The sequence below is a fragment of the Cinclus cinclus genome, chromosome 3 (genome assembly GCF_963662255.1).
Source record: "Cinclus cinclus chromosome 3, bCinCin1.1, whole genome shotgun sequence".
NCBI lineage: Eukaryota > Metazoa > Chordata > Aves > Passeriformes > Cinclidae > Cinclus > Cinclus cinclus.
The window spans coordinates 40,051,953-40,112,900 of record NC_085048.1 but is presented as its reverse complement, the minus strand read 5'-3'; the positions used below and the strand labels follow the sequence as shown (position 1 = coordinate 40,112,900).

The 60,948-nt window shown below is 42.7% G+C and overlaps 1 protein-coding gene across 1 annotated transcript; it reads left to right on the top strand.

Annotated features, from left to right (window-relative positions):
* Positions 1-838: 838 nt before the first annotated feature.
* FAXC (failed axon connections homolog, metaxin like GST domain containing) lies at positions 839-21,970 on the top strand. Its single transcript, XM_062488694.1, has 6 exons — positions 839-1,107; positions 1,563-1,698; positions 6,966-7,162; positions 14,374-14,591; positions 20,024-20,140; positions 21,687-21,970. The coding sequence occupies exons 1-6, from the start codon at positions 839-841 to the stop codon at positions 21,968-21,970; spliced, it is 1,221 nt and encodes a 406-aa protein (XP_062344678.1).
* The last annotated feature ends 38,978 nt before the right edge of the window (positions 21,971-60,948 follow it).

Below are 60,948 nucleotides of genomic sequence, written 5' to 3'. Positions count from 1 at the left end.
GGGGAGCATTTTGGAGCACCTATGTACACACCACAGCATTTGACAAAGGACTATTTAGGCAGGGGTATTGCTCAAAAAACAAAGGGCACTGTTTTGGGGTTGGTGTGATATTCAGAGCCGAGGACATTTGGCAGAACGTAGGTGAAGTCCTGCTCATGCCATCATGGGGTACCCAAAGATCTTACTGCAGCAAGGAGGCTGGAGGCCAGGGAATGCTGAGACCCTCAGGGCCAGTACAATCTCATCACCTTGTGGGCCAAGGGATTTCCTTTGAAGCCATTTTACTTCCCTTTCTGCTCACAGAGGTGTTTTCCTCAGTCGAGGTGAAAAACAAGAAGAAAATCCCTGCGGTGTTGACAGACACAGCGTGGAAACGCGCAGCTGCGGCTAAGGCACCGGGGGAAGGTGGGTGGCTTTTTTTGTCCCAAATACGGGGTGAATACGAGGCTACTCTTCCTCCAGGAGCAGCGCGGCGATGCTCGGACCTCGGGCATTTTAACAGGGCAGCCTCACACCCAGACCCCGAGCGCGGCGCGCCGCCTCCTGCCCTCAATTCGGGACAGCGCCTGCCGGCCCCGGGTACTCCGCAAGGGCAGGGCAGGGCACACCCGGCCCGGACCACCCCATCCCCTCCTTCTCCTCCCCATCCCCTCCCTTCCCAGCCCGGTCGCGCAGCCGCGCAGCGCCGGCCGAGGGAGCCGCCGGAGCCGCCCAGCGCGGCGCGGCACTTCCCCGCCGCGGGGCCGGGCTGGGCCCGGCAGCACCGGGCTGGGCAGGGCAGGGCAGGGCAGGGGGGCTCGGCGGCTCCGCGGCGGGGGATGCGGGTGCCGGGCGCAGGATGCTGTGGGGGGTGGGCCTGGCGGCACCGCGCTCCTGCGTGGCGGACCTGAGCCGCAACCGCAGCTTGTCTCTGGGCTGGTGCGCGGGGCCCGAGGAGCCGCCGCCCGCCTTCTATGGGGGCGAGATCGTCGCCTTCCCGCTGTCGGGCGGCGGCGGCACCATGGCGGCGCTGGGCTCCGACTCCTGGTGGAAGAAGACGCTGTACCTGACGGGCGGAGCCCTGCTGGCCGCCGCCGCGTACCTGCTCCACGAGCTGCTGGCCATACGGTGAGGCTGCGGGACTGCGAGCCAAGGGCGCTCCCCGCGGGGCCGCGTCTTACACCTGCGGGGTCAGGTTGGCGAGGGCCGGCGGGCTGGGGTCTCTCCCTCACCGTGCTTTTGGCTTTTACCTTTATTTCCCTTCCCCCCCCCCCCGTTTTCCCCCATTTCCCCCCATTCGCCCTTTGCAGCAGCGCAGGAGGCGGGTCCGCGGCGAGCCCTGCGCTCGCCCCCACAGGTCACAGGTGGCCCAGGCTGGGCCCTCTCGCTGCCTCCGGGCCGGGCATCCAAAACCCGCAGCAGCCCCTTGAGGGCTGACGAGTGTGTTGCCAGGGCCGGGGTTTCTCCTTTGTCTGTTTAATGTACTGATGTATCATGCACCTGTCTGGCTTTGGGTTGGTTATTTTTTGTTGTTGTTCGTGGTTTTTTTTTTTTTTCTTTTAAATTCTGGGGTTTTTTGGCAGGAAAGAGGAAGAGCTTGATTCGAAAGATGCTATCATATTGCATCAGTTTTCAAGGCCTAGGAATGGCGTTCCGAGTTTATCCCCGTTCTGCCTGAAAATGGAAACGTACTTGAGGATGGCTGATTTACCCTACCAGGTACATCCTGCAGTTTGCCTTTGCCTTGCAGCTCTCTGTAAATTACATGGAATGGCTCATAGGCATCCTGCCTCTTGTCCCCCCAGTCTGTTTCACCCCAGGAGATGTAAACATACACCTACAGCTAGATGGGTATGCCAACACTTCTGTGGCTCCAATTAAATTTGGTGTGTAACCTTCAAAGATATGAATTGGATAATCTGGAACAGCTGTAGATTTGACTGGTAAAGCTAAATCAATGTTAAAAGTTAACTTGGCTGGAAATGCTGAAGTGAGATAACAGTCTGGAGTTTATATAGCACTAAATAACACCCCAGAAGTAAACTAGAACACTATTTGGTCCTTGAATTTCACCTTGCTAAAGACATCAAGATTAGACAGCTGCATATTCTTGTTTTTATGGAGGCCTCACCGCTGAAGCTGTCCTGAGAAGAAGTGCTTACCTTTTGCTTCACCTCCCATCGCCGATGCTTCCTCCCCAGTAAAGTGAGACAGGACTGCTTTTAGAGGTCATGAATTGTGGTTGGGTGCATCCCATACCATCTTCCTGCAGGGAGTGAAGCCTGAGCTACTTCAGCGAATGAAAGCGGTGAGAGCGGACACTTGAATCTCACGGTCTTGCCTGATGGCATCGAGGTCAAGTTGGGATGCTGCAAGTGTGACACACATCTTCTTGTGGTGTTGACAAGCTGCACAGCACACAGGCTCTTTTTTTATTTTTTTTTGGTGTGTTAGGCACAAAATGCCTTTAACGTGATGAAATAGTGATGGTGTATATATATAACTAAAATCTTAGATAGAATGAATGTCTGGGTATTTTTTCCTTTTTTTTTTTCTTCTCCCTCTAGCTTTTTCCTAAGTAATGTAATTTTGGAATTTAACTCCATACCAAGGTGTTAGGAAGAATGTTTTGTGTAAGTCAAATGCTGTACAATGGAAAACCAACCCTAGTTGTTGGAAAACCAAACCAAAAACCTTTTTTTTTTTTTTTTTACACATATGCCATTGGTATTTAGCTTCCTGTGTGGCTAAACTGCTTTGCATTGGAGGAGCGTCTAGTCAGTACATTTTGCTTAATTCTTTTAAAGCCTGAGTTTAATGTTTTCTTACAGTTTAGTGGTACTTGAATTGGATACTTGGGAGTACTGAGGAGGAAGATGTCTATCCTGTGGGATGTGTTTTCCTCATTTAGGTTTACAGAACTTGCCGGATTCTGAAGCTTGAACATGTCCTTGGAGCAGGAGGTGTGCACTTTGTGCACATTGCTTTTCTCAAAATAATTTGAGTAGAAATTGTATATTTGAGGGGATGACTTTCTTGGTGAGATCTGTATTTTTTTCTAATGTCAGCTGATGCAGTTCAAAAGTTTGTGATGGTCAGGTTTGCTCTGGCAGAGAGCAGCTAAAGAAAGCTGCATTGTATAAAATGGTTGTGACAGGACATGGTCACTTCTGAAAGATAACACAGCATTTGTATGATTCAGGATGGAGTAGTTTAGAGAGCTTGTGCTGGTCAGAAATCACACAACTTTTCAGAGAGAGGAATTTTCAGAGAGTTATCCTTCCCTCTTTATCATTTTGTACTGAAGGTCAGCATTGCTTTTTGGTGTTGCATGTCTCTATCCCTGCTCACTAGCTGTGAATACACTAAACTGACAAGACCATCAAAAACAACATTCCGACCTTCAGCTGCTTCCTCTTCTCCCTTCCTGCACATGCTTTTCTGTGGCAGCTCAGGATGATCAGAGCTGGCCTAGCTAGAGCCATGACATTTTAGTATATTTGGTTTTATCCCAGCTTGCTTCCCCACATGCTCTGTGTGCCATTTGGCAGGAGCAGGAATGGGTCCCGCAGGTGCTTTTAGCCATGCTGGCTTACATGGGCTCAAGGTGTTTGTGGGGCTACCAACCCTCTGAAGGGTTTTAGATTTAAGTTTGGTGGAGCTGAGCTTATGAGCTGAGGAGATGGCTCTTTTTTTTTCAGGAAGAAGCAGGTATTGTTTCTGTCCTTGTGTTAGGAGTATGCTGCTGCATTGGGCTCTGGCAGGTGGAGGAAAAGTGGATGCTGCTGGGGGATTGAATAGGAGGGGAACTGAAGGGGGAATTGTTCTTGGCTGGAGTTTCTTATACCCTGCCTGTAGGCTTTTATTCTGTTCCCCCACGACTGTGTTACCCTTAGCATGCTGTAGGTGACAGAGGCATCTGATGGCTGCCTGGCAGGCAGCAGGGTGGGTGTGTAGGAGCATACAGCAGGATCCAGAAGGAAACACCTTGCTTTCCTGCACACTGTCAGAGACCATGATGGAGAAGTGCTGCAGGTGGCAGCTCATGCTCATCACAGGAGAAATGCTGTGGTCATCACCTAGCTGAGGAGGGACTGCTTCAAAGGGAGGGGTCATGAAATGGAGTCAAGAGAAGACAGTGAGATGCTTAGACCGCCTTTTAAACTTTTGATTCTTTGTGTTTATTGTAGTGCATCAGACTGTTGAGTATTGTGCTTTGTGTTATACAACATGCTTTAATGGCATGTGAGGGTTGGAGTAGAGGGACATATTCCTACCTTACTCTCACCTGAATTTCTCCCAACATATGTGCTATTATCATGTGCTTATGTTTTCTTGAATCTGCCTCTGTATGTGCAAGTTTCCATGAAAAAGGATTTTGGCAGCCCCACCCCAGCTGGGCTGTCATAATCCCTAGCTGGGTTTCCAAAATATTGGATGCTTTTCTTGGTAAAGCTCTCTTTGAAAGAACCGTGTCTGTGTGCTCATCAAGATCTTTTGGGTATTCCCTGATTTCCTCAAGAATATGAAGAGCTGAGCCTTTATGTAATCTGATAAATAATTAGCACAGCAGGAGTGTGCTGTTTTCATGCCAGGTCTGTGGAAATGGCAGCCTCCTTAGGAAAAAGAAGAGCGAATGTAAAATCATAAACAGGAGTAATTGAAAATGTGAAATCTAATTTCTTCTGCGTAGTACTGTAAAATTACCCTAGAAATACCTTGCACCATTCTTTTTATAAATTCCTTACAAAGGAGGTTCTGTAGAGCTATTGTTATTGTTGCTCTGCAGGCACTTAATGTACTGTGAATGAAAAGGGATATTCTTTTGGTTTGCTTTTGGTTTTTGATAATACCATAGCTTTTCCGTGCTTAGCAGCTAGAACAGTTTTGAAGTGGAAAATTGATAAATATTTGATAGCAATTAGTATCAGCCATAAGGGTACAGAGGTTTCAAGCCTGAAAATGTCTGTTTGAGAACAGTGAGTACAAGAACAGTATAAGAGGTTTCGCAAGAGACTAAGGTTTTCTCAGGTCACTGAAAGATATTTCCTATTTTGTTTGATAAACTGTATGTAATGAAACACAAAAATCTCTTTAGGCAATGTTTAAATGTTTAGATATTAATGTCAGATAATAATTTTAATAATATTGATTTTAGATGTTATTATTAGATATTTATATGTGCTTGGAGAAATGTGCAGCTAAGTAATAACAATTTGCTTTTTTCTGGGTTGCAAATGGTATGGACTGCAGTAATTACATGATGTAATAAACACATCTTCAAGTCCAGTAGCTTCTGCAAACCACCAGTGTTTGTGCACAAGAAGGGAAATATCTTAATGGAAGGGCGTAATGAAGATTAAGCTGTCAATGCTCAGAATCTTCTAAACATGTTGTGTAGTTCCAGGAAAATCTTGTGCTTCTTTAGTAAAGTTGTAATGAAGAATTATGGAAATGTATCATTCAGTTTCTGTGCTGAAAGACCATTTTTGATGAAGGAAAGGTCTTGGAAAGTGGAAGGGCAGGGTAGTGCTCTCCTTTCAGTTTCAGATGTTGAGCAGTTTTAGAGTTTGTGCCGTGGAATTGGCCCCCGTGTCACCCACACGTGCAGATGGGAGGGATTCAGGTGCTTTATTCACCCACACAAGGATTGTGGTGGGTGAGACATGATATCACCTGCCCTGCTGTTTGTTTGGGCACAAACCCTGGAAGAGGCTATGGCCAGAAGGCGTTTCTCAGAAGTGTTACCCGTTCATTTCATCCAGAAGGGAAGAGCCTCTGGGAATGGCTGCGTGGTCCTAGTGCATTGCACATCTGCATTTGGAGTGACAAGCAGGATTCTGGTGCACTCAGACTGAGCAGGGGGCATGTTCTGGTGTATGCTCCTTGCTGCCAGAGCACCTTAATCCATCTTAAGTGGATTTGGGAAGGGTAAATACTTGAGACCCAAACAGATCAATCCAGAACTGCAAATCCTAAACCTCCAGCAATTAGGAGCTAGGTCATGAAATGCCTGGGGTGACTGCCAGATATTTGAGTGCAGAACCTTTACTGTTCAGCTTTCTGTGCTAGGAGTTTTCATTCACTAAGTAACAAGGATGGGAATCACAAGAAAAGAAAAAGGTTATGCCTTGTGTCTCTGCCTTCAGGAGTAAGAGAATTGAAGATGGATGTCTGATCACATTTGGGCAGCCAGCACTTCCTCTCAAGCTTGTTACATGAGATGGAAATTCTCTAATCTGTGTTTCACCTTGTCAAGGGAAAAGCACGGTGCTGCTTCTGTGTGAGTGCTATGCTGAGCAGGTATAGCAGTGTTTCAGTGGTGCAGTAGGGCTGTGCTCTACTGTGCTGGGCTCTTGGGAGACACAGTTGCAACAAGTAGTTGTGTAAATGTCTTGGATTTGTAAGTTTTGAAGTTGCAGAAAGCACGCTTCCTTTCTGCTCAGGAGGGAATGATATGCCTTTCATATACACTTGTGATTGTGTGTGTTTTGTCCTTGGAGGTAATGCAGCCATCCGAGTTGGGTAATGAATTTTTTTAAGGTACTTTTAACATGAAAAGAGCAGATGTGTGCAGAAACTGCATTTATTTGTGAGTCCTGTGATTTAAAACTTGTTTAGAATAATGAGCCCAGTCTTCTTGGAGATCTGAGTATCTCCAACCCTTAAATAACCCAGGTATTTAAATAATAGATAATATAATTTAAATAATATTGTATCACATGGCATTCAGCATAAAAGCATGGAACACCTTGCAGGGCCTGGAATTAATTTTATCTGAATTGTCATGTAGGGTAAAGCTGCTACTCTGATTGGGTAGCCACTGCTACTCTAGAGTACTAATAAAAAAAAATGTTGGATTTGTTGATTTGTTTCTTTAAAAACACAGAAGACTATTTAAAAATATTTATTCTCATTGAAATAGAACCTGAAGGGTTTTTTTTGGTCTGTATATTTGTTTGTTTACTTGATTTTTTTTTCCTTAGAACTATTTTGATGGAAAACTTTCCCCTCAAGGGAAAATGCCTTGGATTGAATACAATCACAAGAAAGTATCTGGCACTGAGTTCATTATTGACTTCTTGGAAGAGAAACTTGGAGTGAATTTAAATAAACACCTTGGTCCACATGAAAGAGCTGTTTCCAGAGCTGTGACCAAAATGGTGGAGGAGCACCTCTACTGGTAAGTTTGCATGGCAAAGCTGGCTGTGTTCTTGTGCTCTCAGTGTGTCCCTGAGCTTGGGCCTCATGGCACATGAATGCTTCTTTTCTCTTGCAGAAATCTTGGGTACCCAATTATTAACTTCATAACTCTCTTCATCCTAGGAAACTGCTGATCCCTTATGTGTATGGTGCTATGAGCCAGGGATAATTCCCTTGAAAGGTTGTGCTGTGTAAGCAAGGTAAAGTCAGGCCCTTTGACTGCAGTTTTGTAGAAGGGAGCAGCAGTGGGATGCTCCTCTGCTCAGTGTGAGTTCTGTATAGGAGCAGCCTTGTTAATAAAGACCAAAACATCAAGGTAGCTGAATATATTTGTTTTGGGGAGTGTAGAATCCAGTGTTTGTGGTGAATCCAGAATATTGTTTTCTTACTTCTACAGATTTTAATTACGTGTGAGTGATTGCAGTACAGATCATTGCCTTTCCCATAACACAGGATTCTCCTGTTGATCTGTATTGTTGACAATACTGCCAATTCATAGTGTACAGTATTAGTCACAGTATTCTGAGAAGCTGAAGTATGTATATTAATGGAAAATAGAAATAGAACCTTTCTGATACTTGATGCATTTTACTGACATATTTAAAAATAATATCTGTGATTTCCTCTGTGCTTTACATTTCAGTCCTTTTTAAGTGTCCTTTCCAGTTTGGGCATAGAGGCATCAAGTGGACGTGCATTGTGGATGCTGCATTTGCTGCCTTAGCAGGCACAAGGCTTTCTCCCAATAGTTTACTTTCATTTAAGCATTTAAGTCCTTGCTACACTAAGCTTTGTATTTATGTTGCATGTTTTTTCTTCAAAACAATGTATGATTTTAAAATTGAATGCATTTACCTGCTTTTTCTTTCACCTTTTGTTCAAAGATCAGCAGCAATATCTGTAGATATAGTTCTTCACATAACTTCTAGTGTCTCCTGAGAACAATTTTAGCATTCAGTAATTAGCAGATTGAAGTGATTTTGTTTAGAAATTAAATCTCTGCCTTCCAAGAAGTGTGGCCTTCACCAATTATACCCATCTGCAGTGTTGTAGCCTCCCAAACATGATACAGGCAGCCTGTAAATTAACTTTTTTTTTGATTCATTTTTCCACCCTCAGTTATTACAGCTGCCAAAGGGAGGATGAAGCCTTTTGGTCTCCAAATGCTTCATCTCCTTGCCTTAGTGTCAGTTGTTCCGTGGTTCATAGATTTAACTGTGTTAAACATGTCATTACTGATGGCAGGCTTACACTGCTGTTGCGTCTCAGTTACAGAGTGCTTTCCTCTGTGAAGCTGTTGTCTGTCCATCCAGGCTCCCCTAGAGCTGGCTGGACACTGCTGGACATGACATAGGCAGGTGTGGAAGACAGGTGTTGAAAATTCAGGCACTGGCCCAGAGAGGGGACATTGAAACAAAAGGTAGACAAAGTTACATCAAGAACAGAGATGTGCATGCCTGGCTGTGTATCCCTGTTGCCTTTCCTGTCTAGTTGCACAGCCGAGTTCCTCCAAGGCATGTATTTTTGCTGCAGTGAAGTAAAAAGTCCAACTGTTAAGTCTTACTGTATGTCCCTCTGGCTGTACCAGAAGCTTGATATGTTGGTGAGGTTATACCTTGCCGATTCCTTGTAGGAGGCAAAGCCTGAGCCATGAGGTGTTGCAGTTGTACTGCTGTAATTCCTGGAGAGCAATTTTGACTGTCCTGTACTTATACCAAAGTAAAATCAGGTTTTCAGTGTGTAGGACCATATTTCTCCTCCATCTTTCTCCACAGCATTGCATCTGTGGTTGTGGGATCCCTTCACCTCTGTCCCTGAACCCTTCCCACATCCCACCACAAGCTTGGGGTTTTTATTTAGTGTCCTTGTGTCCCATGGTGAGGAATTTAAAACAGTGATTTTCTGCAGAATAAGGCATATAAAACCAAGCCTCCAAAGCAGTGATACATAATGTGATTCCTACTGTTTCGTTGCCAGCAGCATGCAAAGTAGTTTCATCATAAATAAGTAATACTGTAGTACATTTATCAGACAAAGAAGAAAAATACATCCTGTGGTGTGCTGTCTCTGGGTGGAGCTAATCCTGGTGGATGCTCAGCATTTCCTCCAGAAGTGTTTAGTTTTGCCAAGGTAGTGGCTTATCTTCAGTAGTTAGTGCCTGTTACATGTGGGAATGACTGCCTTGGCTGGAGTTGAGAGCAGTGTGGAGCTGTTGAGAATCTCAGCCTCTGGACACCTTCTCTCTGCCCTGGGCTATGGCACCTGGCAGGGCTGAGGCAGAAAGACAAGTGAGCGTGCCTATTTCCATGCTGGGGTCACACCATGTCTCTGAGATGCACAAAACTGATTTGGAACTGGTGCTGGAGCTCCAGTCCCTGGGGAATGCAGTAAACCATTAGACCTTTGCTAGGTTTAGTTGGCAAAAGAAAAGAAAAATCCTCTAAGCTGAATGGGTGTTGAGACGAGCCAGCAGTGAAGAGATAGAACTACAATAATTTTATGATTCTCATCCCAGGTCCTGGATCCAGTGCAATGTCTGTCATCTGCTGTAGGCTTGCTGTGAGTCACCTCCACTGCCTGCAGTGTCCCATGGGCCCCCAGACACCAGTGGGGCACCCAGAGCCACCTCTGGGGAATGCACTGGGTTTTTGGTGTAACTGCAGCTGGGATCTGTGGGATCAGACCTCTGGTTAAGAGAGGTCTGATTCTCACTTCCTTCTGGACCTGGCATGCTAGGCTCAAGAGTAGTGCTGAGATTCAGGCCAGAATTCCTGGGTGCCTGTAGGGCTAGTAGTCACTCTGAGATGTTTTCTGTCACTTCAATCTCAGGAGACAGATCTTAGGTCGGTGACATTAATGCGCTTAGTGAGGACATAAAGCCTTGAATATTCAGCTTAAGCAGGCTAGCCCATTAGATTGGGTGAGCTGTATTGTCAAACACAACTGTAGTGATTTATAAGTGCGTGTGATTTATAAATGTGTGTGTATGTATATATATACTTGCAAATATATTTGACTTGTATCTTGCTTTGTCTTTCAAGAAGCAAGCATCATATGTGATGAATGCTTGAAGTACAGGAAGAACATGATATAAGAATACAGATGAATCTGACTTTGGTCAGTATTCAGGCTTGCTATGTGTTAAACATAAAATATGTTTGTAATGTAAATATGTGTAAATACATCAAGCCAATTTTAAGAACAGTGTCTCTCCCACTGCAACAATGATGTGGCTTGAATGCTGCTGGTGGCTGAAAAGCCAGTTGCTCTGAGAAGTTGCACAGCTGGTGGGGTTTCTACAGCTGATTGTGGAATGAATTTATTATAATCCTTTTGTATATCAAGAAATTCTAGTCTGCACAGGTTCAGATAGGAAAAAAAAACTTGCTGTTCACATGCTTGTAAATGCCTTCCCCTTGCCTTGAAGTTCATACACTTTTGGGATAATCAGGCAAGCTGCTGTTGATGAGTCACTTTCTTCATCTCCTCACCTGATTTATGTATTGAGGCCAAAGATGATGTTACATTTAGACTTTGGATTTCCTTCACCCCCACAGCATTGCTCTTTAATGCATTATTGTTTTATTTATGCTCTTAGATTTGTACAGATGTGCTGGCATAAATGCGAATGGTAATGTTTCCCAAAATGTTCTGTTCAGGCCAATATTTAAAATAATTATGTAATCCCATAGATACATACTCCAGTGTAAAATGTATAGTTATGCTGTACTGAAGTAGATTATGTATACTACCCAATTTCTGGCATTTCCTTATCTTTTGTAATATTGATAATACTCCACTAATGTAGTCTGAATCGAGGAGTGATGGGTGGAATTAAATGCTGAGAAGCATATTTTGGTAGAAAACACAAATTAATGAACCCTTGAATGGAATTTGTTTAATAAAGTGCTTGTAAAACCAGTTTAAAAAGTGTTTTTAACTCTCTCTGAATTGGATCCTACTTTTCCCTTGTTTTGTCTACTCAGAACCGTAACATTTTGGAAGTAAACTCTGTGATTGTCTATTTAGCTGCCCTCATTGCCCATGTAAATTTGAGGTTTGGGACATGTAACAATTCTGATCATTCAAAGGGACAAGCAGATGCCTTAAGATTTGTGCTTGACAGTTTAGCCTAAGCAGGATTACCTAAATCCTGTGTAGTTCTTCGTTGCTGTCCTGGTCATTAAACACCTGATTTGATTTCTGCCTCTTCCAGACCCAAAGACCTTCTTCTCCCAGGGCAGTAAGTGAGCTCTGGGGAAATGTCTTTTTGCATTAATGTATGGGCCAATTAGCTTTGTGGGAAACCTTGTTCATTCTGTTTTATGAAATTAAAACAATTTTGGACATGGTTGATCACTCTTGGTGCGATGCCAGCTCACTGGGTGTGGTTGGAGTGAGCAGTAACGATGGCAAGTCCATCGGACCAGGTTTAATCTTGTGCAACTTAGGTGAATTAAAAAATGCTGCAGTGAAGTTCCTGTGTTCTTTTTCTGTTTTGTTTTGACTTATTTTTCTTATTGCCCTTCTTGAGGCCTGGCCTGTTGTCCTAAAGCAACTAAATTGTATTGCAGAGTTGCCAGATGAAGCAGGTCAGGTCCATCCTGGGGAAGGAGGGTCTTTGCAGCAAGACGGAGCAGTGCTTTCAGAGAGCAAGTTCTTCCTAGCTTATTCAAATAATAAATAATAACTTATGGATTAGGAGAAGAACTTGTTCAGAGCAGCACTGTGGAGAAGGACTTGGGGGCTCTGGTGGATGAAAAAACTGGACATGAGCTGATAGTGTGAGACAGCATCCTGGGCTGCATCAAGAGAAGTCAAGGGAAGTGATTCTCCCCTTCTACTCTGTGTTTGTGCGATCCCCACCTGTTTCCAGCTCTGGAGTCCCCAGCATAAGAAAGATCCTGTTAGAGGATCTAAGGGCCTGTTAGAGCAGGTCCAGAGGAAGCCAAAAGATGATCAGAGGATTGGAGCACCTCTCCTGTGAAGACAGGCTGAGAGAACTGAGGTTATTCAGCATTGAGAGCAGAAGGCTCCAGGGAGAACTTGTTGTGGTCTTCCAGTACTTAAACAGGGCTTATAAAAATGAGGGAGTGACTTCTTACATGGGTAGATAGTGATAGGATAAAGGAGAACAGTTTTAAACCAAAAGAGATGTAAATTGGATTTTAGAAAAAAGTTCTTTACTTGAAGGGTGGTGGGGCACAGGTGACCCAGAAAATTGTGTCTGCCCTGTACTTGGAAGTGCTCAAGGCCAGGTTGGATGGGACCCTGAGCAACCTGATCTAATGGGTAATGTTTCTGCCCATGGAGTAGGTGTCCCTGCAGTGGACATTTAGTTGGAAGTAGATGATTTTTAAGGTCCCTTCCTACCCAAGTCATAGTATTGTAATTATTTCCTACTGTTCACATTGAGTTGTTCCTATTCAGAGCTGTACCTGCTGAAGAGACCCTGTCCTTTACCAGGGCAGTGAAACAGGACTACTGCAACGTTCTGCTCTATAGAGTGCCCTTATGCCTGCAGGCCAGCCTTCTTTCCATTTGTCTTAAATCCTGTTTTACCTTTGTTCCTGGAACAGGGCAGTCTCACACCACATCTTCCAGACAAAGTCAATGTTTTAGGAGTTTCAGTAGCTCTTTACTGCTGCGTTTGTTGGCTTAATATTCCTCCTGTATTGCTGGTGCCCCTTCTAAATCTGTCTCTGATTTAAACTTGCCTGCTCAATGACTAGAGTTCATCCATCAAGTTTGAAAAACCAGGACTGTGCAGAACACTCCATTCTAAAAGTGGTGTTGAAGCATGTGAAATGTCAGCAGGATGCTTTTGTTATAATTATATAGTGCTGGAGGTTGTGGAGTAATCTGTTGAGGGTCAAAGCCATCAGTAGCAGAGCAGGTGCATTTTTTGTTCTTCCCTGTTTATACATTTGCAGCAAAACCTGTTCACACCTCCTTGTTACTGACACCAGTGAAACCAGCTAGAGCAGAAGGCACTGAACTGCAGTGGACAATGTGAGTTGGATAAAATGTACATTATCAAAAGAAGTCACTGGAGTTCTCCAGGAGATACTGTTTTTTTTTCCCCTTTCTTGAATTCGGTGCATCATATCATCACTAAGGAAATTATGTGGAGTTGGAAATACGTACAGTGATAAAACTGAAGTCATATTCTAAACTAAAAGAGTGAAGTCTTGGAATGGCTTGGATTGGAATATGTGTATCAATTCCCAGTGTTTCTGAGACCCCGCATGCTTCCTGTGTTTATCTTGTCTACTTTGAGATGTCTGTAGCCATTTTTCCAACAACTCTTGAACTTGATGAGAAAAGTTTATATATATAGTGTTTTTGGTTTATTTGAAATTTCTGAAGATGTTGGAGATTAAAAAAGATAATGTTTCTTTTTTTTCTGGAGTAACAAATCAAGATCTGTTGGCCTATAATATTAATAAAGAACAAAAACTCATGTTTTGGGAAACAAAAGTTAAAGCTTATGATACCAATTTTTATAAAAATACTTCTTAAAGAATATTATTTGCCATTTAATAAATCATGGAAGGCAACAGAGTCCTTTAGAAATGTCTCTCTCATAAAATCAGCATTTTGAAGAGAGGAAACTGTGCAGGAGAAAACCAACCCAATAATCACTACCTCTTAATTTTTTATATTTTATTTTTAAAAGATCATGTTTTTCTTAGTTTCTGAGGAGAAATCTTCTGAAAAGTTACTGCCTCGGTATTTATGTTGGAGCAAAGTTACTGCTTGCCTAAGTGTCAGCAGTATAGAAAGGAAAAAGGTTGGTGGGAAAGATTGATTTTTTGAGGGGGGGCTGTTTTGTTGTTGTTTTGCCCAGGTCTGTGCAGCGAGTTGTCTTTAGCTAATAAATCTCTTTGGCACTGTGTTTTGTTGCATGAGTTTAGCAGAATTCTGCAGCTTTTACTTAATATTTCAACATGAATCTTCTTTTCTCCTGAAATGAGTCATGATTTACTGAGACAATAAGCACTGGGCAGTCTGCCTAAGTACTGTAAAGTGGGTTTGCTCTGCTGGCACTCGGAGTCTGCTGTTTATGGAAGCTACCTCTCCATCAGGGCAGTGAGTGCTCACCTGCCTGACCTCTGTGTGAGCCTCTGCAGGGTGGTGTTGGGCTCTCTGGGGATTGCACTGCTATAACTTGGTTCTGCATCCTTCTAGGACTTTAGCTTATTGCCAATGGGTGGAAAATCTTCACGAGACTCAAAAGATGGTTTCGCTTTTTGGCCCCTTCAGCGACTTGCTGAAGTGGATCTTTTGCCATCTGACCAAAGGAATCGTGAAGCGGGAAATGTACGGCCATGGCATTGGGCGCTTCTCGGAGGAGGAGATGTACACGCTGATGGAGAAGGACATGCGGACTCTGGCAGGCCTCCTGGGTAAGGTACAGTGAGTTACGGTGCTCTGTGCACAGCCACTCTCTCCACAGGGCGGAATTGACCTCCAGTGCTTCCTGACAGCTTGATAGCACACAAATAATCTCGTTTTGGCAGAAGCTAGAGGCTGTCATTTAGTGCCTTCCTTGCTCTGGCTGAGACACCGTTTCTTTTCCTGCTGTTTGCTGCCAAATTGTGTGTCTAGAGGCACAAGAGGCTTCCTTCTCTGAGCGCAGAGTATGTGCATGCAGAGGAGCAAAACGTGGCCTGCTGTTTTGGAAGATCATTTAGCGATTCGAAATTAGGAAAATGCAGTGCATAGTTCTGCAAATGAAAACTCTTTATTTATACCTTTTTTGAGGGGCTGGGGTGTGTGTGTGTGTGTGTGTCTCATTTTTTATTTTCTGGTTGTATTTGCTTTCCTGTTTATTTGTGGCTGTTTGACAGATTGTTATGAGGCTGCCATTTGAAAGCCCTTTGCAGCTGTTATTTTGATGAGCTGAACTTTGTTGTGTTTGGTTGGTGTCAGCAGCTTTACTCAAAGCTCCCAGTAGGAGATGGTTCTGTGCTGTCAAAATAGCTGTGTTTGAGATTCTTGGTTATCTTGGGTGGATCCCATACAATTAGTCTTAAGGATGACTTCATTTAGCTAGAATTAACCTCATTTCTGTTGTGTGGCTTAGGTTGAAATATGCACTGAAACTGTTTTGTACTGAGCTTCTGCTCCACTAAGAGCTGAGCATATTGTGCATCTTTGTAACACTTACATTTTGAGGAATTGCTGTGGTGCAGGTCATTACTTTGCTTGAGCTTATGTCTCTCTTGTGCAAGAAACCAAGAGAGATGATACCTGTGTGTTGTTCCCTGTAACAATTGCTTTAAAGAGGTGGCTGAGTGGAGGACAGGAGGATGCCTCCCTGCCCAGTGCTCCAGAGCAGGACACACTGCACACACTCTAAAGAGGCAAGTGTGGAGTGGATGAAAGGAACAAGCTGGGGAGAGCCCAGCAGAAGGCAGAAGCTGAGTGCTTGCTGAGAAAGGGGAGGAAAAAATGTGCTTCTGGACTTCCAAGCTGTTTTGGAAAGGAAGGTATTTGCAGTGGACCCAGATAGAGAGTTTTCTATAACTTTGTTTTCTGAAACAAACCTGTTGAGTTGCTGGATTGGGACCAATGTTCCCAAGGAAAACATGTTTCCTCATGGGAAAAAAGCTCCATGAGGTACATGGACACAATAAGCAAGGGAAGATTTGTTGGCATTTGTTTGGAGATTGAGGTCCCCTTTCTTTGCGAGGGAGGAAGGGAGGGAGCAATTCATTTTAGAAGAGGTCTGGTCATACCTGCTGCAGAGCTGTGGCCAGCTCCAGGTGTTCTCCTCTGTGGACTACTGATGCTGTAGTTTTGAGATTGGCACTGCGTGGCTCCATGCTCATTACAGGGAGAGGGGTTGAGACAGGACATGGAGCAAGTTCAGTCTATGACTTAGTAGCTCAGCAAAGCCCTCTGGTTCTGGCAAAACAACTCTCAGGCTGAAAGGAGTGGCAGTGGATATGTCTGTGCTAAAGTCATCCCTGTCTGCCAAGAGTAGACAGAACTTGCAAGAGAAAACTAAAACGTGTGCCTGAGTACCTGTAAAGCTATCTTGATTTGCTTATTTATCTGGAGTATATTCTGACAGTCAGATTTGTAACATTTCAAGTTCAAAGGCATAATTTAATCATCTAGACAGATCTCTGTGGGTCAGACTGCTTGACTGCTATCTTGAGGCCTGTGCCTTTTTACTGGCTTGGGGATAGCTTTCTAAAAGCCATCCAGTTTTAATTATGAGATTTCAGCAGGTGGAGATGCCACCAGGTTTTGCTGACAGATGTTAGTCACTATCTAAATCTGTTCAAAATTGGACTTGTGTCAAATCAGAGTTTGTTCAGTTCTAGCTTGCAGACAGATGGTCTTCCTACTTCTTTGTCCCTTCCAGGGTGGTTTGGGTCATCTCTCTGTGAAGGTAAATGCTATAATCAGTCTCTGGCTTTTGTGGAAAATGTACTGGAAATCCTCAAACACTGTATCAAATTTTTAATTGTATTATACATGTATTACCAGCAGAGTTTTTCCTCTTAATTCCAAATTGTTATTGAGAAAGTACCTGTGTACTTCAGAAAGCCTTGATGGGCATTTGCTGTATTCATATTATTTTATTACATTACCAGCTGAATATTGTACATTTTTTTAATCTCCTCCTCTGAAATGGATGTCAGATTAGTCAGTGTGCAGTTACATGAATCATTATATTTTCCCTTTTGATTTTTGGTGACTTTGTCTACTTTTCTGTAATTGCCTTAATTTTCATTAACATGAGTATGCTCATCTTTTCTCCAGCCATCTGTTTATGGTTGGGTCTAGTAACTGTGGCCTCCAGGTAGGATCCTGGAGTGGAGACAAGAGGTGGGATGAAGACTCCCAGCCTGACTAGAGGCTTCCCTGTTTCAAAGGGGGAAGGAGAAGGCAGTCAGTCAGCTTACTTGCCTGCACAATCTTCATGAGTGTTTTCCCAGAAGAGAAAGTAGTTGGGATTTCAGCTGTTACCTTAATGCCTATGGTGCAGAATAGCTGCACATACCAAACTGTCAGCCATTAGGAATATCTGGTTAATGCTCCCCCTTTTTAACAGAGGCCATTCACATGGGAACAAGAATAACTTTTAATTCTACGAGCTGTTTACAGAGAATGATAACTTTGTAGTTGCCAGTTCCTATGGCATTAATTTTGACACTCCCAATCACATCTTTGATGCTTACTTTTTCTTTATTTCTATTTCTGAGAATAATTTTTCTATCTCCCTTATACCCATTTCCCTGACAGGCTCCTCCTGATTGTATAAACATGGAAATTGAAACTAACCCCACTGTGATGGATCAGCCTGTCCCATTGGTAGCACTTTTCTCTCTGTCCTGCAGTCTTTAAACTGCAAATATGATTTCCTTATATTTTAGCAGTTTCCTGCTGCCTGGTAATACTGTAAGAAAGTGTGGGGAATGAGCACATGAATTAGCAGTATATAAAAATACACATTTTGGTAATTGTTTAGAACAGGCAAGGGAGTGACCATCAATCTGTTGGTGCACTCTCAGCTGTTTGCCTCTCAGGCTCTTTGGTAGATGGGGATTTTGAGCAGGGAGTTGCAGGGCAGCAGCTTTCTGAAGTGGATTTTGAAAAGCATTTAGTGCTTTGGCAAGGGCAGGAGTGCTCAGAGCTGAAAACTCAGAGGTTGGACTAACCTGGATCTGAAGTTAGTTAAGTGCCCTGTAGCAGCCTGCAAGCAACTTGGCCCTGTGGAAAGAGTCAGGCCTGTGTCCCACCTGTGTGCTTCTTGCTGGGGTTTCTTGACCCACTGTTGAAATATCTGCTTTTGAATCCACTGATACGTGCATTTGTAAACAGTGGAGCTGTGTACTCTCAGATTCCTGGGAAGTACAAAGTTTATCCAAGTCCAGTGTGACTAGGTGATTTCATTTCTGTTGGCTTAGCCAGGGAATGCAGAGAGGTGTTTGAGATGATCAGTGCTGTGGCACCCTGGATGTGACAGACACTGTGTCATCTTGCCTAAAAGCGGACTCAGAGATACCTGGTCTATCAGAAAGTCTTCTGGACTAAAGTTGCACTGGGAGTTTTGAGAACAGATTGGAAATGGTGGAAGAAAATGTGCACAGATGCCGTATTTTGTGGTGCAGCATGACTTAAAACTAGATTTATTCCACAGTTTTATTTTTTCTTCTTGTGCTTTTGTTTCCATGCACCTGAAGGTATGGGGTGTTGTGCCTGGGGAGCCAGAGGGTGGGATGGTTTAGCCCTCACTCAGAGCCTGCTTTGGTTATAGTGAGATGGAAATGACAGTATTTCTTCCCAGCACAGCATCACTATGGATTGAATCTCAAGACCCAGTTGTATGGTGCTAAATTCCTGGTGCTGGCATATAACTGTGGTGTAGGGACCAATTTTTGAGCTGTGTTTGAGATTGATGAGTGCTTAGGTGTCAGATAAATACCGAAAAGACACAACATTTACTCTGTACAGAATTTTCAAACAATAAATTGATAGAACAGTGGAAGAGCTGGGGAGAATTAACTGCATATTTAAATGACATCTGACAGGCCAGAGAAGGTTATTGTTACTGGCTGTTCCTGAGCACTGTTCTGCTGTGCTCTTGTCCAGGGGATTGGCAGCATTCCTTGTACTGTACACTGGAATTTGATGCATTTTACACTGGGCAGTTCCTCTGGACTTGCTCAATAAACCTAACATTGAATAACCTGCTGAATTACAGGCAGCTCGGAAGAATGTCCTGTGGAGATGGGATAACTGAATTTTGAGAATTCAATTAGGAACCACATTTCACAGTTTATAGCACTTTGGGCCGAGGCAGAAACAGTGCAACCAGCTAACCTGACCTCTGCAATACTTCATGTTTCACTGTGTGCTCTGTGCGTGGTCTTTGTTCCAGGTCTCCTGCCTGTGATGGGAAAACAAGTCTAACAAGTGGATGTTTTGTTGCAAACAATGGCTTTGAAGCATGTATTTTCTTCCCTGTCTTAGTTAGTTACCTGGTTGTGCTGTGGTGCCCATTTAGGACCATCATGGCATTGGGGTGCCCAGAGAGGTAAGCAGAACTGGTGTGAGGAACAGACATGTCCCTGCACCAGGCCCAAAAGGCTGCTGTTTCACTTAGTGCCTGCATGCCTGATATGCCTCTGTTTGACTTCTGCCTGTCAGGGTCAGTGAGGGTGGGGGCACTGCAGTGGTGGTGTGCGACAGGACCTGTCCACTCCTGCCTGTGGCTTTGTCCTCTACCTGGAAAAGCAGGTTATTTCTGAGCAGTTGCTGCAGGTATGACTGGTGCATCCATTTAATCATGTGCAAATAGAGAGAGAGGGAAAAGCTTTGGGTGTGACTTTCTTTTTCCAGCTGATTGGATGAGTAAATTGAACCTGTATCTGCATGGATGAGTGGTAAGGGATGACCAGCTTCTTTCAGCAAGTTCATGATTTTGAATTGTGGTTGAGTGGTTTTGGGTTTGCACCAAGGCAAGGATGTTGTTTTCAGGCATCTTGTAGCTGCAGAGCAGATTTAAAGAGAAGCCAGAACAAGTGCAGTTTGTGAGTGATGCCAGCTGTGCAGAGCAGAGGAGATTCCTTGGCCACTGGTGGCTCTGTAACTGGCCTGGTTATAGAAGTTTTGAGCACTGGCAAGCTGCAGTTTCCTGCAGATTTCACCTGCTGAACCCTAGGAACAGCTTTGGAATCCCTGTCTTTGAATAAGTGAACCTTTTCATTGGAATTATTTGAGTAAATTAAATATGCTGAAGGTGGATGTGATTTTTTTTTTTAAATTATCTGGAGAAACGTGACATCCAGTCAATAAATATTTGCTGTTGTATTTACAGGTGACAAGAAGTACATTATGGGATCAACTGTTTCTACTGTTGATGCCACTGTCTTTGGACATCTGGCACAGGCAATGTGGACATTACCAGGGACTCGACCAGAGAGACTAATCAAAGGTAAGAAAGCTTAAGTGATCTCTGATTAAAAACTTTTGGTGACATTTTCCGCATTTAAACGTGGAGTACCTTGGAAGGACATTTTGAAGACTGCAGTACTTCAGCAGACTTTTATTGCATTTTATGTAGCATTTATATCCTGTAACATTGCTTTCTCTTAAAATTCTTTGTTTTCTCTTTAATGTTCTACACAGTAATTGTTTCTATTTCTGTATTTGATCCTTTCCCTGTTTAACTTGGCAAAACCTTAAAGCCTCAAAGGAGTGAATGCTGGGTAAAGTATGAGAAAACAGAAGAACAGCTATTAGCCAAATTCTGCTGAACCGAGTACTTTCCTTGATAGTAGAACTGCAAGTGCTATTGTCTCACTGAAATTACAGCCTTTGCTGTTCTTGAAGATGCCAGACAAAGGAAGAAATCCAGCTTGGCTTTGGAGTCACTTTGCTTTTGCTTGAATTGGAAACTACCATATCCCTTCTCTCCACAGAGGGTTGTTTTCTTGTTTGGTTCTTTTTTATGTGGGATGATGCAGATGTTCAAGTAACTGCATCTCTTTTCATAGTAAAATCACACAGCATGAAAACTGGGAAGAGCTAAGGAGAATGATGTGAAATGGTGTAAAAGGAATTAATCTGGCCTGTAAACCTACTCTGTGCAAGAGAGCTCTGCTAAGCCTGTGGTTAAGAGGCACAGACTTATTCTTTTCCTTGGGTGATGAGCACTTGAGATGAGGATATAAATATTGGCTATGCAGTTCTTTCCCTTGATGTCTGGGCCATCACGGGTAAAATTCTGAAAGGCTCATGGCTGTCTAGAAAGATTACTATGCTTGTTGAATTAGTTTGTCTCTAATGAAAATAAATAGAAGATAATAGATTGAAATACCCTAGAGCATGGTTGATTCTGTGTACCTGTCAACCTACTTATATGTCATGTGTACAGGTTTTACATGCAGCTCCCCTTTAATACGATGGTATTTCTTTCTTTGAGTTTTTTTTTATAGTTTATTCTGTAAGCACACATGTATTTATAAACAAGGCATAAGATACTAAGGCTGGGAGCAATAGGAACCAGCCAGTGGCCATAGCAAATGTGAATTTATGTTGCAGACAACGCTGCCATCTGGTGGTGAAAACCCCGCATTCACTGTATTTGATAAACATTCTGTGCCCATCTGTAAGATCAAATTCTGTCTTTAGGAACCAGGTGTTTGCAGTTAAGCCAAGAGTTCTACTACAAAAATCTGACAGTATTAGTGTCTTGTCTTGATTTGTTTTTGTAGAGGTTGAATTTCGGATACTTTGCTATTTTTGTGAACATGCATTTGTGTTTATTTCAATGTAACCCTTCTTGTTGTATGTGGTTACATTAAAGTTAGAAACAGAGCTGCTAAGAGGATTGATGGCATCTTGGGATTTTGAAACTTTTTTGGAAAGGCCCTACGCAGTTTGTTTCCAAACACAGCTAATGTGTTTTTGCATCATCAGGTGAGTTAGAGAATTATTGGGTGGATATATTTACTGAAGTCTGTTGTGTTGTGTTGCAGGTGAACTGATTAACCTTGCTATGTACTGTGAAAGAATAAGGAGGAAATTTTGGCCAGAATGGCACCATGATGATGACAACACTCTGTATGAATCTGAGGAAAGCAGTGAGGCAAGCAAGACTTACTCCCCTTTGCAGGACTTCAGTTTTTATTCAAGGACAGAAACATTCGATGAGGAAGGGAACAGTATTTCCCAAACCCCTGACACAGATTACACTGGACACTCCCTCTTTGACTCGGATGTGGACATGGATGAGTACAGAGATCATGAACAATGCAAGTGATATGTACAAGTGTCTCCCATTGTACAGATAAGCTGTTTCTTGGGATCACTCTGATTTGTTTTCTCCTTCAGGTCAGGAAGAGGTTTATACCACTTTGGAAGAAACCGTGCTTGATTCAGCTGTCGCATACTGCTTGGACTATTTCAGCTGTATTTCATTTTGTGTAATTGTTCAGGTGGACCAAGGTAAACACATTTAAAACACACGTGAGCAAGCTGGAGGTCTAGAGGGCAGCAGGACCTTTAAATCTGTTTTTGTTCATGTTCAAAACCAGATTCCCCATCCAAATGGGGTGAACTTCTGGGAAGTGGAACATTTGTCACATCTGGTTTGTGGTGTTATCTTTACAGCAATAGGTTGAGGACGAAAATGGAAGAGGTATGACTGGCAGAGCTTTCTTCCATGGAAGAAAATGATTGATGCTGTAATGAAAAGGCCTTGGCAGTGTTGGTTGACTGCCATCTCAATTTAAGACAGTGGTGTGCTGAAGTACATCAGATTCATGCAGCATCCTGGCCTGTATCAGCAGTAGTGTGGCCAGCAAGACCAGGGCAATGACTGTCCCTCTGTCTCGGCACTGGTGAGGCTTCCCCCTGAATCCTGTGTTCTGTTCTGGGCCCTTCACTGCAAGAAAGTCATTGAGGTGCTGGAGCATGTCCAGAGAAGGACAAAGAAGCTAGTGAAAGGAACTGGGGAGCTGGGGGTGCTTAGCCTGGAGAGAAGGAGTCTCAGGAGAGACCTTATCACTCTATACAACTGCCTGAAAGGAGGCTGTTGCAAGGTGGGGGTTGGTCTCTTCTCCCAGGTAACAAGCTCTCGCATAAGAGAAATGGCCTCAAGGTGCACCAGGAGAAGTTTGGATTGGATTTTGGGGAAGAAACCTCACTGAAAGGATTGTCAGGCATTGGAACAGGCTGCCCAGTCATCACCCCTGGAGGTCTTTTAAAGCCACATAGCTGTGGCGCTTTGGGGACATTGTTTGGTTGTGGTCTTGGTAGTGCTGGGTTAACAGTTGGACTTGATGATCTCAAAGGTCTTTTCCAACCTAAAAGGTTCTGTGATCTGGTAAAGTTTCATGGGCATTTTATTTGATAGCTACCTGTACTTTGGGTGCATATATTACAGCGTCTGCAGAAAAGAACTGCTCCCAGTTCTTCTGGAGACAGTCAGGGAAGGATGGAGGAAAACATAATCCTGCAGAAGGGATCTGGTTAGTGTTTCTTGTTCTTTGCAGAAGGATGAAATCATTACTCTAGAATACTTTTATGCAGGAGGGAGATGTCAGCGTTAACTCATCTGGAATGTGTGTTGGTCACATTTTTTATGTGTTTTTTAATTATTATTATGTTTTTACTCCCCGCCCCTGGCTGCTGTCTTCTATTTCTAGGCAAGGCTAATGGGACTTGTTGCTAAAAGCCTGGTGTGTCTCAGCAGTGGGTGCTTTGTGTTCTTTACCAACAGACGTAGTAAACCCATGAAGGCTGCAAAGCAGTTTGAGGTGTTAGTAGGCATGGGACACTGTGTAGTTGCAAGATGTTGAATCCAGGCAATTGAATGCTTAATAGCTGCCCAGGACGGTGCTTCAGGGGGTGCTGGGCACTGTGCTGGCTCTCAGTGCACAGTCCCTAAAGCTCATGCACAGGAGGTGAGATGGGACAGTTCCCTCAGCACTGCCATGTGTGTGGGGAAATTCAGATACTGAAAGCATGACCAGAATTGAATTTAAGTTGCCTTTGATGGCATATCTGTGGATCTGGATCTCAAAATGATTGCACAGGTTCTGATGTGCTTCATGTTTATGTCTCCCTAAATGCAGGTTAGAGATGAGAATGAATCCATTGGATTTACTCACAGCTTTGAAGTTCAGCATGTACTTCAGTGTTGCTTGGCCACGATTAGTTGATTTTAGTAGAGAGAGAACATATTGATCTTATTGGGCTGTTGTGTTTTTAAATATGCATATAAAATTAGGTATTTGCAGACTTTGTTGGTGGCTCATTTTAATTATGACTTTCTCAGTGATGAGATGAATCAGGATCCCCCAGCAAAATTTTTATGATGTGTTGGTTGTACCAAATGTTCTAAGAGCAGACAGGGCAGACTTCTGCTTTAGGATGTTAATTGTTGGTAGCTGTAGTGAGTCTGGAGCTTGAAATAACTCCAGCACACAAAGAATAGCTTGCTCCCTGGGATCCTGGAGTGCCTCCTGCAGAGGAAAGCACCTGCTCTGGGGAAGCATGGAGTTAGCCGTGGCTTTGAAAGCAGGGACACCTTTGTCTGCGCTGAAGCCCCAGGTCTATTCATGCAGTGAGAGCTGACAAGTTCAGTGTGAGTTTACATCTGTTTCCACAATTCCCTGGGCACGTCCTTGCAGCCGTGTTCCAGTCAATGTTGTGGGCAAGTACCATTTGCAAAGTGAACCAAAACCTCGGGGGAAGATATCATCCAGTTACTTGGGACCCTTCTCAGGAAACTAAGAGCAAGAATAGGGCACAAGAAGATAAGTCTTGGGCTTGAAAGTGCAGAGGTGATAGCCTGAAATGCCTGAGTAACTCCATGGCCAAGTAAAGAAAGATTTTATCTTCAAAAATGTAGGTATTGATATTCTGAATAAAAGGAATCTGCATCAAAAAGCTCCTATTTAAAATCATTAGTGTGTTGGAAATTCTGATGGAGATGTTCTCACTCATTTACTGATGCATGTTTGAAGGCTGTGCTTTCTCCATTTGTTCAGCATTGCAAGGTGTGCTTGCAGCAGATGGGTCCCAGTCCTTAAAAGACCATTAAAGGAAGCTCAGACCTCTTTAAAAGGATTTAATCTGTGCATTTTATTTTGAGAGCTGTCTTGGTAAATTGTTGTGGGGAAGCAAACCAAACAGCAAAAAGTAAAAAAAAATAAAAATGTGTTCAAGTGTTCATTTATTTTGGTTTTCATGGGAACAAAAAAAAGAGAAATGTGTTTTCTTAACAAGGAAACAATTGTTTTTGACTTTCCAAAATTTCGCTATAAGAACAACGTTTTCTTAGTCCTGCAAGTCTTTTTTTTTTCCTCCATTCCATCATGTCTATTTTTAATGTTAGTGCTGAGGGGCTGTACAGAACTAAAAATAGAGAGTATCTTTATTTCCTTTTTTTCTTTTTTTTCTCTTTTTTTTCCTCCTTCACTGATTAGAATTGTGAGTGAGTCCATTGTAGGGATGCTGGAGGTCCTGACTGTGCTGCTGGCAGGGTTGAGGGTCAGCCGCTGTCTCTGCAGCCATGAAACCTGGGACAGCTGTGTATTGCCAGCTGCCCAGCAGGTGAGCTGGGATAGCAGCTTCTGCCAGGAGCTGCAGGCTGATGGATGCCAGGACATCGTGTCTGAGGTGACACAGACCACATAAGGTTTTTCCCTGTCTGGGGGTCCCTCTGCCACAGCCAGAAACTCACTGTGGGGTGATGTTAGAAGGGTTCAGGGGCCCTTGATATAAGACTCAGATGTCAGTGATGTCTCTGAGAGCATCACAGGTGCCAGCACCAAACCTGGTCCCAGCCACAGCCCTGGCCCAGTTTGGGGTAGATGGCAGTGCAAGGTACTGGCAGGAGGAAAACTGTCTTGGGACTCCTCTGCACTGTCCAGCCCCTCTCAAAATAGGGCAGGGAAGCCCTTGGATGGTCACTGGAGAAAGTGATGGTGGGATACAGGGAGTTGCCAAGTGGTGGGTCTCTGCAGGAGGACTTAGGCTGCACTTGTGGCCTGGCTCATGCCACCTTTCCAGTGGATGGATGGGATGCCTGCTCTGCTTATGAGCTGGAGCATGAGGCCATATCCTGGTGAGGGGACAGCACTGTTCCTCCTGGTTACTTTACCTTAAATGCTGCCAGAGGCTGAGTATACTGCCTTTGTGTTTCCATAGTGCTGCTCTAAAATAATGAGTAATTGGTCTGCCCCTCATTTGGCAAATGGGAGTTCAAAGCTAACCCTGCATTTCCAATGGAGTTAGATTTGAAGCAGTCTGTTGGGTTTTTTCATGTGAATTGCAGTTTTTGATGGTGTGACACTCTGTCATGTCAGAAGAGATTTATTTACCCCTGTCGGTCTCATTGGCTCTGTCAGCAGAGCTCACTGTTACCGAGTGGGGGAAACAGGCACTGGGATGTATAGGTCCTACAGAAATCCTGCAAATGTGATGTTTGATTTAAAAACCAAACTGAACCTGATGTTTCAGATCTGGAGGACTGTTTCCATCCAATTACAGCACTGCAAGTAACACATTTTGATCTTTAAAACCTTGGCAGTGTCCCTCCAGATCTATATTCTCTTTGAAAAAATACTGCCTGAAATATTTCTGCAGTAACAGTTCAGGCACAAATTTGCTTTTGTCAGTGATGTCTGCTCAAGTAATCATGACAGTTTCATACTGTTTTCCTTGAAAGGCCTGTATCTGTCAGATGCAAAGCCTTACAAAATATTGCCTGCTGGAAAAGTGTGTTATGTGCAGATTTATGCAGGGCAGCTCACCAAGTGAAATTTCTGTGGCAGAAGATGAATTCAAGTGGGTCTTGTCCTTAGATGTTTGAATAAGAATTTGGATCTGTTTTTTGACAAGTAGCTGTTTGGCCTAACCCTCATTTCCTCCCCAAATACTGCGAAATTATGATTTAGGCATGTGATACTAATAAAGCAAATTATGCTGTCTAAATGCAGAATTGAGGTGGATGGTCCAGTAGCTGGGATATGGAAATGGGTACCCACAGGTGTGAGTCATGCCCATACATCTCAGCAGCTGTGATCTGGAGGAGGGCACAGGTTGTACTGTTTAATCCCATGGAACCAGAGGACTAGAGGTAACTGAATGACTGCAGTGGCTTTCAGCAGGTCATCAGTGCTATGGGGTATCCATGTATGCTGTGCCTTGGGTATTCCTTAGTGCTAGGTAGACTGTGCAGGGGCTCATTTTGGTAGCTGTGGCTCCTATGGGGCATCAGCCTGCTGTCATGCTGTGGCTGAGCTGCAGAGACAATGGTCTGTTTGGGAGCTAGCAGAGCTTTGAGGCTGCTGGTGAGCGTGGGCTGTCGTACTGAGCTGGTGTCCTGTGGAGAGAAGGTGGGTGCACCGCATGTGTGCATCTCATTTTCAGGCCAGTGACCCCAGTCTTCACAGCTTTGCCTTGGTGGAGAGAAGAGTTGCAACATGAATCAGCTCTGTCTCAGTGGTTTGGGGTAGTCCTCTCTTTGGTGGCAGTTTGGGAGGGCTTCTTCTGTGTTCATTCCCTATGGAGGTGCCCCAGTGTGAAATACTTCTTAGCAGGGGTTTCTGTAGCTCTCTGAGCAATTTGGAAAGTTAAATGGTATTAGTCTGTGTACAGAAGAGGAATGCCAGTCACTGAAAGCACTGCGTGTCACTACAATGTTAAGCTCTTAGTTCTGTGTCCTGGTTGCACCACTCCCAGGTTTTTCAAGGCCAAGGAGATCGTTAGGGGCTTTTGGTCAGACTTCAGCATAAAAAGGTTTGTGGGATTTCATGTAATGATTTACACATTCAGCTCAGCAAGCTAAAGCTGAAACATATGCTTCCAAAAGGCATTCAAGTTTTGTGGAATAAATAAAATCCTGCTCCACTTTGAAGTTGTTGACTAAAGTGCCAGTTTGCTTCAGCTGGAGTTTCCAACACAGCTTCCAAGTGACCCCGAATTTACCACTTCTCTCATTCACATCTAATTATACTTAAGCAAAATTTTGCTTTACTGGGGACAGTAAGGCAAACAAGATGTGACTGTGGTTCTTTTTTAAGTTCCCTAAAAAAAAAAAGTGCTTTTTTCGCCCGCACTGGTCACGTTGATATTTTCACTGGACACTATTGATTGTGTGTGTTCTTCCCTCACTTCCTAATTTTTTCTTTTGACTTATCTTTCCTCAAATGTACAGGTTTTTATTTTTCAGGATACTTGAAGAATGCAAGTCCCAAAGTCAGGAGTGTGCAATCCAGTAAGAATAAAGTATATATAGATGTGTATAGGCGAGGGATATATCCTGCAGTGTGCAAGTTTTAACTAACAAAATGAAGCAACACATTTCTAAATGGGGACTCTGATGCTGTAGCTGCATTATGTTGTTTGTCTATGAACTACACGAGACATACGTTATTTTGGCACTGTTACTAGTTTATAAAGCCATATTTAAAATTGTACACTTAATTGTAACATAACTTAAAATTGTGCACTGTGTTGATCAATGTACATATATATGAGGATCTGTATATTTTGTCTTTATGCTGTATGTCATTGGTGTGTAAATTATAACTAATGGATCTAAAATACCTTTCTGGTTCATGTTCTTATTCTGCATCTGTGCTTTCTGTAGAGCTGTGAATGAACAGCTGAGAGTTGCTCTCTTGAAAGTGGGGATTGCATGAAACTTTAATGACCAGTCAGTTAAACCCTCATCTCCCCAGGCAAATACTTTATCGCCAGCATTGTTTGAATGGAGTAATTCTGTCACTGATCGCCTCTCCCCTTGACACTCAGGAAGGATTTCAGGGTGGAGCACAAGAGGAAGGACTGACAAAAACTTGGGTGTGAGGAGGGGTCCCTGCTCTCCTCATTCTGTTTTTTATGGCTACTTTACTGGTGTGAAAGTAAGTAATCCTGAGAAGGCAACTGTGTCAGGAGTGCAGAAACTTTAAGGTCTTTGCTCAGAGCACTGTGGTAGCTAGTTTCACTGTATTTTTGAAAATTTTCAGCAAGTGCAAAACCTTAGCCAGGCGTAGCATGCTGCCCTGAACGCACCAGAGGGGTGGTGTGACCGGAGACATGACCTGGCTGCAACAAATAACAGGGCAAGAGTGGGCAGATAATAAAGGTGCAAAACTATACACAGGTCTTTCACACCTCACAGAGGCCTGACATTAAATCTGACTTCCTAAGTGATTGTGTCAGTGTTGCATTAAAAAACAAACAAAAAGCCCCAAAACACTGAAACCAACCTATCAAAAATAACACCCCCCCAAAAAAAAAAACCAAACAAAAAAACCCCAAACACAAGTCAAGCTCAAGCCTGTGGTACCATTCTGATAGATTTTTAGCTCCTTTCACTGCCTTAACCTTTTATAGCTGGTGCGGTTGTTTATAGACTTTCCATGAAGGCTAGAAATTTCAATGTATTTAATAAACACGGAGGTCAGAAACATACACTTAGGTTTAAATACAGGACTTGAAACATTAAATATTGCAAGCTTAGAAAAGCTGGCAGCCAAAGCAGAGTCCTATCAAGTTCAGGTCTCTCTCTGTTCTAGTGAACTGCCTTGGTGAAACACAAACTGTTTATCCCCTCCTCCCAAAAACTTTAAATTGGGGCATGTGAGAAATATTCTGGATGCTTCACGGTAGTTCTAAGCCATATGGGCACACACAGCTGCTTACTGCAACTTTGCCAGTGGGAATTTGGTCAATTATAGTATCTGGTGGTAAAGGTCCATTCAACCCCAAAACATCCTAATATTGCTCATTTTCCAATTAAATTGTTCACAGCAGCTGACCAGAAGTCTCTGCCAGCTTTTCCCTCACGCTTATGTCTGTTGTGAGATGGGCTCAGGGGTGCAGGGTGGGTGCCCAGTGTGTCCTGGGAGACCTGAAGCATCTGCGTAGAGAAGGCTGGCAGGATCCAGGTGAGACCTGAGACCAGGAGCAGCAGCTGGAGACCAGACAGGCATCTGAAATGATGGCTAAAGGGCTGCAAACAAATCCTACCTAAAGAGAATCACTAAAGGGAAAATGAAAGTGATCGTGGTTGCAACTAATATTCAATGTTTGTCTTATGGTAGGGCCCAAATAATCTGGCCAGCATGAATCATTGCCTGTAGTGTTCTTCAATGGCTCAGATTGCCTACTGTGCAGTTTGCAGTCTGAGCAAAAAAAAAGGGGCAGCAAGAGAGAGAAGAGAAAGATAGTCTCATTTCAGTGTTGGCAGTGCATTTAGCCATGAATACTTGATTTTATTTTAAGACTTTTGTAGGCTTTTCTAGGTGCCAATATTGTTGTAATTCATGAAGATCTGCTGTGAGTGGCCATGCAGCCTCAGGGCTCCTCATCGGAGCAGAAGTGTCTGCTCTCAGGTGAGCTGAACTGCTCCTGCTGCACTGACTGTGTGGGGGACTCTGGAAGATGAACATGGTTCAGGAGTGTCCTTATGGTCAGATACCAAACTTAACACCTCAATCCCAGGCTGAATCCCACTCAAATCTGGTTGTGCCTTTACCTGAAAGCCCAGTGATCACCTCTACTTTGGTACTTTTTCTGGGCCATGATGTACTGTTTCAGACAGGGGAAGCTGTTCAAGGGAACTTCAGTCTCTTAACACTGAGTACTCCACATGGTTAGAAAATACGAGTTCCATTGCACATGTAGTTTTAATGCTACCTCTTTTTGCATAGGTATGGAGTGCAGATTTAAATTCTTTCTCTCTCTTTTTTTTTTTTCTTTCCTCTTAAGACCTCTGCCTCATCTGGTGCAGGAGGTAGAGACTGATAATTTAATGATGAACTGGTGGGGATTTCTTCTGAAGTTTGAACCCCAAGCCTTACTGTACAGGATTCAAGTCCTACAATGGAAGCAGAATGATTAATTTCCTCATGAGCTTCTCTGTGGTAGTCATTACCATGATTTCTGGGTGCTTCAAAAGTACTAACAAGTTGATAAATACAGTAATAGACAAGACTAGAAAGATAGAGTTGTCAAGAACCTTGAAATTAAGTGCAAGAAATTGGAATTTGATACAGGAAGCGCCAGTGGGTGGACTCAAAGAAAGAAGGAAAGACATAAACAAGTAATAGGCATCAAAGAGTTTCTTAGCAGATGCAGTTTAAGTGGGTTAGGGGAGTCTTAGACAAGTGCTGATTAGGATGGAAATTGAGGATCTAAAATAAAGGCTTGTTTATCAAATCAGGGAGAAAATCTAAAGGAGAAATGTGATACAGAAATAATAACATTTGGAGAGAGGACGCATGGGCTGTCACCAGGCAGAAGCAGTTTTTCTGTCCTTCACAGTAGGCTCTGCAGTGGCTGAGGATATGCTAACCTCACAGACAGCAGTGAAAGGAGCTGAGTTTTCTCTGCCTAGGTGTGAAGGCTTTGAGGTTAGGCCGTGCTTCACCATCGTTCTGAAGGCAACATTTCTTTGGGAGCCACCTGAAGCACGGTTATTATCTAGTAAGCAGTTTTGATTTATCAACTCCATCTATGCATAGGGAAATTGCTGTAATTTCACATGCAGTGATTCACTGTGACAAAGAAAACCATAATTACCCGGGGTGCAAACTTCACCGCATGCTAATGCAGCTCCTGTTGCCGCAGCTTCTCGGCACTGTGAGTGCAGCACTGCAGAAATAGCCCCTGGAGCAGGGAAAGGTGATTGCTCCCAGGAGGATCTGAACTATGTGGAGGTAGAACAGTCTGCTCAGTGTTGCTTGGGAGACCCAGGGCTGAACACAGGGAAGGTTGCCCCTACCCCAGCCTTTCTCTGCGCCCAGCCCTATTTTTGGTCCTGCTGCTGAAGATCATCAGTGATTCACTGTCACACAATGATTCAGATGGGGGAAATTGCGAAGGTTTGCTGGTGAAGAAAGCATCACTGTGAAAGCAGGTGGCTCCCAAATGTGTGCATGTTTTGATAAAGCAGGGGGTGAAGTTTGTGCCTTCTCTCTCCTGAGTTGTTGAGCAAGTTGTGAACAGCCCATGCTTTTTACAGCTCCAGAGAATTTTCCTGTAATACTTCAACTGTAAAGTACGGTTACACATTTTAAAGGTGGGACTGTAGCTACTCTGGCTGCCCAGCTTAGTGCTACCTGAATAGTAAATATTCTCCCAGCTCTTTTCTGAAAGCCAATGACAGCCCTTCTATTCCCATAAAATAATTCAAACATTACACTCACTTTATTCTACATGTGTTAACAAACATGAGGATTACATTGTAGCACATAACCAGCTACCAAAATCCTGCAGAATAACAAGGAATTGTAAAAGTGTGAGGATGATATGAAGAATTTCTAGCTGCTGTAACTATTGTTAGGTATTTGATTTCTACTGAGGCCAAAAGAGGGGAACTGAAGAGGAGAAAAAAGCAGCTCCATCTGATACACCATTTATATAGCTATGGATACATTTGGAACCCACTTGGAGCGTCAGAGTGAACAGCAGCCTTTTTAAATAAGCCTGCTTACTGAAGTAGTTCACAAAATCAAATCCCGCAGAAAAGTTGTTAAAGAATTCTATATCTTTTTAAATTGAAAGTCATGAAAATATTACTACTTTTACAATAAGACAAAAATATGACAAACGAGAATGAATGGTATGACAGTAAAACTAATCTCTGTGGTTTTGAATGCATAAATATCAAGTGCTTCATAATTATGTGCCTTGCCTATTATTATATATTTTTTAAAATCTGTAAATAGATTTTGGAGGGCTTTGGAACCATGCATCAAACGAGCCTGGTAGCATCAGAAAGGACCATGGACAGTGATATATTCTGGCAAATAGCCACAACTGGTGAGGGAGAAAGTGGAAGCATTTAAACAAATGGGGTAAACCAGAAGCCTTGAATAGGAGGAGGATAATAGAAGACAGGCAATCATTTTATGCATGCAAACCGATGGTTATTATGTGAATCTTTAAAATTCTAGTTGGGATGATTGTAAAGCTTCACGGGGAAGAAAGGGGATGAGATCCACAGGAGGGTGTCTCTCACCGTCTCATTTAACACTGTGATACCTGACAATAGAGATCAAGTGGCTGCAGCAGGCAAGTTCCTGTTCACAAAGTCTGTGTGAAGCAGCCTGCTTTATTGCAATTATGGCTCAGGCTGTCTTGAAGTAGCTGCTGCTGGCCAGGTAGATTTTGTGATAAACTTTTACCAGTCCAAAAGCCAGGCTCTGAAGCTTGGTGGCATCTTGAAAATTTCAGCTTCTATCAGATTACCTTAATATTGAGCATTTTCCATGCTAATAAGGTGAAAAACTTCTGGATTTGCTGCTGACATTTGAGGTTTCCTTTCAGGATGGGAACTAACCGTTAGTAGATTTTGTGGTGTCTTTTACTTGCACAAATCTAAGTACATAGTTGTCGCATTGAACTGTAAGCCAGGAAGAAGTTAATTTATCATCTAAATTAAACAGTCTCTCAGCTCTACAGACAATCTTGTATTCTACTGGCTTTTGATGGCTGAGGAGATGGGAAGAGGGAAAAGAAACTGAGGTGAGGAAGGAAATGATAAATACAATACTTAATATTCACATAAACATGTTTATAAAATCATAATTCATACAGCCTTTATTACAAATATTGTTGATTAAGTTTTGCAGATAGCAAAACATGGCAGAAATGACTCAAAGGAGCCACAAGTAATTTATTTTGGGGTAAATATTTCCCTGCAGCCTGGGATGGTGCAGCCCCCTGGGGCAGCCTCATCCACGTGCTCTGTGCCACTCAATGAGGCAAAAAATGTTGAAGCAGAAGAAGTCATCCAGCAGCATTTCAGCTTGCAAATATTATGAAACTTTTCTGTTTCCATTCAGGTTCAAGACTGAATAATACTTCAAACTAAAAAAAAAAAAAAAAAAAAAGAAAAAGAAAAGAGAGAAATGAGTTTGAGGCAGCCCTGGCCCAAGGAGTAGCTCACACCATGCCCCTTATCTGGTTCCATGCTGCTGGGAAGCACCAGGACCAGTTATTAATTGCGCATCCCCAAACTTCCATGCTGGGGTTAAAATGACAACTTAGGCATCAATCACCCTGATTTTGATCTGGTATAACAATGCCCTGAATAAGGAAAGGCTCAACAAAGTCTGTTTAGCTGGTTTTTCATTCTCTCTCTTGTGTAATCTCCTTCAAGCAGAAGTGCTGTTTTAAACTCTAATCTAAGCCTATTTGCCCCTCTACCAGAGCTGAGGGTAGCTCATGTCATCAGACCACTGCTAACATAAGCACACGAAGCTTTGTTAGGCAAGTAAATATTTTTTCTCTTTGACATGTGTATGAAATAGATATGAGTGATTGACTGGCACCGGAGATGTCAGACCCCTTGGATGCCCCTCTTCTGGCCTAGTTTAGTCAGAATTTTGTTCCATATGTATTCAAAAATGTAATTAATTTTTGTTTATCCAGAACTCTAAATGACTGAATGATGTTTGTAATTTAAAGTGCTGATCTTTCGCTCCTGTAACCTCCCCATCCTAAGCAGGGTAAAGTCAGACAGTTTAACATTCAAGCCAAGTGAATCAGGCCACAAGCTTTCAGCAACAAAATTACATCATCTAATGCAGGCATACATTTTGAAACATGTTGTGCTCTGTACGTGGTGCTTCATCTCTTAGCAGCCGTATATGAGGAAGCAGAAATAAATCATCCACTTTGCATTCAGCAAAACATCACAGTGGATGACTGAAGTTGGCCTTCTACCTTATTTGCCTTCAGCTGGCTTGTGCTCTTCAGCCTCCTCCTGGTTGTTCTGACAAGTCTCCAGCAGAGCTGGCTGCTCCTGCACACGATGATGTGCATCCTCCTGTTCATGCAGTCTGCCATCTCACTAGGAGAGGATCGAGTAGTGAAACTTTTGATCATAAATATTCCTATTTTCTTTCCTGGGGAAAATTGAAAGAGTCTCTGAAGAGATCTGCTGGAAGAAGCTGTAAAAAAGACGCTGACGTGTTTCTTCAAGGGGTTGTCCATGTGACACTGTTGTTGATTTTAGTTATGTCTTATTCCTAGAAGAGAGACATGAGATGTCCCATCCAATCTTGCCATATTTCTACATCAGGGAAGCGTACATAATTCTGTTGTTTGTGCCCCTTTCTTCTATTGCAGAATCCTTGTTGATGATCAGTTGCTGTCAGCTGCAGGGAAGTTCCCAATTCTGTCCTGAATCATTCCTTTGCAAACACCTCTGCTGTGCTTGCCTTGGTGGATACACAGGTGGTACCACAACATTGCCAGCATGCTTGGCTGACTCCTGGATCCCCCTGTGCTGACAAATCTGCTTCTTTAGTTTCTCTTGTTTCAGTTCCTGACCACCTACTCTTCATTTTGTGGTGTCTGGGCATAGCTGTCCAAGTGTATGTGCTCTCTGGATGAACGATGTTGTGCTGAAACAAATGCCTCCAGGCTTTGCCACCTCTCACCAAATCAGCCATCTCTTCTGTGTTCTTGTGGAGAGGAAACCAGGGCCCAGCCTTCTCCCTCTGTGTTGGCTACTTACTTAGAAGCTATATTTAAATAGCAAGAATTGTATGTCCTTGAAAGTTCCTTTTCCAGCCCTTGTTTAGGATTTTCCTCACAACAGCTCCCAGGGTGGCTGCAGTGGACTTGGGCCCCAAGGGACATCCCTCCACTGGCTTCCCCTGCCACTGCATGTTGTGGGGACACCCACCGAAGAGATACTGACCCTTAATTATCACATCTGCAATGACCCCTGTCCTTCAGCTTCTGCCTCTCTGGTGATAGCACACCTTCCTATTATTTTCATAGAAATGTGACACACCTGTGTGGTGTTGGTAGTGTGGCAGTAATTTAGCAATTTGTGGACTACTGATGGGCAAAAGTGGGAAACAGTTTAGGCAAACAGCAGAAACTCTGAAAAATGCACTCAATTTTCTTTTTTTAGGATTGCCGAACATCTCTTAAATGTCTCAGTTGTGTATCTGTTGACAACAAATACAGCACACAACAGAAATGTGGCAGGATTAAAAGCTGCAGAATAACAATCCCAACACACTTGACAATCCTAAACCTTCCCCTTTGGCAACAGCACAGAAAAATGAGCAAAACTGTTTAATCCTTCCTGCACCTGATCAGATATTTTTCAGGGACCCTTGTGTCATATTAAGGAAAAATACGGAGTTAATTTCAGAGAATAATATTTTTATAGCAAGATTTTAAAATTCCCTTTGTCACAGAACGAAATATTATAAATTTCTAAAAATTGTAGAGGTCTATTAACATTAATACATTGTACCTTCTCACGGTTTTTCAATTCAGCTGTACACGTAACACACCTTCTGTTATTTTCTAGTAATATTCTACCACAATCTAAGGTATAAACTATTTTTTTTTTGCCAACAGCAAAACACTGAGTGATAGGGAAATACAAGATAAATAAAATCTACTAATTTGGCAATTGTATTTGCATGGACTCGAAGAGGAGGCCTTCCTTTGCTGCCAAGCACTTTGGATGTGCTTTACACACAGCCACGGGAGGGCAGTGAATGACTTGGATATGCGGCTTCTTTCTAGTTCTTATCTGTTTTTTAATCGTTTCGTTTCCCTTCTACTGAGCTCCTATCTTGTCAAGAAATAAAAATTTGACGCTGATGCGAGAAAGGGGATTTGATTTTCATTTCCCTCTGCGGGTTTGGCACATTTTCCCCATATTCTTGTTAGTTCAGCTTATCATCAGTGTGTGGAGAGCGTGTGATACCATCCCTGGTGCTGCATTCAGGGCAAGAAGGGAGCAGAGGAAACGTGTTTGCACAACTCCTGTGTTTGCACAACTTTCAAGGTCAGGACTTCCTTCCAAGAAAAAAAAACAAAACAGAGAGCCCACAAACAGTTTAATGGTTACCTGTGATGTTCACTAGTTGTCCTATATACACTCCAAATTATTCCTTCTTCATTGAAAGACCTGACCCACATTCCACACAGGTTTCAGCCAACAAACAGTTTAATAAAGTCATAGATCTAGACCCTCCTGTGGGTTGCCAATAGGTTGGTATCTCTTTTTGCCTTAGCTTTTTGCTAAGTTAGCAGAAGGTAAAAGTTGTAATTATAATCAGATTTAGAGATTTTTGGTAAAACCAAAGGAAAACAAATGCCCTCATGATCAGTGTTAGTGACCAGAAGGTCTCTAACAGCAAGAAATGTCAGGACAAGCTCTCCAAACTGACCCCATATGCCAATCAAAGGTATAGAAATTGGCAAATAGTCAGGATCAGAGGAAGTCCAGCCTAGCAAGCAGAAACAGCCACATACTGGCTGGACAAGTGCTCCATAGAGACCAAGCATGAGTTTTGCAGTTCACAGCAGAAGTGATGTTTGAAACATTTGGAAGCAGCTTGTGGAGAACAAAGGCTGTTTCTGTGGCACACACAGTGAGGGGAGGAGAGGAGAGGAGAGCATCCGCAGCCTGCCAAGGCGGTATGAAATATATGCCTGTGTCTCAATATGCCAGAAGCTTCTGGGCTTTATTCCCAGAACTCCCACTGGCATGTATGACCTTGTACTAGTCACCCACGCTTGCCATGCCTCAGTTTCCCTACTGCAAACTGGGGATAAGAGTACCTCTGAGCATCTGTCAAGGAGCCCATTTTGCTTTACTTTAGGATTGTAGGGAGAGGATGTCTTTTGAGTAGCATCCGTTCTCTAGCATTTTGGAGCTTTTTGACATTTACAATAGAGTAGCCAGTCTTTGTATTCAGGCATTGCAGAAAAAGAAAGGTCACAGAAGAGGCAAAACTCTCATTTCCCCAAGTACAATCTCTGCCAGCTTCTGATGGAGAAGCCACCCTTAGCAGCTGACAAGGTGGGAGCTCTGTGACTGGTGCCGAGGTAGTTTTGACCCTGTGCAGCAGACAGTGTGATACTGATACACTGATACACTGGCCAGATAAATAACAGTAGGCTACTGACCCATGCTTTCAGCTGCCAGGTTGGCTGGCCACCAGCTCCCAGTGCAAGGTTCAGCGTGCCCACGCTGGCAGGAGGGGATGTTCAGGAAGCACTGGGAAAGCAAAAGGAGCCTGACCCCTAATCGTGAAGGGCAGATGAGAAACCATGGGGTGACTGATGAAAATCTCGATTTGGCCAGCCTGATGCTTGCTGGGTTGGTCTCCACATGCCCACTGTGAATGGATTGGACTCGCTGTGTAGGTACATGTCTGATTTATCTCTCAGTGGTTTTACACAGATTTACAAATCTGGTTTATTTTGCATGGAATTACACCCTCTCAGATCTGCCTTGGGTTGCAACATGTTTCTTTCAAATTAAGGTTGGGATCCAAAATCCAATCCATTTGGATTTTACATCCAAAACTGAATGTAAACTTCAAGAAGTGTGATTTCTCTGTGCTTACACTGCTTTCACAAATACACCTATATCAAACTGAGCCTGTAGGCTCATACCCAACACTGGTGCATGAGCACAAATCCCTACACAGCCCACCAGTAACTGATTTTTGGGGGAAAGAGGGAGAGCATTTCTGCCATTAAATCCTTGTTCCCTTTTCTAATAGGTTGCCTCAGTAGTGAGAGGAGTAAGTTTGTTGACAGAAACATCTTCTAATAAAATAGATTGCAAATTACTTTTGTAACAAAACAGGAAGTAATACAGAATCCACATCTGCAGAGACACTTGTGTTACCTCCTCTCAGCAGCAAATGCAGCAAGGGGGCTGTGACCAATTCAGCTGTTTCAAATATTGAACATTGCCTGTTATCAGCTGGTTCCTTGAGACCTATATACCAATAAACAGACAGACAATTATTTATTTATTTATTTATTTATTTATTTATTTATTTATTTATTTATTTTTTATGCATTACTTCTTTTTATACTTTTGATGTCTGGCATCTCAACAACCAGCTCTGAAAACTGATCTCTGAGATCTTGGCAGCCCACCTGGCCTCCAAGATCTCTACTTATAAAGTAGGAACAATACTTTCTCATTTCTTCATCTTCTGAAGACAGATACACTAGAAACTAAGTTTTTGGTATCATAAGATGGAGATGTATGAATATGAACAGTAGATATTTTTTATATATTTTTTTAGTACTGAGTGTTGTTACCTTGAGGGCATGATGCTTTGTAGAAGGCTGGAAACCTGCCTTGGTTCATACAGGTCCCACCTGGAACATAACTACAAAATTCCCACTGGAGGACTGCTGCAGTTTCTCCTGTAAGAAACATGTTTTTCTGGGTGGAAAGGGAACTGTTGCCTATGGCTGGTAGGCCTGTGTCAAGTGAAGGTGGAGGGAACCAAAGCCAACCCCACACCAATGCACCCCAACCTTCCACCAGTGGCTTCAGCACCAGAGCACAAAGTCATCCTCATCATGATCTACCCCTTCATGAGAGATACTTTTTGACTCTAACTTCACCCAAGTAATTTAGTCTTTACCAAAAATTACTCCAAATGCAGTCTAAATTAACTGGAAATACTGAAAAAAATGTTAATCTGAGTCAACCTGGAGGAAAAGTGTGGTTCTGGGAGCTATTTCTGTTGCCTGTAGAGCTGAAAGCCAAATGCTTCTTTTCCCAGGCTATGCAGTGAAGTGGGTGGTGGAAGGGGAGAGAAGAACATGAGGTTACCAAGATCAGCTAGTCTTCACTAAGAGTTTTGAGACAAGTCTGGTTTTGTAGCTGTTGTTATTTTTAAGCCACCAAATAAACAAGAAATGTTAATGACATCAGTAATCCCTCATGGACATATGCCTGGTCATTAACTTAACTTATTTTCCTAAGAAAAAACAACAGCATTACATTGTGTTAATGCTTTTTCAAGAAAATATCACTGGCAAATAATCCTCTTAAGGAAGTGCAAGTGGCTGGAGGCAATGCTTGGGGCTGAAAAGCACAAAGTGGGCTCAAAACAAAACAACTGCTACCCTCCATGCTACTCTGCTGCTGGGCCACCCTCAGAATACTAATAAAAAGAGCTCTGGTTAGCCAGGCACCAGCTCACAAAACGAAAGGGTTTGACCACCTTTTTCTGATTGAAGAAAGCTATGTTTGATCAGTGAACACTGTCATATCTTATAAAGGGTAGAATATAAATCAGCTACCAGATAATTATAGTGTCAGAACAGTAGATCAAGTCCATCTCTGCTGCATGCCAGTGGAATTCTGATACATTTGACCAAATTTATTCAGTATTTTTACCTGCTACATCAGTCCCAGTTAAACTTCCAATGAAGGTGGTGACAGCTGTTTTCCAGTGGGCATTCAAAAGATTTTTGAGGTGTTCTCAAATTCATTGCCTGTTTTTTCCTCACCTTCATAACATTTCTTTTCATTCTAAAGAGAAAAACATTCTCATTCTCTAGACCTGATCCTCCTCTTTCAGTTTCATCTCTTACTGTGGAGTCGGTCCTGGACCTTCTTCACTGCATCTTTCAATTTTGGTTCAAAAGAACCAAACCTTGGTGAGATCCATGCCTGTGCTGCCCAGCCTGAAATGTTGCCTCACCTTTGTATTATTTTGTTTGCTTATTCCCACCAAAGCTTTTCTATTGCTCTTCTCCTCAGCTGGGAAGGGGAGTGAAAAGAGAACAAAAGTATTGTGGGATGAGGTAAGGAGAGATCTCAGAGCACTTAACATTACAGGCCAAACAGACTTGACTTGAGGAAATTAATTTAATTTATTGCCCTTTAAATCAGATTGATTTGAGACAATGGGAAAAATATCCTCATCCCTACCTTCTCCCCAGGCTCAACTTTACTACTGAATTCTAGACCTCCTCCCATCTGAGCAGTATGGGTGGTGAGAAGTGGGACTGTGGTCAGTTTATCACATCACACCTTGTCTCTGCTGCTCCTTCCTCCTCATGGGGGAGGACTCCTCACACTCTTCCCCTACTCCATGGGAAGTCTCTCCCACAGTCTGCAGTTCTTCATGAACCCCTAGAGTGTAGGTCCCCTCCAAGGAGTGAAGCTCTCCAGGAGCAGGCTGCTGCAGCGAAAACCCCCATGAAGTCACAAGTCCTGCCAGCAAACCTGCTCCAGTGTGGGCTCCTGTCTCCATGGGTACACAGGTCCTGTCAGGACCCTGCTCCAGCACAGGCTTCCCACAAGGTCACAGTGTGTCCTTTGGGCATCCAGCTGCTCTGATGCAGGGTCCTCCACGGCTGCAGGTGGAACTCTGCTCTCCCTGAACCTCCACGGGCTGTAGGGACACAGCTGCCACACCATGGTCTGCACCAGGGGCTGCAGGGCAATCTCTGCTTCAACACCTGGAGCACATCCTCCCTCTCCTTCTTCACTGACCTTGGTGTCTGCAGAACTATTTCTCTCACGTGTTCTTGCTCCTCTTCTCCAGCTGCAGTTGATATTGTAATGTTTCCTCCTCCTGCCCACCCCAGCTTAAATCTGTCACCCCAGGGGCTCCATTCACCATTTGCTGATGGGCCAGCAGAAAATCTGTGCTGGAGCTGGTTGGCATGGGCTTCAGTGGACATAGGGGAATCTTCTGGTAGCTTGTCACAGAAGGCTCTCCTGTAGCAAACACAATACACTTATCAAACTATATCCTTCTTCTCTGCTCCCCAGGTAAATGGGCATATGATACATGCAAATTCTAGGAAAGTCTGTGACAAAGACTCTAGTAAGTCTAGTTTAAAAGCACTTTACATTTTTGTAATCTTTATGAGCCCATTTGCCTTTAGTTCTGCTCTAATGGAATTCAGTGATTTTTTTTTTCTTCATTTTTTCTTGTGCAGGCAAACTAAAGTGTGTACATTTATATGTTCAATTAACTCTTCCTTAAACCATGGGGTTATCAGGGCTGAGTGAACTTCACAGAGCCCAGAGCAGAGCCAGGAGGGTGTGTAGAAGATGCTCCAGTACTAGCTGGTGGAATAGACTATTGCCTAGACTGTGTTGTGTGGCAAGGCAGCTGCTAGAAGACAACCTTGGTCTGTCTGATGAGGTCTGATGGGAAGAGAAGTTCAGTGGCAGCAAACTGATGGGGTCGTGTTGTTGTATCTTTAGGGTAGGATTTTATTTCTTTATCTTGTTTTCTGAGTTACACTCAGCTGTTTTGCTTGTGCTTGGTATATATAGAGTTTCTACCAGAGCAGAATTTGAGCTGGACTCTTGGCCTGTGCATGGCCAGTAGTAAAGCTGGTGATACGGGCCATGAGAATTATGAGCTTATTTTCCTGGTCTGATCACAGAGGGATTAACCAGTCCTTATATATTATGAGGCAATTATATGGGGTAATGATTGAGTTTTCCTACTCAAATTTTAATAGCCACGCTTTTTAATTCCAGCAAGAACAAATCTGACACAGACTCTGGACAGGCCAATAATGATTGCCAGTTCCCGTTACACCTTTAAAAGTTGAATAATATGTATAGCACTTGCAGTGTTTTAGAGGCACTTAACATTGCCAAAGAGCTGAGCAAGCAGTATTGCATTTCACACTTTCTGTCAAGAATGTGTTCACAACTACCGACCCTACCAAGCTTCCTGCAATGAAACTCAGGTCTGAGGAGAGATGAGAGTGAGTTTTTAGCTCATGCACATCCTTACAGTAATGCAGCTCCTGTTTTCCACACTGGAGTGAGATTACATCCGTCTGCACCTAGCCATGTACCTGTTCCTCTCATGGCTGCTCATGTTTCCCTTTCTTCTCTTCACTGTGGGTTTAATGGGGTATTAGGGAAAATTTTGCAGTTTTGTGTTTTGTTTTCTTCAGGTGTCTGCAAGCAATTTTGAGTCTTTGCAGCGAATGCAGGTACCTGAGATGTTAGCCTGAGTCTTCCTGTGCTTTGCAGCAGAAAGCAGAACTATATACTGGAGTGTTCCTAGCTAAAAAGGCAGGTGGCCAAGCTCATTTCTGGATACAATGTCAGCTGCTGCAGGCTGCTGCTGTGCTCAGCATCTCCTTGGGTCCGATGCACAGTGGACTGAGGTTACTGTGCACTGGAATCACAATCATTCCTTTGGAAAGGAAGATGGAATTAAACAAAAGGAAGAAGTGCATCCTGGGTGAAGTACATCCAAACTAATTCAGCTGTCTTCAAGTTAGATGTTTAAAACAAATCAAGTTCACAGAATCACAGAATGACTGGGTTGTATGAGACCTTCAAGATCATTGAGTTCAAGCCATGCCCCAACACCTTAACCATGGCACGGAGTGCTACATCCAGTCTTTTTTTAAACACATCCAGGATAGTGAGTCTATCACCTCCCAGGGCAGACCATTTCAGTACTTTATCACTCTTTCCATGAAAAACTTTTTCCTAATATCCAGTCTAATTTTCCCTTGATGCAACTTGAGACTGTCCTCTTGTTCTGTTGGTTGCTGCCTTGTGAAAGAAACCAACCCCCACCTGACTACATCCACCTTTCAAGAAGTTGTAGAGAGTGATAAGGTCACCCCTGAGTCTCCTTTTCTCCAACCTAAACAACCCCAGCTCCCTCAGCCATTCCTTATGTTCCAAGCCCCTCACCAGCCTTTTTGTCTTCTCTGGATGTGCTCAAGTGTCTCAATGTCCTTCCTAAACTGAGGGGCCAGAGCTGGACACAGCACTCAAGGTGTGACCTCACCAGTGCCGAGTACAGGGGAAGAATGACCTCCCTGCTCCTGCTGGCCACACCATTCCTGATCCAGGCCAGGATGCCATTGGCCCTGTTGGCCACCAGGGCACACTGCTGGCTCATGTTCAGTCAGCTGTCGAGCAGCACCCCCAGGTCCCTTTCTGCCTGGGCACTGTCCAGCTGCACCGTCCCCAGCCTGTAACATTGCAGGGGGTTATTGTGGCCAAAATGCAGGACCCAGCACTTGGACTTGTTAAACTTCATCCCATTGGACTCTGCCCATCCATCCAACTGTTCCAAGTCTCTCTGCAGAGCCCTCCTACCTTCCAACAGATTGACACATGCTCCCAGCTTTGTGTCATCTGCAAATTTACTAATGAAGGACTCAATACCCTCATCCATGTTATCAATAAAATGTTGAACATGACTGGCCCCAGCACAGGCCCCTGGGGGACACTACTGGTGACTGGCTGCCAGCTGGATGCAGCACCGTTCACCACCACTCTCTGTTCCCTTACTCTCTTGGATGTCTACAGTGACATGATATCATGGAGGCACCCTTCTTTGTCCAATGTATAGAAAAGGTATCTCTCTATCTCTAGAGAGCATTTTGTTGCATTCTCAGACAGACATCTACAACAGATGGCAATGCACCACCTCTACAGGCTGCTTTTTCTTCCTGGTCATAATTAAAAAAAACACAAATCAACAAGGTCAGGCTTTGCCATCTTTTCAGCCCTGGAAATTTGGTCAGATGGCTCCTTTTGTCATGTAAGAGGTTTCCACGTTTCATTCCCTCTTGAAAATATTGGTCTTTCCTCATTACATAATTATATAGTGTTTTCTGACACTGTCCAGGCACCAGTTTTTCTGCCATGCAAGAGGGTCAGTAATACTATTTTTTTGTTAAGAACTTTGGGGCCAGGCATAATTGCACATTTTTCTCATGTTTGTCTGCATCTGTAATCAATTTACACTCTGGAAGAGTCAGGCTGAAGACGCCATTATGGATAATTTAATGTGGTGACTGTGGTGTCTATGGTTATAAAACTTGAAAGAAAAATTCTTCCACCTACTGCAGAGGATTTGCCATATTTGGTCCCACTTATATCAGCAGGCCATGCTTTTCTTTCTCTCTCTCCCCCCCTTTCTCCTTTGGTGGGGATGTTGGAATTTGTTCTGCATAATTTTACGTTAGCCTTAAAGCAAAAGTAACCAGACTTAAAATGTATTTTCACATTTTGTGTTTATCGAACTACTAGATCAAGGCTAGGAAATATCAGCACAATCATGTGTTACTGACCCAGGGTGTAAACTTTTCCTTGTTTGGATGTAAACTTTCATGATACATAGGGAGAGAAATCAACTCCTCTATTTTATGCAAAGAAATAATATAGGAGGGTGGGCACATCAACTCAGGTCTAGAACAGAACTCAGGTAGGAAGTACTGGGGTGAAAACTAAGACCAGTAGGAAAAAGTTCAATGACCTGAGGGAAGAGATTATCCCAAGATCTCTTGGTGTTGACTATCAGGTTTTGAAAAGAGGATTTATGAAAGAAAATAAATTACTTGATATACTGCGATGTAGAAAGCGCTGATCTCTGTTCACAGTGAATACAAGGGAGCTTAAATTATTCTGCTAATACAGTTCATTGGAAAGAGTAGATTAAACTACTCATAAATATTGTTGGAATCTCAATTCAGCATAACTGAGAAAAGAATTGGGATAGCCAGTGGAAGTGGCTGATCACTGCAGAGCTGTAGGTGAAAGGATTGGAAGGTGGGCTGTGCATGGAATGGAGCTGAAGATGGAACACATTCCAGTCATACCTGATGTGTCATGAAGACGCAAATCATAAAATATGACATCACCCAGATTTCTGGTCTGAGTTCTGCTTCTTCTGTCTCAAAAAAGAAGCATGAAGCAGAAGCTGCCATCTCAGTAGCAGAGGTGGTTGTTAAAATAGAAGGTGCTTCCATCTGAGTTATGGTTGAAATGACTAAGACTGCTTAGCTTGGAAAAAAAATAAGGAAGTGGGAACATATTGGCAGAATATATAACACTGAAAATGACAAAAGTAAATAGATGGCATATTCTTTCTGGTAATGCCAGAAGAAATGAGTATCTAAACTAGAAAGCACTACTACTACTTAAAAACAACAACAAAAAAGCTTTTTTAACATGATACAAAATAAACGTGCGAGGTCACGGTGGCTTGATATGATAGAGGTCCAAGTAGTTTGCAGGATTAAAAGCAAATTAGACATTTACTATTAGGGCAATTGCAGATGATGAGGAAGCCTACAGCAAGACCTTCATTAGATGCCATGAAAAATGAAAAGTGATAGAAACCTTTTTGCCTCAGTGAATACAGAAACCAGTCAAGAGACAAGGTTTAAGCAGACATTCCTCCATGTACAGTCCCACATTCCAAGAGCAGGTTTCTCCTTAATTATCTGTATGAAGATTTTTGCATCTTCTTCAAGCCATCTGTCACTGGACAGTATCAAACTTTGGTTGACTATTCTATTTTTATGGTGGAGATTAGGGAAAACCTGATCAAAACTTGTGAATGTGGCAACCACACTACATTCAAGATCAATATAGATTCAACAGTTCCAGAAAATGTAGATTTTTTGTAAACCTGGTTGGAAATGAACTTATTTAGGGGAGGGTTGATGGACTATATAGCCAACAAAATCTAAGAGATTAGAGAAAAAGGAAAGAAGACATGACAATGGGAAAAGACAAGGGAAGAGAACTAATTTTTTGGGTCCAGTGAGGGCTGGAAGAGATGTAGGACTGGGATGGTGGAAAAAAGGCTTTATACACATGCCTGTAAATAAAAATGACTCAAAGAGACAGCAGACTGTGTCATCAACTTAAACTACTCCTAATTATAGAATACAAGCTAATTGATCTGTAAAAAGGAGTAACTTCTGTTCTGCTCTATCCTATTCTCTCGATTCTATCACAATGACAGTAACTTTGGCATGTCTATACTAAGCTCCTTCTAAGTTAATGTTCATCCATTTTTTTGTTTTTTAAATTTTGCATTTTTTTCCATGGCAAAGAGCTGTGGAGGCATTTGTTGTAGGGCCTTTCAGGTTTTTTCAAAGGTACCTTGCTGATATTGTTAAAGATGACAAGGATGGTGAAATGTGTTCTGCATATGGATCAGGCAGAATTAGCAATGGTTCACCACTCCTGTGAGAGTTCATTTGGCTGCCACAGACTGGCCCATGAGAATATTTCTGGAGAGATGAACTTTATCTAATAATAAAAAGTCCACTGACCTGCTCTCATGTCACAATTCCTATAGCATGAATAATTGCACCCTCCTGTATAATTGGCAACATTAAGAATGCTAAGTGAAATAATTAGGAAAGACTCAGATTTCATGAGCGCACCATGCTCCTACTTGGAGGATTTCATTCGTACCTCTTCCCCTCTACTGGATAGTCACTGCTTGGCAGGGCTTCTGCTGGGAGATGTGGGAAAGCATCTGCCTCAGCAGCTCCTGCCAGCCTGGCTCTGGCAGGGTGTCAGCAGGGCCCCAGGATAGCACATGGCATCTTCAGCATATCTGGCCTTTGGCATTCCAGGAAATGTGTGGTGAGATGCGAGCCCATGGCACGGGGTTTTACACCAGGTGCCTCTGGTGCCTGGAACTGGGGTTTTCCAGGGCTGGAGGTAGCAGTGTGTTCCCAGGCACCATGGAACAAATCATTCAGTAATGGCAAGGTCCCTGTTTCACAAATTAATGAAGATTGATCCTTCCCTCCCAGATCTCTTAAAAAAAAGTGACAGTATCACATTTATGGGAGAGAGCCATTCAAAGCTGACTGAGCAGGACACAGCTCTGTGGTGGGTCACATAGATGGGAGCGTGCTGTCTTTGCTGGGTCAGTCTGAAACCAAAGGAGAAAAATCCCTGACCATCTGGCAGGATGGCACCTGGGGTAGTTAAAGATATTTTTGCTGGTTTCAGGGCAAGGCAGAGCTTGTCACAGAGTGCTGCATAAAGTTCCCAGACAACCCTAGGGAAAAACTCCAGTAATGTGTTCCAGATTTGACTGGGACTGATCAGTGCAGATAACATGTTTGACAACCATCCTCTGCCTTAAAAAAACCCAAACAAACCAAAGGAGAAGGAAATCCATTTAAAGACAGGAGATATGAGCAGCTGAGATTTAACTTGGAATTAGTTGAGTGTGAAAGGTACTATTATAAATCTTAGGTCACATGTTGGGGTGGAAATCTGGCGTACTGAGTCATATGGTGGATGCAGTTGTGTGCACTGATCACAAAAGAGCTGTGTCCTGAAATATGCCAGATCATAGACTGGGGGAGTAGGACCCTGTAGGAGATGCACTCCAGGTGCCCTTTACTCATGCCACATTTCCCCAGCATCCATGGGAATGTGACTGGGAGTGAGGGGCTTTACACAGGCTGGGGGCTGGGAGAGGTGGTGGTCCAACCTCTGTGCCTTGTGGCAAAGAGGGAGTAAGGGGACACCAGCTGAATGGGTCTCATGGGAAACACCTGACACTTCCTATACTAGAAAAAATCATGTGAGAACATCTTGAAGTTAGTGTAAACAAAATTAATCTAGGAAGACAAATGCAGGGCAAAAGGAAGAGCTGGGTTTTTTCTGGAGAAACCAGTCGTCAAACCACCCTCTTGTGAACGCGGAAGATAAAGAAGTGGTAAAGCTTCTGAAGAACAGATGATCTTCTCAAGATGCTGTATTGCTACAGGTTTGTGATTTTTGCTGCTTGACAGCTGACCTCTGATTATCCAACACCATTTGGGAGAGGCCAGGGGACAGCAGACAGTTTTCTTCAGGTCCAGTTCTGATGCATCTTATCTGTCCCTTATGCCAGCTATCCCTGCAAGCCAGTCTAAATACAGATGTCTTTTTCCCTTACGTTCATTAGTTTCCATATGTCAACATAAACAATAATAAAGATTAAGGGGGGAAAAATTTTTCTAGTAAGATAAAATATAAGGGGAAGGGAAATTAATATAAAGAAGGGTTCCAAGGCATGAGGCAATAGGCTGCCTGCTGGGAATAGAGGAAATAAGCCCTGCTACTGATGAAGATTTATAGGGAGATTTCTAAAGTGCTCAGCTGAAGCTGTTTCAGAAAGAGGATGGATCCAGTCTCTTAAGATAGGTTTTAAACTGGATTCTGCCTGTCTTAACACTCTTTTATTTTGGCAATTGTAACATTTATGTTTATCCGCACTTCTCAAACTCCATGTAATCTGAGGAGTTTGTAGCATCATGTAGTTTGGCTGACTCAGACACTAGGAACAGCTTATGTAGTGAGATTATGTAGAGAGATATTTAACATTTTTGTCACATGCTTTCCAAAATGTCACATGAACAAATAATTTCTGCATTACTGTTTATACCAGCAGCTGTTAAGGCAAAACCATTATGCTCTCCATCTTTTTTGATTCTGTCATTTTTACATGGAATACAGACCAGAATGGTGGGAACCATGTAATACTAAATTATGACTTAGCATGTGTTTAGACCAGTTGTTTGCTTTTCACACAGTGGTAATATAGACTAATTGCCATTTCCAGCAGTAGCAGACAATTCTGATTAATACACAGTGAGCTCATAATCAATTAATTTTGATTATGCTTTACTAATGATGAACTAATGTGCAACTCGTCAATAAAAATTAAGGGTGTGCTGGACATTCAAAACATCATAAATTTGCAAATATTTGGAGCGCATGGCTGGGGCTACCTTGCCTTACGATCTAATGGAAATGCATAGCATTTTTGTATAGTCTGTTCTGGCTGTACAGAGAAAATCACAGTTTCACTGTGCCTGGGGCTCTCAGCTAGGCTGGAAGAGTGGAGATCAACGGTGCACAAAGGACTTGTGAAGAAGGATTGCAGAATGAAGAAACTGGTGCTTGGTGGCTGGGACTGGCTAAAACCTTTTTTTCCAGGCTGTTTTCTTCAAATGGGAAATTGGTAATTTGACAGAAGAAAAGTAATTTTCCTTGAAACTGTTGCTTGCAAAACAAAAACTATAAACTGCTGCTCTTTGGCAGACAATTGAAGAAAAAAGGGTTTCTAGACTCTCAGCAAAATTTCAAACTTCTGAAACAAAGGCTCCCACTGTCTAGTCAGCTCCCCATGGGCCTGTCTCTCCTGCCTCCTGAAATAGCTCCACAGTAGGTCAAGCAGGACACTTTAGGAAAGGTCATGTTTTGCAGATGCCCTCTTTCATCTAGGTGTAAGATGCGAAGCCTGGCAAGTTGTGCTTCTGTATCACTTTTTTTGCCATGTCACAATTTTGCCTGGTTCAAATGCTGCCTGCTTAAGTTATTAGCATTGTAAACTCTTCTTATGTTCAGCATGCACTTCATATGTCATTGGCCTCCAGCTGTTGGTGCTGGCATAGGAGAAGATGACTTGACCCTAGGTGGAGAGGAGGGGTGTTCCGGGAGACCCTTGGAGTGAGGCAGCCTGGGAAGCTCTCCAAGGGCATGCATGTGTAAAGAGCAGCTGTGAAAGGTAAGAGTTGCACAGAGAGCCATGCCCTATCACTCAGCTTAGCAATTTCCTTATCATTTCACACTTTTCTGTGATAACAACCGAGGTGTCAGTGTAAGCGAGCCATCAGTGCATTAATGCTGAGTGACACCGGTCCCACTGAGCCATCCCCAGTGGTGCATAAAGAGCTAACAGCCAGCCCAACCAGGGCACCCCATACTCAGAACTCAAGGGAGAGACACATTTCTCTTCTGCAAAACTAGTACTGAGGCCAGGCCATTGCTCTAAAAGGAACTTGGCCACCTCAGTGGTTGTAGAATGGCCAAGACTTTTTAATGTGGAAGAGATGTTCCTTTCACTCAGCTGGAAATCACAGCATGGTATGGAAGAGGAAATTTTGAAGGATGAAAGCTACATGGAAGGACCAGGAAAATGCAGCTCCAATGGGTAGCTTAACAAACAGAATACAAATGCATTCCAGAAGGTAGGAGGAAAGGAGAGAGGGAAGGAGTGAGCTGCAGAAGAGACAGGAGATGTTAAACAGCTTTGGACAAGGCGTGGTGAAAAATCATGAGAGAGTAAGAGAGGAGAAAAGGGATACAGGAGGGAAAGCAGCTGGGACAAAAGCAAGGTGATACAAGGCCCTTTCACTCCAAGTTTCACCTGAGAACTGAGCTGGAGAAGTGCTGTTGCAGTAGTGCTGTTGCAGTTTTCAAGAGCAAAAAGACTGCTGGAGCTCTAGCCAGCATGGGTCTCTTTGCAGCAGAGGATGGTCCTTGGTGTGCAGTTCAGATGGCTGGTGAGGCACTTCAAGGGACTCTTGGGAGCACAGCCCAGAGCCCATAGGAAATGGAAGAGGGAAGCATTTCTGCCACTAGTAGGACACTGTGACTTTACAGCTATGGGACCTGTGGCATTCAGGTAAAAAGACAGGTCTTGTGTTCTTCCTAATGATACCTCAGACCCACAAGTGACATGCTAGGCATGCTTTAGCACTAGTTTCATGTCTCTTTCAGTTTGGCAGGCTGTATGTTTCAGAGTCTTTTTATAGCTTTGGTAGTAACAGCATAGCCATGCCCTCATAACCAGGGGGCTGAAAGTGACTCTTATGTGGAAACTTTAAGATCATTCCTTTCCAAAGTGGAGAACAGAAAGTCAGTGAATGCATGCTGTGTGCCACACAAATTTGGATACAAGGCTTGCACCTGAAAGAATCAACAGCACTTCTTACGCATATATATGTGTATATATATGTATTTATGACTCACACATGGGTGCACATGCAATTTCTTGTTAGGATTATTTTTTTCTAGTGAAAAAACCTAACCACACTGTCAGCATCCTATAAACGAGATCTGTTAAAACCAAAGATCAATGAAGATCAGAGATGACCAATGGCCTGAATGACTTGGGGACATGATTGCCACCTGCAATCCACCTTGGACTTTGCTTTTTTGGGGAATAGGCTGCTCCCAGTCTCCAGAAGAGTCTGAAGGAGGATGGCACTGCCCCCAAACCCTGGGGAGGGTGGGACAGGGAAGTATGTGGGTTTGTGGCCCCCTTTCAGTGCTAATTGTGTGAATGAAGAGTTTTGAATCCAACTGAGCACCACTGTGTTTCAGGTTACACAATACAGCAGAATGGGATGTGATTGAAAAGGCTACAGATAAAATCAAATGCGAGGGAAGGATGAGAACACGTTCTTTCTTCTAGCCATGACTATTTTGTTGTGTCTGTTATCTAACCCTGTAATTAGGACGGCATTCAGAAAATGCGAACAAAGTTGGTATTCTTTTCATAACCCCCAAATCTTTGCATTGCTGCATGAAACTTTTGGCTTCAGCTTTTCCCTGTTCATTAACCATGCCAAAATTTTTAATCTAACACCACTGTTAAAGAGTGGCAGGCTTCCAGGGAAATATATCAGCCAGGCTTATTAATTTCATGCCAAGTGCTGGAGGCGTGAATGTAGAGAACGCTGTTTGAGTTTGGATAATGGGAATCAGGCAGCTTAAAGGCAGGGGATAAAGATCAGGAGCCCCGTGTCTCAAGAGGAGGAGCAGGTGCAGGCTGCAAGCAAGGCCTTCAGGCCCAAAGGGGCAGCCAGTGCTTAAAACAATCTGCGGTGCCTTCCCCCCTCCCCCCCTTTTTTTTTTTTTTAATTTGGCATGTGCCTCTCACAGCTTAACAGACCGCTGCTCCACAAAGAGTGGTAAACAGAGAAAGGGAAATTAAAAAGGGAAGTCCCATGATAGACAAAAACAAATTAGGGCAAACAAATTACACAGAGTCAACAAATAAACAAGGGAACATCTGTGAATATATTTCTTGGATTTTCTGATTCTGAAAGCAACCTGAGAAACAGTGGAGGGATGTATAAAATTTAATTGGGGAACCAAGTCTCCCCTCCTCTCCCCAGCCCCATCTTTCCCGGGAAGGTTGAGTTGCAGCAGGGGATACCTGTGCCATCACTGGGGACCTCACTGGCAAGGCGCATATCTCCTCCCCATCCCAGTCCCTGTCCTGTTTCTGTCCTGCTGCTACCACCAGTGCCAGCCCTGCTGGCTGCCCTGGGAGCACCAGCAGGAGCCAAGGCAGCCTCTGCTGGCACTGGAATGGGATGAGGCTGCAGCCACATCAGTACCTGAGTGATTTCCCTTTCCCTGGTGCATTTCCTAGACACTCAGGCTGGGTTGCAACACACTGGGGAGTCAATGTTTGGTTCTCTAGCTCTTTGGTATACCGCTTGTTATATCCAGATAGAAATATATGGGTATATGAATACATCTAAGTGGAAACCTAAACATAATTATGTGTTTAGTACGTACATATGTGTTTTTAGATATACAGATACGTAGAGAGATTACTGGGTATGGAGATACGGACAGAGATCCTAAACATTTTAGGATTTCACTTCTGGGAGATTTTGCTGGGATGCCTCAGGATCTGAGGACATGTAATTATAAACCCGAACTTGAGTAGAAATTCGGTAACAACCTCTTCACAAAATCAATCTGGATCATCTAAAAAAACAGTTCTCAAACAGCTGTATTTGCCTTTTATGCGAACACTATCAGAAAAAGACATTTACTTACCATTGGCTGTGGGGATATATGGAAAAGAAAACAGAAGAAACTTTAATTTAACAAACAAGTGTTTGTTTTAGTTTCTAGAAATGCATGGAATTTTTCCCTTTTGGAACGTACACACAAAGGGTCTGAAATCAGAGAAATCCATGTAAGCAACATGGATCTCAGAGTGACTCAAGAGCACAAACCAAATATTTCTTTTATCTCTGGATCTTCACATGGCTCTAAATAATTGTCTCTCCCTCAATTATATTTATTACACTACAATATTCTTCCAAAAGAAATTGCTGTGTGGATAAGTACTCAGAAGAGATACATCAATACTGTCCAAGTTTTCCATGAGGCCTTTAATTCACCCCCTGCATAAGTTTTAGTCATAGCATCACACAATATTTTTCCCACAGGGCTGTGGCCTTACTCTGTACATGGAAGGGGCAATACTTATTTAAGAGGCAACTATTCAGCCCTTTGTTTCTGAATTATTCTGTGTGTGGTCTTTCCCTACTATTCAAACTTTGCTTGGCAGGCTGAAGTTGTTAGTTTTCCTGAAGTTTTTCTGTATTGTTCAACACCATGGTTTTGAGGTGCTTCAGAAACCTTGTGTTGTTTTCATGGCTCTCCAATGAGGGTGGTGATGGTGCCAGTGCTATTTTTGTCTTACAGATGAGAAGTGGAGGCAAGGAGGAGCTGCAGGTAGACTTCTTTCAGGTGATCAGTTTGAAATGTGTGGGACCTGGGCTTTACTGTCCCCAAACATGTCTTTCTATTTAAGCATATAGCTATAAAGCAGAGTTGCTCTTGGCACATATTTTCCTGTGAATCTCTCTTTACTACTTCAGTATTTTCTGATTTGCCCAGCTATTGTTTCAGATCATGTTCCTGTTCTGTTACATATAGCCAAATATTTATTTAGCCCTTAAGGTATTACATAGCAGCATCACAGAAAGTGTGGGAAAAATCAGTCTGATCTAGACCCTGGTTTCAACACTGAAGAAAGCCTCCATGTGGTCCTGTGCAGCATCATATCCTACATATGTGAAATTTCTCCAAAAGCAGTTGTCATTTCAGATGAGTAAGCCATAGCAGCAGCCATGGGCAGTGACAGATGAGTGGATATTTCCCAATCATTACTTTCTCTTTTGATGTAAAGAATATAAATTAAAGTGGTCAATTAAAGCTGACTAATGAGAAGTAATTCCAGCGAAAAAGAAGACCTTTCCTATTTCTGATAATTTTAGAATCATGGAATTACACAATCTCTGAGGTTGGTTAGGACCTTTAAGATCATTGAATCCAACAGTTAACCCAGCATTGTCAAGTCCACCAGTAAACTCTCTCCAGGTGCCATATCCACAATTTTAAAAATACCTCCTGATTCTGATTCCACCGCTTCCCTGGCTGGTCCTTCTGACCCTTCTTGTAGATGGGCATCACGTTTGCCAACCTCCAGTGAACAGGGACCTCCCTGGTTAGTCAGGACTGCTGGTAAACGATGGAAATTTGCTTGGTGAGCACTTACACCATCTCACTAAGCACCCTTGGGTGGATCTCATCCAGCCCCATAGACCTGTGTGAGTTGTATCTGCAAGTATATAAATTGATCAGCAGTCCTCTGGGTATTTGAAAGCATCCAAAATTGTTGTGATTAAAACAATAAAAATGAATAAATTCCAGACAAACCAAAAGTTGAAGCAGAAAGCACAGTGCATGGATAAAGTTCCTGCCTTACAGACTGGTGCTGGAACTTTCCCCGTAGATTTGGACGCTTAGCTGCTCAACTTTCAAGAGTAATTTTTAAATGCAAAATCTGGGAGAGAAGTTAAAATTCAACTTGCTCTGAGTAAAATGCATTTATCTGAAAGGAAAATCACATTTTTGAAATGCACTTTCTGCCTCACAGCCTTCATGTGGCTCGGTATGCAGATCAAACTGGGTAGGTGCTGGATAAACATGATCAGTAAAGGTTCATATCAGACTGATGCACACCAGGCTTGTGGCTTCCAGTGTTATCCAGGCTGGTTATACCATGCAGAGAGAGGAAAGTAGACGAATCAATGAACACTGTTTCTTTCTTTCTCCGTGATCGGACTGGCTTGGTTAGGTGCTGTAACAGAAATTCTGAAAAAGTTGAAGAAACTTTTCTTATCTAAGAGTTGCTATTTAAGGGAGCTGGAGGAGGAGAGAAATTATGAGAGAGTCTGGGCATGCCAGTATACTTCAGACACTGAAGTTTCTGTACAGTCCTGAACAAAATAATGAAAAATTTCATTTGGAAAAAAAATTATTATCCAGAAACTTAACATAGGATTTCAGCTGAAAGTTTTTAAATGGCAGGGATTTCTTGCCTAGGTTCCCGTTATTTCTCTTGTCATTCTTTCTTCTGTAGTTTCATGTGTTTGCAGATAAGCATAGCCCAGGAGTTTAATGGGTTTTGCTGGTTGGTCTATCTAAGTGAAGGACAGGAATCCAGTGTGAATTTGTCTTTGAGGAATTTTGTGCCTTGTTCAAATGGGTTCTGTCACTTTGGAATTATCACAAAATTCTGCTCCATCTCATAGGGGCACGGTGAGATGTTTAATGCTATCATGCAGTTTCAAGGCCATTTTTGTCACATCCAGACAAGGCATGTTCTGAGGTCCTGGGGTATACTGGTACATTGATTAATGCAGCTGACTGAGGGTTCATCCTCCAGGATGGGACATAGGAATTGTGAGTTGGGCAATCCTTTCGTATGGAGAGCACATATTTGGTTTCTGAGAGGAAGGCTCTTCATCAAACAGTGAAGACACATTTTGCAATTTCCATTTGGTCCCAGTTACTGGGGGCAACTCTACTGGCTACCTCTATCTCCTTAATTAATTACAAAAATTTCCTCTTCAAAATAGGACTTGTCTCATTCATCCATATATTTGTGGTCTACTGGTAATGGTTTTCTTTACCTAGACTTTATCAGTGTAGAACATAAATTCTCTCTCCATCTGCTATAGAAAATACATTTCCTCTACAAGGGCTGCTACAACTCTAATTTAGAGAACCATCACTGTATCATTTGATAAGACAGAATCCTGTGTTTAATACCAGTTTTCTGGTTTTAACTTTGTTTGAAGCACGAGACTGTGTATGCACCTTGAAAATTCAGATCTGTGTCCTGCTTATTTTCTTCTGAGTTCACCTGAGGCATCTTTGCAAACTGGCTTAAGACATGAATAATTAAGGATGAGGTACTCTGTCTCTCTTAAAACTACAGGAGCTTACTAGGGTCTGTAAGTGCTTAACACACACATTCACCTAATTTCAGGAGATGTCAAACAGCTATACCTTTTTCAGCTTCTAAATACAAGGGTTTAATTGCACTGTCCACATTTAGATCTTATTACTTAGCTTCTAAGACTGAAAATTTGACCATAGCCAACTAATCTGGAGCTTCAAATGTTGAAATTTAAATGCTTTAGCATTATCTGCATGGCACTGGTTTCAGTATCTTTGCCTTCTCTACACCCCCAAAATTATTTTAACATATTTTGTGCAAATTTCTTCTCTCTTCCTTAACTTCTGGGCAATTTCAGGAACTTCAAAAGCTAAATAACACCTGTTACAAGCAAGTTCCATATATCCCTAGGGATGATATTACCTTGAATTGCCTATGGTTTTACAAGTCTGTCAAGCACTGTGGTGCCAGTTACAGTGGAGGGAAGAGGAGGTATTACCTTCTCAAAGGCCTCCAGTGGTATTAAGGGAGATGGCAAAAAGTCACGGGTCTCTGTCTCTGGATACCTATGAAAAGTCCGCTGCTAACGTATAGCAATGCTCTGGGAGGCAGAAAAGTCTCTTCACACACCAGGCAGCTCCAAAATTTGTGTTCTCCCCAGTGCACAGCTGTGAAATAAATGCCATTTGCACCAGCTTGTGTCTCCTTATGGTCATACCTCAAGCTGTCTGTGTGGCTTGACTTATCTCTCCAGCTTCACTAGTCTTCTCTGGGCATCAGTGGCAAGAGGCTGTAGTAGGGAAAGCACAGAGATCTTGGGTCTTTGGGAAGGAGGCAAATCCCATTGCAGAAGAGGGACTCAGGATGCTGATAGATGCTCAGGATGGAGCTGGATGACTGTCAGAATGCAGTGGGGAGTTTCATGTCATAGCTAGTGACTTGTGGAGAACACCATGTTAGTTGGCTTGATGTAGAAACAGCTGTAGCTCTGCATAGAGTTGTGATGCTTTTTGAGAGGGAGGCAGACTGGGGGAGAGAGATGTTTCTTAGTAGATCATGGCTTGCTCTGCCCCCTTTTTTTCTGCTGTTGCAAGACATTTGAATGGCTATTTGCAAAAATTCTTTCTTGAAATTTATCATCCCATCCAATCAGCAGGATTTGATAAGAGTGTAAGTGCCACATATATGTGTATATATGCATATGTAGGTAGATAGGCATGTCTGTGTGCTCTGGTGTGCAGACAATGATTCCAGAGGACCTTACTTAGTTATTTGATCCGTGGAAGCTCACAAGCTCCTTAGGTTGCTGTGCAGGCCAAGGTTTCCCACACTTTCTCTCCCCTCCATCAGCAAGGCTACTTGGGAATAAGGAGTTATTCTCAGTGAATGAAGGGATTGGATAGGAACAACTTCAAAGGCTGATTCCCAGGGTGGGTCATGAAGGGAGGGAAGTATTTGGTGTCCTCTGTAGGACTTGGTGCAACTGTACTCCCCAAGTCCTCTGTCTTGACCCTTATTGTTAGCAACACACAGGACTCTCTGTAAATGAGTTATTGATAAATGCCATGGAAATAAATTTGAGGATTTGTTTTGGATTTAAATAACTCTTCTCAAAGGAATTTTTTCTTTCTTTGACAACAGCAGTGCCTGTTTACAGGACTGCAGCACCAACCTGAAATGCAGGAGGCCTGGTGATAATTAGATATTAGGAAGAAACATTTTACTATGAGGGAGATGGAACAAACTGGAACAAATTGCCTAGAGAAGTTGTGGATGGAACACACCCCTGGAAGTGTTCAGGGTGGTGTTGGATGGAGCTCTGAGCAACATGGTCTAGTGAAATATGTCCCTTCCCATGACAGAGGAGTTGGAACTAGGTGATCTCTAAGGTCTCTCCCAGCACAAACCATTCTGTGACTCTGTGATGATTCTACGGTGTCTGTCTCTCCACACTGCTACAGATAACCCAGCTTCTTGCCAGTTCACAATCTAACAGCTGAAACAGAACACTGGGTATTTTTGACACCCTGAAAACATCAGCCCACAGGTTGAGGCTGGGATTTCTTCATCAAGCATGGCTTCTTCAACTCTCTGCAATATCTGCAGAACAGAAATCTACTCCTTTAAAAGAAAAAATGTGCCTTGTCTGAGATTCTTTCAGAAAGACTAGAAAGTACCTTGACTTTTCACTAAAGGAGAAAAAAATGTATCAGAAAGTTGCCCTGATTGCAGTCCACCTGATTCCTAAGTTTTAAAAAAGTAGCTGTGACAAAAGATTATTCTTAAATTTAATGGGCAGGGGAGAAGATGAAACGACAAATAACTGAGGCTAACAAGGCCTGAATCATTCTGGTTTGATTAATTGAGCCCCTGAACTGAATGTCAGTATGCCTTTTCCTGTATGCAGTGTAAAATTCCAGTATGAATTCTTTTAAAAAGAGATGTCTTACCTGAAAATCAATGTACAAATCTAGACTGGCAGGCAGATATTTTAGTGAATCAGACCCTGAGCTAAATATCAGACTTTAGTAAAACTTAAGCCATGTGGATATAGACACTTTATTTGGTTCACAGTTTTAATAGTTTAAGAAGAAAGATTAGGGCAGCAATGAATTGCTGTGTCAATGAAAGCTGATAGGACTAGGAATAGGCTGTTGCAACGTTGATCCTGGTGTCTCAAAAATGTAATGTCATTATCCAGGCTTAGTGATTATAACTGAGAAAAAGTTCCTTTGTGCACATTAATTTTTTTCTCAAACTCTCTTGATTATTAGATTACACTAAAGACTTCAACCTCACAATGTGTAATGTGTTATGAGACAGGCAGATGATGAAAATAAGCAAGCAGACTTTTGCCTATTTTTTTCCTCCTTTTGCCTGTTCTCAACCCACAAAATGTGGCCTAGTTTCAAAGACGTTTTGAGAAGTGATTCTTACCTTCAAGTAAGAATTCAGAGGCTCTAGGTAATTTCTCTCTGTCTGCAAGCTTCTTGAAACTTGAAACTCTTTTCACAGCGCCTCTGATCCCGTGGGACTGCAAGGACAGAGGAAGCTGCAGTGACCAGCTCGTGCGACCTCTCTCAGGACAGAAGCCAGGCTCCTTTTCAGTCTCTATGCCCAGACAGCTCCTACGTCTTTAGAGACATATCCAGTCCTGAAATGAAAGCTTTGAGAGATTCATAAAACTTCACCCCCTGATTATTTTAGATGTTAAGGAAGCTCCTTTAAAAAAGTATGTTTATACTTTTTTTCTCTAACTTTGGCTTCAAACACCTGCATGTCTTTTCCTTCTGAACCAAAAAGCCATGCAGCGTGGTTTGCAGCAGTCACTTCTTAGGTATTTTTGTTTAAATAATACGCAGTGTTATTTGCATTATATATATTAATATAATATGTATTCTAATAGCTATATAATTTACATAATAAATAAATAAATCTATAAAAAATAAGATTCTGGAATCTTTTATTAAGAGGCCAATTTTCTGAATGTTTACTACGACTTGAGCTTTTCCAGTGTTTCCATTGTCCACTTGCTCAGAGCCTTGGCATTCCTGACCACCAAATTCCTGACTTTGCAGCTTCCCAAGGCAGTTGTCCCAAGGCAGGTGAATGTCTGAAAAACACTGATCTAACTATAATTTTTTTTTTTTAAATTTTTTTTTTCAGGAGCAGCTAACCAACACAGTAATGAAAGAGAGAGACAAAAATCAGGATGCACTGTGTACCTCATGCACTGCATATATGTTCCAGCTGTTGAGGCGAAAAGGGACAGTCTGCCAAACTATCCAGACCTGCTTTGCAAGAGACATCATTTGAAAGCTCCAGCTTAACTGAGAAGAGGGCTAAGTAAAAAGTGAGGAGGAACATGCAGAGGTTGTTCGTGTCTCTCACTAAGTTAGCATGATGACAGAGATTTTCTTGAGATGCATCAATACTTGAGAGTTTCATAACTGAAGTGGAATCTTGCCACATTTGAGGAAGCTTTGCTTTGTATTATATTACCTGTTCCTGCAAAGTTTATGCAACATGAGTGTTGTTAAATCATCAAAGTTGTCTTCCTTTTGAGAATTTTCCCTTTCTGTTTCTTCTGTTTTTGTTGCTTCAAGGATTGTTACAGTCAAAAAAATTAAAGTCTGAATCTCTTTTCATTACAGGACAGTTTGTAAATGCGAACTAGGCATTTCTCAATTTGCATTTTTCATGCTTGGAGCTAATTTTCACTGCTGCAAAACAACTCAAAATATTGTTTGAAGCCCTTCATTGAACTCTTCTTAACATGACTAACACAACTTTCCTGCAGTGTTTGATTTCACTCTGACCAGTGTTTGTTTTCATCATGGAAGGCAAAAAAGAGGGGAAACTCTGTTTCTATGCACAAAAATAGAACAAAACTCTTTAAATAATATGACTTGGAAATGTTTTTGCCTCTCCAAAATTTTATGTTATTAAAAAAAACCAAAACTGAGCTAAACAAACAAATCACAAGAACTGAGATGAAAGAGGGCAAATTCACAGATTTTCCTGCCTTCCATACCTCTGCAGTGATTAAACAGAAAACCCTTTAGCAACCAAGTTACGTTTTCACTTTAAAAAATCTTCAGCAAAATATAACCTTGCAGCTGTAAACATATGTCTGAATAATTATTCTGGCTTTATATCAAAAAAACCACCTCTGCCAGAGCAGACAGATTTTAATTTAGCATTCCCCCCAGAGCTCTGGAGGGCAAGGTGGATGATTGAGAGGGCAAGGTGACTTGGCTTCAAGGGCTATCTTTATTTGCATGAATGAGTAACCGTAAAGCACAGAAAATATCTTTAAGTAAATTCTGCCTGTCACTGACAGTGATCTAAATGGAATTATAGTTGCATGAAA

Bases quoted from the DNA above. Each gene is read 5' to 3' on its own strand.
- FAXC (XM_062488694.1), top strand. From the start codon at position 839: ATGCTGTGGGGGGTGGGCCTGGCGGCACCGCGCTCCTGCGTGGCGGAC. The intron at 7,163-14,373 runs GTAAGTTTGCAT...GCATCCTTCTAG, and splicing joins GTGGAGGAGCACCTCTACTG to GACTTTAGCTTATTGCCAAT. The intron at 20,141-21,686 runs GTAAGAAAGCTT...GTTGTGTTGCAG, and splicing joins ACCAGAGAGACTAATCAAAG to GTGAACTGATTAACCTTGCT.